Here is a 72,089-nt window from a genome sequence, read left to right on the forward strand (position 1 = left end):
CAGGAAGAAACAGGTATTTTTAATTTTTTTGTTTGTTTGTTTTTGTTTTTTTTTTAATTTTATTTTGCTCTTTCCATCTGTCCTGCAGATAATTTAAGAATCTTTGCAATGCAAAAACAAATGCATGAAGAAAAATGACTTTGGGGCTTTATGTTTGGATAACCCTGGGCTAAGCAGTTCTACTGATATTGCTGAAGAGTGGCTATGGAGGCAGGGATGTATTGTTGAGCATCCAGGACATAAGGTGTCAGTAATGTTCACCAAATAGTTTTCCTGTCCCTGCCCCTCTTCAACATGTGTTAAAAAAGCCAAGGAATGGATAACCATGAGTTTGAGGAACACACTGAAAGCTTGAGTTTCAACTCAGGGCATGCACTCGGGTTTGTTTCAAAGCTCCACAGAGACGCACAGTCAGCCACAGCTATAGGAAGCTACAGGGAGTGATGGGGTCATAACTAGTGCAGGCCACTTCCAGCTCACAGCTCACTTTGAATGCAGGGCTTGTTCTGCAGTCTGACCTCACTCACCTGCAGCAAGTCTGTATGATAAACTCATTGTCTCTGTGTTTAGTTACACCATCTATCTTTTTATAATTCTGTTTCCTTGTTCCTTGTTTTTATTATACTTTCCCATGTCTTGTTATCAGATTTAATTCAACTGTGTGTAGTTCCACAGGTATCTCCACTCTGCCCTGATTTCCTCTTATTTATTTAAACCCTAAAGCTGTTGTGTTGTTTGTTGCTCCATACTCACTGTTTGGCTGCTTGTGTATTTTCCTCCATGCCTTCGATGGATTTTTGGACTTTGTTTTCAGCAGCAAACATAAATAAAGATCTGTTTTCTGGTATTAATTTGTTCATCTCTGTCTCTCCTTGGGTTCACACATTCCAAAACAACATGACTGCATCAATGTCATCATGCCAATTTGCCTTAGGTTTTTCCTAGGAATTTCAGGTCCAGGTGATACCAGTCATTCCACCCTCATGCACTACAAAGGAGAGATTCTATGCTTCTCATGCTTCACTAATAGTTACTGAAAAAGCAATTGCAAAAGACATGGAAAGAGATCAGTGGCCCAGGCCAAGCCTGAGTCAGCCTTTGAGAAAAGTAAATCCTCCACACTTGGAGAGGGCCAATGTGGGGGTGAACTAAAAGCAAATATTGCAGTGTATTATAAGCAAGAAGGCTGAATGTTCACTCACAGTGTCTGGAGTGTTATAGGCAAACTAGCAGAACAACGGTGCTGTTAGTTTTTTTATTTTTTTTTTTATAATTCTTTATTTCTAAACTATTACTTCACGTTGGTGATTACAGGCATTAATCAACACCATTTACAGGAAAAAAACAAGTCAAAACATAATAAAAAAAAAGAAAGAAAAAAAAACAACAAAAACAAAAACAAAACAAAAAACAAACAAACAAAAAAAAAACTGTCGAGAGTGACTAGTTAACTAGGTTGGTAATTTCCAGCTTTGAAAATAAGATTCGGCTTATGGGTATTGGCATATAGGACCCACTTATCCCAACACGAGCAGAACCAACCCACCCTATCATTGACATAAGCTGTTACCTCCTCCATCCTATAAATCTCTAGCGTAATTTCCCACCATAATGATAGAGTCGGTATATCTTGCGAGGACCATTTCTTAGTTATACCTTTCTTACTGGCAACAAGTAACGCTCTTAACAGGCATATATCATTTTTAGACCAGTTCTGCGGTATACAACCAAAAAAGATTGTCTTCATGTCCAGAGGGAATGTACAGTCAAAAATGCCTTGTAATGTACCATGAATGTCTTTCCAGTAGGTTCGTAACAAAGGACAGTCCCACATAATATGGGTGTGGTGTGCTCGTTGGTGTCCACAGTTTCTCCAACACACAGGAGGATTCCCATCATAATGAGCCTTTTGACACAGAGTAATAAAGAACCTTATCAAAGACTTCCATCCAAATTCCCTCCAGCTGCTGGAGGAAGTAGTCCTCCATTGCCATTCCCACATCTGAGTCCATTCATCCCTTGAAATACACACCCCTCCCTCCTTTTCCCATAACATCTTCACATAGTCAGTTGAGTGGGGAAGCTTTTTTATAAGAAAATTATATAGAAAAGAAATGAGTCTTGTATTGACATTCCCACTGTATGCCTGTCTAAACAGAGTTACCAATTCCACATTAGTGTTTGACATCACACCGATTGTTGTCTTTATATAGTGTCTTGTTTGCAAGTATTGATAAAAATCCTGTTTTTCTAGATTGTATTTCTGTTTCAGTGTGTCAAAACTAATTAAGTTCCCATCCTTAATCAGACTATCAAATGTAGATAACCCTTTAGCAGACCAACTTTTAAAACGTGAGTCCAATTTATTCGGGACAAAGTCAAAATCATATGCATACCATTTAAATAGAGCCAAATCCCGTTCCAATTTAAATTCTTTCACGACTTTTCTCCATACAGTAAGTGTACATGACACCCAGGGGTTGCAAATCTTGTCAATACATTCACGAATGTTTGAATCCATCACGACAGCTTGTATTGGAGAGGAAAACATGCTCTCCTCAATGGTCTTCCATTGTGCTTGGTAGCTTGTATCACACCAATTGACCACAGTCTTCAACTGAGCAGCCCGAAAATAATTTTTTTAGTGACGGCAACCCCCATCCTCCCGCCTTCTTATGTAGTTGTAAAGTTTTAAAACAAACCCTCGGCTGCTTCCCTCCCCATATAAACCGCGATATTATTTTATCCCATTCGTTCAATCGACTTGAATCAATAGGTATTGGTAGTGTTTGGAATAAATATAATAATCTTGGCAGAATATTCATTTTAATAGATTCGATTCGTGAATGTAGAGAGAGAAAGGGGATCATGTTCCATCGTCTAATATCACCCACTATAGGTGCTGTTAGTTTTAGTGGTTTTAGAGGGGTGATGAGGTTTCTGACGAGATAAGCACTGTGAAGTTAGGGAATGGAGTCTAATAGACTACGTTTCATCATCCGAGCTACATATGATGTGCTGCCTTCCCCAATAAATCTGCAGCTATGGTTTGGAAAGGACCCATCTTGCCCCCTGTGTACAGTCCCAGCAACACTCAAGCACATCTTGGTTGATTGTAGGACTAGCCTTACTCAAGGCAGATACACATGGAAACACAATCAGGTCCTCAGGGGTCTAGCCGAGAAAGTTGAGTGCAAGAGAAAATCCATCAACGCTCAACCTTTCATGAACCAAGAGGAACGTCAGTATTCATCAGCATTTGTCCGGTAGGGGGAAAAGCTGAGGCCTAGCCCTTCAACCCTGGACCTGGGCCCGCTGAAGGTTGCCAGGGATTGGCAGATGCAAGTGGACTTGTGTACGTCATTGAGCTATCGGTGCCGTGGGAAGATGCAACTGAGCAAGCATTTGAGCGTAAGAAGCTGTGGTATGCCAACTTGGCAGCTGACGCAGAGGACAGAGGCTGGAAGATCAAGGTGCACCAGGTGGAAGTGGGGTGTAGGGGCTTTGTTGCCAGCGTAACAGCAAAACTGCTTAGAGAGATTAGAATCAGAGGACAGGCGTAACGGCAGGCTATAAGAGAATTGGCTAACACTGCTGAGAGGACCAGCCACTGGCTGTTGCTAAAGAGTGCTGACATCACTTGGGCAGCTAAGGCAGTCAGGTAACTGCGAGACACATGCTCAGGATTGATCAACCCATGGTAGGCCTGCCTCAACAGGGGGCGTCAAAAGGGTAGAAAACCTAACATGACTGATACAGCTGTCTCAGGGCCTCCTGGGGGCCATGCAGTTAACCTCATGGTAGTGAAGCCTAAAGGAGGAATGAAAGAGAAAAAAAGAAAAGGATAAATGTTCTACTGTTCTCCCCTCTGCTCTTCTTCCCTTTTCTGGGAGGCAGTGGGGAGGTAGAGCGTACAGCCCGATCCGCCGGGGCGGTGTCGGATGCCAGATCAGGTGCTCCCCTTCTGGCTCTCCTCTCTGCTCTCTCCTGACTTGTCTCTTTTGTCTTACTTCTCTCTATCACCTTTTCTATCCCTTTGAAGAAGTGAGGCTCCATAAATATTAAAGAGGTAAGTATTACTTCTCAGTTGCAGTGAATTGATAGAAGAAAATAAATGTAGAAAACTAAACAGAAGAAAGTAGAAGAGAAATAACAATTTAACATAAACCAGTGACACACTCCGGGGCCTGATCAACCCTGGCAGGGCCTACTTGAATGAGGGTGTCTAGTGATAATGGCCGAAACACCCGATGAATTCAAGGTCCGCTACTGACGATGTGCCCCAAATTTTAAAATGATAATCTAGATCAAATCTCTAATACCTAAACCTAAACAAGGAAGGAAAAAAAATGGCGGATTTGCTTGGCTAAAAGACTGACACACCTTGTGAAGTTGAGGCACACAACGATGTGTCCCGCTGGTAAAGTTTCTGGGCTGCCTTTCCTCATAACAGCCATCCTTCAAGACTTTCTCCATTTGAAGCAATGCATTATCAGGGATTGTAACATCTAGTCCTTTTATTGAATATTATACTTTCCCATGTCTTGTTATCAGGTTTAATTCAACTGTGTGTAGTTCCACAGGTTTCTCCACTCTGCCCTGAGCTCCTCTTGTTTATTTAAACCCTAAAGCTGTTGTGTTGTTTGTTGCTCCATGCTCATTGTTTGGCTGCTTGTGTATTTTCCTCCATGCCTTCGATGGATTTTTGGACTTTGTTTTCAGCAGCAAACACAAATAAAGATTTGTTTTCTGGTATTAACTTGCTCATCTCTGTCTCTCCTTGGGTCCACACATTCCAAAACAACATGACTGCATCAATGTCATCATGCCAATTTGCCCAAGTGTTTTTCCTAAGAATTGTCAGGTCCAGGTGATACCAGTCATTCCACCCTCATGCACTACAAGAAAGAGACTCTATGTCTCTCATGCTTCACTAGTTACTGAAAAAGCAATTGCCAAAGACATGGAAAGAGATCAGTGGTCCAGGCCAAGCCTGAGTCAGCATTTGAAAGAAGTAAATCACCCACACTTGGAAAGGGCCAATGTGGGGGTGAACTAAAAGCAAATATTGCAACTTCACAGTGGCGAGATAATCACTGTGAAGTTGCACCGTACTGTCAATCAGTCAACAAAATTAACCTCAAGGTGCTTTATATGTTAAGGTGAAGACCTTAAAATAACACATAGAAAACACCCCATCCGCATTTTACTACAGTGCAGCATTAAAGCTCACTTTCAGCTTGTGATAAAAGTGATTGTACACCAAAAGAGGATTTCTAATATTTCTGTGTATTTTCTATGTTTAATACCTTTGCTTACATTGGTAAATAGACTTTAGTGAACAGGATTTATGAAGGGGTTATATATAAAATAAGGAAATGACCTGTACTTTATGACGCTGCTCATTATGTAATAATCAATCTGGTCCCTTTTTACCACTTAAATTTTCTTGATAAAATATTTGTTGCAATTTCAGCTCCTCTCTCTCTTGAAAAAGATGTCAATGACATTTTTTACAGTGATAAATTAAAAAAAGCCATTTTAGCAAAACAAATTGACTGGAGCATCTACCTTGTGACAAGGATGTTCTTTCTGGCTCTGTTGCTCATGAAAGATATGTTTAGCATATGTTTGAAAGATTGTAGGCCAGCAAGCCATTTACAACTGTGTAATCACAAGCAATAATTTTTGGGCAAATACCAGAAATCACCCTTTGGCAGATGACTCATCTCTGCTGGATTGTTGTACTACACTGTGGTAGTATCATTCTGGCTATTTGACTTGTGCTTTCTGTGTTTACCCATAGCTCACCGTTTCACGTCACTGGAATTTGCCCATGTTTTCAGTCTGCTTCCTGCTTCCTCCCTCAGGAGATAGCCTGCCTCACATTTTCCTGCAATTCCTTTGGAGAGTTGAGTGAGTTTTTTGAGATCTGAGCCAGCTGAGAGACTTTTACCAGTGAAATGAGGTAATGGACATTTGAATTTTGACTTGGTAAAGAAACTTTGGATGAACTCACAGGGGAGTTGAGCTGAGAGAATGTTTTAAGTCTTTCCACAAACTTTGCCCAGTTCCCTCTGTAACAATGGGATTGTAGTGAATTGTTGTTGTTGCTGCAAAGACTGTTACTGAGGAAACACCAGAAATAGCCAGTGTGTGTGTCTCACTGAGTACGTAAGGCAGCTAGCAGTTAGTCATGTTCTGTATATGGCGTTACTGCTGGTTCCCTGTAAGCATTGGTAATGCTTGAGGTCTTGAACACAAACTTTTCTGTTGAATTTATGATCAAACTAAACGAATTTGGGTCAAACTAAAAAATAAATAAATAAAAAAACCTTGGTCATTCTGTTTTGTATAATGAGTGTGCTGTTATTTAATCTCTCCTTGCTACATGTTTTTTTTAATGGTAGAAATGTTCATCTTGAGGCTTCAAAACATCAGCAAACAGTGTGTGACATCACACTAGCAATGTCCATTTTTTATACTGTCTGTGGGCACAGACCTCACAGATGGTTATGTCCATAGATGGATGGAAGTCATTCCATCTTGTCGACATGGAATATGTAGATGTTGAAAACTCCCCTCCTTCTGGGTCATTTGTTTAAGCTGTGCAGGTGTAAATTTTGAGACATATCTTTTAGGACTTCTATAACAATAAATTTCAATTCAGTTTATGGGAAATTCTTATATTTTGGGGGCATTTAAAAAAAGGTGCTAGGATAAATTCTTTTAAAGTTAAAGCAAAGTCTAATGTGCGAATAACTACATAAAAAGTATGTTTTGCCATCTTAGATGGGATTGAATTTTTATCCATCCATCCATTCACTTCCGCTTATCCTTTTCAGGGTCGCGGGGGGTGCTGGAGCCTATCCCAGCTGTCACAGGGCAAGAGGCGGGGTACACCCTGTACAGGTCACCGGTCTGTCACAGGGCTAACACACAGGGACAGACAACCATTCGCACTCACATTCTGTTTTGATGCTAGAAAGGGAATAAGTTATGGAACTAGAAGAGTTTCTTCACACAGAATTTTTTGCTCTTTTTTTGTCATTTAGATGATGGGCTGTTTGGGATGTTGTGATGTAGCTCCTGAAGAGAGTACAAACATACTGTTTTTGACTAGTTAGAAAATTAAATGTAAAATTCAAGATAAGACTGAGCAAAAACCTTCCACTGATGCGTTTCTCTCCCACACATATTTGATGGCATCACAAGACAATCTTAAACAAGGCAAAATGCCATGTCAAGAAAACAGAAGCACGGTCAGAACAAAGTATAAAAAAATTAGCCTGCATCTCACCTGCATTGAAGGTCAAGGCCATTACATTTTCACATTCATCTTAAGCCATGCAGCATGCAATCTACAGCGTCTTATCTGAGCACAAAGCAGTGAAATGCTCAATTGCACTTCATTGTAGGACTATTTTTGATAGCATCAGGGGAACTTTTATGGATTTTCAGACATGAAAAAACAAAACAAAAACATGTGATCTGTGACCTCCTACTGTGTTGCTGGGAAAATATATGTCACTGTCAGCGTGTCCTATCACAATGTGTTCTCCATCTTCAGGGATATATTCAAACCTAAATATCTTTTCATATCTTTTCTTTTTAAGTGAAATATTTGGGCTACCATGAATTTAAAGCTAACCAATACCTGAAGTATGAATAACTGTATTAAAAATTGGTTTAACTTTTAATGTTGCTCAGTGGCCATCTTGTCAGTGTCACTGTGAACAAAAGTCACTCTCACAACATCCTCTCCAAATTGTGATCCAACCAATCAAAAAAGTCACACCACTCACATGGTCACAGACCAATGTCATTCACTTCCTGTATGAAAAATATTCTTGTGCCGTATAAGTAGTTAGGTAAGGCTAACTCTTTGGTTGTATATCTGTTATAGATGCTCTACAGTATAATTGCTATGATTATTACATATACAGTTTAATCTTTTTTTGTGGCATTAAAGTTGTTAAAGGTGTTGTGTAGAGATAAGGACACAAATAACACATGCCACTGAGTACCGGTAAGAAAATGTTGTTGCTATTTTTGTTGTGACACATGTAGGTTTACACAGGATGTAATCTTTTTTACTAACAATTTAAGGTATCTGACTACAATCACATCTTATTTAAGTTCTGCTCTTTGGCTGCAGTTCTTTAGTTTTATGTAGTTAAAAAGACAATGCAATGCTTCATGTGATATTTTTGTGGTAGACTGTTTATTAAGTGCAGCTTCACTGTCCAGGACATTCTTGATAATTACATCTTATTTATAATTTAACTTTTATAATTTGAGTCGGTTATACTGAAATCTTGTTTCTAAATAATCTTTTCTTCAAGTTGCTATGGGAGACTTTCTCAGATATTTGAGCATTAACCGGACCTCGACACTGATATGTTGCATCTGTATTTTCCTGGAAGCAGGTATCTATCTAGCTTTTTATGACAATGGGTATAACCTACAGGAACAGTTTGACAATTTGGAAAATGTGTTTTTTCCCCCTAAAAATATAAGTTGGGAAAGTTATTTTTAGTTGTGTTTTTTTGTTAGAAAGGTTCTTTATAGATCTTTTATAAAAAAAAGGAACATTTATTTATATAGCACCTTTAAAGAGAACTACCACAAAGCACTTCACGACAAAAATGAGAAGAAACAAGAAAAAGATCTTGTCCACAGATCTCAGTCTCACAGATCTAAATGGTAGAAAGTTGCAGAGTCTACTTTAGCAAAAGCTTTGTCTCCTTTAGTTCTCAGCCTTCTATCATGCAAATCTATAAGGGTCTGATAACACATTTAATAAATAAATAAATAAATAAAATAAAATAAAATAATTCTACCCAAAATGCTGACTTAATTTTATACAAATCTTTCTGTATTATTTTTTCATAACTGCACTTATAACTGCACCTGGGCTCTATGAGCCTGGGCCACATAAACAAAACCACAATCAGGCCAGATGTGGCATGCCATCACATAAACAGTATCATCTATGCCAGGCCTGGCCCATATCTGGATGACATATCACTTACCATGCCAGAAGTCAGCCAGCAGTGCCGGCTTGACACCAGATCTGGGCCAGACCTGTCTGTTATGTGGAATAGTCAGTTTATACCAAGCACAGTTTCCTTATTGCTGAATTATTTCAATAAGTTAACCTTTGATTTCATATATTTCTTCTGCATTTTAATTACAATTATTTATTTATTTATTTTTTTTAGTACATGGCTTCAGGGATCTGCTGGGAATTTATGATGTAAAAGTTGTCTTAGAGCTCTAAAAGTCAACACCAGAATAGAAAAGTGGTGTAGTTTTTGAGACAACTGAACAATAAATGACAATAAAGCACACAAGGCAAAATAAAAGCATGAAGAAAAATTTGTAATTCAGTGTGCGAGACAACAAAACTTCCACACCCTTCTGCATGATATTGATTAACACTGCCCACGTCTACCCCAGCACTGCATGAAAAAGCAGAGGTGAAGAGAAACCAGCATCCATAGAAAAGTTGAAAAAACTGAGATGTAGCAGTTAGATATGTATTGGCATATCAGCTGAGTCTATAGTTGATATGGGCTGTCACTGAGATCAGTTAATGTTTTGGGGTCTTGGCCTCAGCTTAGAGTCAGCATGGGCAAAATGCGGCAAAATGTAAATAAAACCAGAATACAATGATTTTTTATTTAATATGAGGTGTATATGTCCCTTGAAGAATGTATAGCATAAAATAGAGAATTTAAATGATTTGCAAATAATTTTATTTAAATTTTATACAATATATATCATGAGGCATCAGAATTATTTGGAAACAGGTTAAATTTCTTGTTGCGTAATTCAAATGTAAATGACATTACAAATTCTTTGGATGCAGCAAAAATGAGAACTATGATCTGAGTTTGCTTTGTTCCTCAGCTGGGAACTGCCTCTCCTTGACAGCTGGGAGCACAGTGACCCTGCACTGTAGCAATAACTCAATCAGCGACCTCCTTTACCTGACATGGAGAAGGAATGGGACTCATCTGTTTAGTTTCAGGCCACAGAAAGCCTTAAACAGCAGCTCTGTGACCTTAACCAGTAATCAGAGAACCTCAGACAGGAGAATTATAGGGTTTGCTGCAGCTGCCATCCTGAATCTAAGCATGTCCACCTTAAAAAGCCAACTGTATGCACTAATCATAGAGGGAGCCCAGAAATCTCACGAAGGAAACTACAGTTGTGAAATGACCACAGACTCAGGAGTCTTCGAACAGAAATGGGAGCTCATGATTACAGGTGAGTTCCTGTATAGTTTTTATAACAGACAAAACACAAGCATTCCTTATGGAGCAGCAAAGAACAAAACAGAGCTTTTAAACACAAAGATAACAGAGTCAAAAATGGCTATTGTATTGCCATAAAAAAATGAACACACCTGGCTAATCAATTACTGACTGAACACTGTGGGAGGCAGGTGGGAAATGGAAACATGAAGAGGGGGAAATTTTTGCACTGTCCTCACCAGCTTGTCTCTTTTTTTGTCAAAGACACAAGTCTTTATGGGTTTACCAGTGGTTTGAAACACTATAAAGAGGGATGGGCGAACTTGAGTTTCCTCTAACATTGTTTTTGGGGCTGGCAATCCTGCACAGGTATTTCTAGGGGAACACTAAACTATACTTGCCACTATATTCACACACAACAGAGCCCAGAAGCTGTGACTGCACTGACATAGCATTCCTATTTGTGTATCTTACAACACTAAAGATTCTATGGATAGATTCTGGGGCAGCATTTATTGCTCTCCCCATCAAAATCTCACATGACCATTTCTTAATTATAAAGCTGTCATGTTTCAGGGTTTGATATGAAGCTGAATTACAATAAGGCACATTTTGTGAGCGCCTGAAGTGTTACAGCTTAGCTGTACCACAGGGCATGTATAAGGATTACTGACTTCCTTCATGAAAACAACGATCTAATTCCCCCCCCCCCCCCCCCCCCCCGTTTCTAATGGAAGTGAAGACAAGTTAATTAAGTAACACAAGTGAAATGAGTCACTTTGTTTTCCACAGACGAAGCTGAATCAAGTGGAATCCATGATGCAACAGCAGTTATTGTACGTTGTGTGTGTTTCCTTGTTATTACAATTTCTGCTTTGGCCATTATGAGAAAAGTCTGCAAACAACGATCCAAGTAAGTTGCTTCCATTTATTCTATGACATGATTTTGTGCTAATGGAATCACTCTGCAGGGATAAACAACAAAATCTCTCTCTCTCTCTTTTTTTACAGAAACATCATCTGATCTCTCAGTGCAAGATTGTCTGTTGAGAATTTATGACTTTAATACAATTAATATTAGACAATAGGATGCCTATGAGTCTGCTTTTATCTCCTATCCTGCCTGCTGCATACAGCCAGTCCTTAACACCAAATGACACATAATAAAAGAAGAGACAACTTTGAGCTTTAAACTTTCAAGTTATGTCTGATCATGAGCACCCAAGATTTTTCCCCCAGCACATTTCTTCCTCAGACATTATACCACCACCACACAAAACACAACCACTACCTTTAATCCACCGGATGATAAAAATCTGTCATATTTTTCATAAAAAGTTCACTTATTTCATTAAAAATTCTTAAAAGCTGATCTTTATCTCCTCCCTTATTAACATCCACAACTGTGACACTATATAGGCATAATGAGTGTTAAGCATTTTACTGGACTCGGGGGCCTTAGCATGAAGCAACTTCAACATAGCTAGGTCTGCAGCTTTCTTTATTAATCCAGTCTTTCTTCACTCACACATTTAACTCTTCCTTTACACAGAACTGAATACTTAAGTTCCACTTAATTGAAATGGGTGATAATCCTTAATAAAAATACAAAAAATAAAAGGGGGACAACAGGAAACACAGTAGCTGGAAATAAGGGCAAGAGCTCTGGTAAATTGTTGTGCTGCTATTTATTTTTAAAGTGACATTAAGCTGCACATAAGGGGTTGTTATACTGTCAAGGCACTGCACAAAAAATCATAGTCTACTCTGTGCATTCATGGTCTGACACTATGCCACAGCCAGGAAATTTCTTGGTTTGTGGACAGATCAAAGTGAAATGAATTACATTGATCAAATATTTGTCAAGATAAACAGCTGACTGTTGCTATTGTTTCCATTTTGTGGTTTAAAACATATTTATAGGTTTTCTGTGTCACTAACCAAATATTTTATAAATTCTAGTGTAACTTCCCAGAAGGTCATCATTTGGTGGGAATAGTGAGATATGTCTTAACAGGTTTCAGCAGAGACTCCATATCATTCATAGTTCATTAGAAGACTCATTTAAAGGACTTTAAACCATCTCCAGTTCATTATGTGTTCACCATGAGTTATCATGGTAATCTAGTGAGGTGGGAAGTAAGACATCTTTGTGACACTGCAAACACTGACTTCAAGTGAAACGTACACACACAAACTCAGACATTGGTCAATCATTGACCAAACCAAGGAGTTTCCATTTTGTAGACACTACATGAGTCAGTGTGAATAAAAGAGTGTCTCGCTTATGTGCGGTCATGTTTGTGAGGTTATGTGCAGGCTTAACCACTAAAAAAATAAGTAATTATAACTCATTAAAACTATGGTTTGTCATGTGGAAACTGTTCCTGTTAGCTACTAGACAGCCATTGATGTGGGATATAGCAGCATTCGATAAAACAAAGAAATAAAAGGTTTTTTTTCTATATTAATAAGATATTCAGGGACATGCTGGTAATTTTTTTATTTTTGCAATTAAAGTCAAAAATCATGGATTCATAACATAAAACAGTAACTTGTGAAAACAAAAAAGTAGAGTTTGAGACATCCTGACTTTCCAGTTTGACTAAAATTGTACATTCTCCAAGAGCATTTTTTCCAAATAAGCTCTTCAGTTTATTCAGTCAGTTTAAAAAAAACAAAACAAAAAAAAAAACATCGATTGTGCCTGAAAGCAGTTTCTGTTAGCAGTGAGATAGAGGTTGCCATTAAACTTCCAGGGGCTGGATAGAATCTTCTTTAATTAACACTGATTCGTCCGCCAAGAACAGTCTGAATTTATCTAGCTCTATTTATACTTTTTATAGACTCACAACCACTGGCTAAATTATTAGATATGCATCACTAGTACCATGTTGGATCCCCTTCTGCTTTCAGCAGCTTCAAAAGCATATTCAGCTTAATATTAAATGATTAAAACACAGTTCCCAAGGTAATAATGTTGGTATGTTACTTGAAAGAATAAAGAATTTATGAAAATAGAGTGTGAGGTTTTTTTCCTTTTCTCCTGTGTAGTAGACAGTATTGAAACACGTTAGGTAACTCAGTCTCAAACCCCCCCCCCCCACTGCAGTTCAAAGTTGTATGACAAAGTTTCTAAGTTTTGTTTGCACAGGAGCCTTCACTGGAACAATGCTACGTTACTCCTCTGTCGTACGCAGCACTTCTGAGATATTTCGTTTGATAACACAATCAGTTGATCACTGTAATCATTCTTCTGGTCAAACCTATTATGAGTAAGCCAAAGCTACAGAGAAGCTGTGTAGACTTGTGAAATGAATGTAGTCAAAACACTGCTCACGTGAATTAGGAGTGGCAGGAGACTTGATAGATATATCATGGATAACAGGTGTGGTATACACACTAAAAATATGTGTACTGAGGAACAGGTTCTTATAATATTAATGCAATTACAATTCATTAAAAAAAGAGGTAAAAACATGAGCAATGTAACACATCATAAAGACAATTACAAAACAAAAAAATGCAGTGTTGAAATTTCAGAAAAGAAAAAAAAAACGTAAATCAAACACAGAAACTTAAAGCTGGTTACATTTAAAACAAGGCAAACAACACACTTCAATGATTTAAGGCTTTCAAGAAGTTGCTACAAAGACAAACATCCATCCCCATCACCATCTACCGAAAACAAAATAAGAAACAAACAAACAATAAAGTGTAAGAATATGACACAGTATATGACACACTGGAAGTTTTTGTGGTTGTGTGATGGTTTAAGGCTTTGTTTGTTTGGTATGCTGCATTGTAAAACCAAGCGGTCATAAACAACCAAAACTATGCAAGATAGAATTTAGTTGACTGAAGGTCAGCATTAATATATCAGCATACTTGGTTGTTTACTGATCCTTCAGATCAGTAAAACCCACCCCTAACCCTACCCTAACCCCTAAGCCTAGCATATTCATACATGCTGTTGCAAGAAAGTTTGCTCTGTGTTTTCACAGCACAGTGTCGAGACTGTGGAGAAGATACTAGGAGAGGTGCCTTTACATGAAAGCTTTACAATGGCACACAAGAGCAGCATAGCAGGTGTTTCCCCCTTTGTGGGAGAAGGTACAATAGGAGGATTACCACGACTCTACAAAAGGATACCGAGTTAACTATTCGCTGGACTACTACTGCCCATGTTACTGATGAAATGTCAAATTAGTCATGAGGTCCTAACATTCATAAATGGATAGATATCAATGGAGGGAGGAGTTTAAATGATACCAACCACTTTAGCCTGTTCCTTATCTGTTCATTAACCAGTCTGCAATGACACATTGGTGGTCCCCTCAGTACAGGTACTGTATTGTCCATTTTTGCTTTCCGCATCTGCCAGCTGAGATGTCTGAGGGAGACAATTCAGATCATTTATTTTAAACTGTATTGTAGTTATGACTGAATATGCAAGATTTTCAGAGTATCTGCAGATTTTACAAAGACTATTTAAACTTAACTCCTATAATAGTCACAACACAATAATGGTACAATAATACTAATTTTTTTACTGAGATGTTCAAATATTTCAAAAAAGAAAATTTAATAAAATGACTTGTACATAGCAAACAACTGCACACATATATTGAGGATTATGTTTATATTTGAGGGAAACAAAAGAGACTTCTACCTTTGCTGCGAGCATTTCTGCTTCGCCATTTGTCCCATTTTTAGAATCTTTTAAAACTAGACGACGTCTCCTGTGAAAAAATACAAAAGAATGACACAGCTGTTCACAGTTTATCATTAGGTCTGGAATGTTTGGAAGCGATAAAAACTTTAACTCTACGCCACCGCAACAGATGCAGAGTTATTGTTCGAAGTACTTTTGAGAATATCCAGATTTCGAATAACACCAAAGTGCAGCTGCAATGACATTCAGGAAAAACAAAAGGCCAAATAAAGTCCAAGCAGCAGAACATGTTCCTACAGGGACACAAAAAGGAAGAATAGAATGAGTTCCCAGTTTCATGGAATTCATTTTTATATTACATATTTAGATGACTCAGATGGTATTCAAACGCCATGCAACACCTCCAATTAACAAATTAAAGACTTCTTGTACTGACAAGTTCTGGTGCACTAAAGTACATGAAACAAACTTGACATGGTGGTACATGCTCTGAGCTTCAGTGGTGATTGAATAATATTGTGTAATGAACTCGTTAGAGGATCAGTTGCCTATTCATTAACTTGTTTGTTGGATGCTATTTGTAGTTTAAGACAACCACTTGTTAAGCTAAATTAGATGCTTACCAAGGAACCTGCCATTTGGACATGTCTGGAAAATCAGTGACTTTCCATAGGGAGAGATTTTACTCAAAGATTACATGTTCAAGTTTGTATTTATATTACCCTTTGGAGGGGTAGCACATGTGTGGTACTATTCTAGTTCATTCCACAGAAAATAAAACTGAATAACATCAGAAATGCACAACATCAGTTAAAATCCAAAACTCAGAAACAAATTCAGAAAGATTTGGACAAACTGCGCAGCTAAATTCAAGCTGACCTCACCTGATGCCACATGCACATAGAGCTGACTGTGTTTACTTCCATATGTGTTAGATGCTTCACACTGATAGAGGCCATTTAGATCAGAGGTCAGACTCAGCAGTTGTAGCTTCGCACCCTCTACTTTGACACCAGGTTGTGGCAAAGACTGGCCAGATCTGGAAAAACATGAAAGAAACTCAATATGGAATTTACAGAGAGGGCAGAAAACTGTGCCAAAAGTCACATAAATATTTTGTATTCTTTCATTTTAACACTTTATATGTTAAATAATTTCTTTCTTGTGTTAATGTTTTGTACTATACTACTTTGTGTCTATGAACAGAGCCCAGCTGTGTACCGTCTTGTACACCAGTTTATAGGTTAAGAGAATAAAAGTTAAAGGAATTTTTCCATTTTTAAATTAGTTTTTATTGTCTTATGTGGTGCATTGATTGGATGTTTCAATATGCCACATCTAAACAAAAAACAAGTTCTGATACCCAGCAATAAAACTACAGACAGGAAGGCCAAGAAGGAATACTGAGTGACACTGGTGCATTTGAATGTATAGAAGTTTATTCATAATGAAATATACAATTTAAATAAAACGTGTTTCAAAAAATGTTTTCTGTGATTCCTTTGTCTATTTATGAACTTAACACACTTGTAACTAGCAATCAGTTTAAAAAAATCATGAGAAGGAGTTTAGAGGGTGAAACATATTATTTTAGGACACAGTATTTCATTCAACTATGTCCTAACTTTCACTATGATCTGTGCACACATTCTGGAAATGGAAAGCTGACTCAGCCTACACACCCCACAGAGGTCCTGGACAGCCAAAGCAACACAGCTACAGTGGTAAATACTTCCATGTACTTTCAAACAAGTTTGAACTGACTTTTCTGTTGCACATTATAATTTTCTTATACTGAAATGGACCTACCTACTTCTGTATTTACTGCCAATATTTATTTTTCAAGTGCAATTATGCAACAAAGTTTTGCATCTTGCTTTTATTGGACAGTTTTTGAAGGTATTTTAGTGTTTAAAGGGGATTCATCTGGTTTGATGAATGATTTAAAAAAAATGTTTTCCCTCAAGACATGATGATCAGACACACATGTTTATGTGTGTGTCATCAAAAAGGGGGTTTACTGATTCCCGTTTTTGCTATGATGTCATTGTGTTTCTTCTAAAAAGTATTTGTACTGCAAGCCAACAAAGACTCAACAGTGCCTCTCTGAGTACAGTGTCATTTTTTAAACATTTCCTCTGGATTTTAAAGCAGCTACCATTTTGCCAACAATGATCTGGTTTTAGGTTTTAATTCACGTTCAGATGACATACCTGATGGTGACATGTCTGGAGGTATGGAGACGTTTAGGAGATAGGCCAGTGGACTTATTAAGCAGACTGTTTAACATTGACTTAATTTGAAAGCCTGATGCTTAGCCTTGTCCACCCCAGCTGTAAAACTCAGAAACCAGTATTATTTCTTATCATCTATCATCCACCTGGGCCTTACACAGAGTTTCTCTCTGATTTCTCAGACTTTTTATCTGATTTAGTGCTCATCTCAGATAAAATAATTATTGTTGGTGATTTTAACATCCATGTAGATGCTAAAAATGACAGCCTCAACATGGCATTTAATCTGTTATTAGACTCATTTGGCTTCTCTCAAAATGCAAAAGAACCCACCCACCACTTTAATCACACTCTAGATCTTGTTTTAACATATGGCATAGAAACTGAACATTTAACAGTGTTTCCTGAAAACCCTCTCCTGTCTGATCATTTCCTCAGCAGTGGAGAGTAGACTTCATCACAGTAGATGTCGTTCTGAAAGTGCTGTAATTAAGTTTAAGAATATAATCCATCCACTGTTATCATCTTCAATGCCCTGTACCAGCACAGAGCAGAGCAGCTACCTGAACGCTACTCCAACAGAGGTCGATTATATTGTTAATAATTTTACCTCCTCACTACATATGACTCTGGATACTGTAGCTCCTGTGATAAATAAGGCCTCGAACCAGAAGTACCTGACTCCGTGGTGTAATTCTCAAACACGTTGCCTAAAGCTGATTTATAAGAAAGCCCTCCGCAAAGCCAGAACATCTTACTACTCATCACTGATTGAAGAAAATAAGAACAACCCTAGGTTTCTCTTCAGCACTGTAGCCAGGCTGACAAAAAGTCAGAGCACTGTTGAGCCAACTATTCCTTTAGCGTTAACCAGTAATGAATTGTTTAACTTCTTCACAAATAAAATTTTAATCATTTAAGAAAAATTTACCCATAATCACCTCACAGATGTAATATTATCTACAGCTACTTTTAGTACCATTGATATTCATTTAGACTATTTTTCTCCAATTGATCTTTCTGAGTTAACTTCAATAATTACTTCCTCCAAACCATCAACATGTCTTTTAGACCCTATTCCTACAAAACTGCTCAAAGAAGTCCTGCCATTAATTAACGCTTCAATCTTAAATATGATCAACCTATCTCTAGTAATCAGCTATGTACCACAGGCCTTCAAGCTGGCAGTGGTTAAACCTTTACTTAAAAAAACATCTCTAGACCCAACTGTCTTAGCTAATTATAGGCCAATCTCCAACCTTCCTTTCATATCAAAAATCCTTGAAAGAGTAGTTGTCAAACAGCTAATAGATCATCTGCAGAGGAATGGCTTATTTGAAGAGTTTCAGTCAGGTTTCAGGACTCATCACAGCACAGAAACAGCTTTAGTGAAGGTTACAAATGACCTTCTTATGGCCTCTGACAGTGGACTCATCTCTGTGCTTGTCCTGCTAGACCTTAGTGCAGTGTTCAATACTGTTGACCATAATATTCTATTAGAGCGATTAGAGCACGCTATAGGTATTACAGGTACTGCACTGCAGTGGTTTGAATCATATCTATCTAATAGACTCCAATTTGTGCATGTAAATGGAGAGTCCTCTTCACACACTAAGGTCAATTATAGAGTTCCACAGGGTTCAGTGCTAGGACCAATTCTGTTTACATTATACATGCTTCCCTTAGGTAGTATCATTAGAAGGCATAGCATAAATTTTCACTGCTATGCAGATGACACCCAATTCTATCTGTCCATGAAGCCAGGTAACACACACCAATTAGTTAAACTGCAGGAATGTCTTAAAGACATAAAGACCTGGATGGTCTGACTTTCTGCTTCTTAATTCAGATAAAACTGAGGTCATTGTATTCGGCCCTAAAAATCTTAGAAATATGGTATCTAAATAGATTCTTACTTTGGATGGCATTACCTTGGCCTCCAGTAACACTGTGAGGAACCTTGGAGTCATTTTTGACCAAGACATGTCCTTCAATGCACATATTAAACAAATATGTAGGACTGCTTTCTTCCATTTGCGAAACATCTCTAAAATTAGAAATATCCTGTCTCAGAGTGACGCTGAAAAACTAGTTCATGCATTTATTACTTCTAGGCTGGACTACTGTAATTCATTATGATTAAAGTCCCTGAAAAGCCTTTAATTATTTCAAAATGCTGCAGCAAGAGTAATGACAGGGACTAGAAAGAGAGAGCATATTTCTCCTGTATTGGCTTCCCTTCATTGGTTTCCTGTTAAATCCAGAATTGAATTCAAAATCCTGCTCCTCACATACAAGGTCTTAAATAATCAGGCTCCATCTTATCTTAATGCCCTTGTAGTACCATATCACCCTATTAGAGCACTTCACTCTCGCACTGCAGGCTTACTTGTTGTTCCTAGAGAATTTAAAAGTAGAATGGGAGGGAGAGTCTTCAGTTTTCAGGCCCCTCTTCTATGGAACCAGCTTCCAGTTTGGATTCGGGAGACAGACACTATCTCTACTTTTAAGATTAGGCTTAAAACTTTTCTTTTTCCTAAAGCATATAGTTAGGGCTGGACCAGGTGACCCTGAATCCTCCCTTAGTTATGTTGCAATATGCATAGGCTGCTGGGGGACTCCCATGATGCATTGAGTTTTTCCTTTTCAGCCACCTTTCTCACTCACTATAGCTGTGTCCCAATCCAGCGACTGGGACACAGCTATAGTGTGCACACCTCGTACTACACACTTTGTAGTACGAGGACTTCACGGACTACGTATGGCGGGTACTACGAAGTGCGGAAGAATCATGATACTAACCGCGAGAAACGTTTCATACAGCATTGTTTAACAGAAATGAAGGAGAAAAAATGTTTTTTGTTCGTTCATTTTTTTATGCGATCCCTTTGATTTGTTGAGTATCTGAGGCTGAGACCACGGGACTGTAAAAACATGATTGTTGGGCTCCATTTCTGTACTGAACAGTCATTTTAAGATTAATTAGTAAATAACAATTAGCTTATGTCTTTCACAAGACTAAAGTCATCTCACTTTGGTAATGTAAATATAATATGGCCAATATTATATGTATTATTAGATTATTATGAGATATTACGGCAGCGAGCTTGAACTCTGTGTCATTCACTGAGCTTCAGTAAAGATTCAAGTTGCATTTATTTAAATTTCTTATCACCTTAAATCTTCACTCAAAGACAAGTATCTTTGACTGTGTATATATAGATGTATTATATATAAGAGACAAATATTGTTCGTTTAATTTGTTGGCATTATTACATTTGGCTCAATGCTTACATATATGTGTAAAAAGAAAATGTACGAGCTGTGAAAACTGTTTCTGACAGAATGGAGAGTAGACTGATATATTAAATATTCCTTTATTGGGTGAGAAAATCAGACCATGTCATAACTGCTTTAAGTCATACAGAATAGATATCAGAGCCTTAAACAGGCTGACTTCTGCTAAATGGGTCAAACTGGGCAGAAAGTAGACAAACACATAACATCCTTATAGAATATGATGTAACACTATAGATCAACTTACCTCAAAATATATCAAGCATAAAAACAATTACAGCAATATGATGCAACAAACACAGCAGTACTACTAATCCAAAATACTCAAAGCTTCATAGAACTGAAACAAACATGGACATTTATTTTTAGGTACATTCTGCTGCTGATACATACTTTAGGTTTCTGAATATTAAACTTGTTTCTGCCTTTCATTGTGTGTAACTTGAAGGTCCTGAGTACTTTCTCCCACACTGAAAACACACCTTTCACTTTATTAAAAGCACCTTATCTAGCGCTTTATTTAGCATGGCACTTTAAGCATAGATTTGCACATGAAGAACATTTGCATACAAGAAGTTTAATTATTTATCGAGTATTTTAAAATCAGTTGGTAGCCTCCTGCACAGCTGCTCCTCAACAAGAAATGTGGTGGTTGTCTGTGAGGAGAAAGGAATTGTTACTGGGAGCAAAAGGTTACCAGTAAGGAGAACTAACGTAAATGTATATGCGAAAAGTCTAGAAATAAAGGTGGTGCAAAAAAGTGACTGAGATGTGATTACTCACCTTTCTTTCCTGTGTCCTCTCTGGGGTGTTTAGGCAAATGTTTCCCCGGGGGTCCAGACGCCATTTAAAGGTTTTGGAAGAGGCCATGGGTTAAGGGAGTGTGGGGAATCTTTTGTGCTTGGGGTTTTTGGTGTTTTTATAATAATGGTATGGTGTAAGAATAAAGTGTGAAATATTTATTAATATGAAAATGTATGTCTATATTTATTTATTGAAATTGATGTATTGTATAACGTGGTGGAACGTTGGAATTTGAGAACTAACCTGTTAGTGGGATAACCGTTTAGCCTGTGACAGCTGAGTATTTAATGCTGCTAGTTGTCATTAGACAGTGATTGCTGTTTTGTGAGGAGAAAAGGCTTGATATATGAGTCATTGTTATGTCCTGAAAGCTATATGGTGAATAAATACCTCTTGTTCTACTATGCTTGTCTTGGTCTGCCTCACTGTAAATCCAGCCACGAAAGGTCGCCCTGTTACAGAAACCAATTAGTTTTAATTAATTGAATGTAACAAGAAAAAGATACAAAACTCCACAGGACCCTGATTGTCTCATTTGCATATCCTCAGACAAATGCTGCCATTTTAAGAGTTTTCACTGTGGTGGACCAGCTCTGTACTCTTTAATGCAGGGGTCTCAAACGAACCGTGGGCTAGTTCTGGCACCGACAGTGGAGGGCCACTTTAGTGTTGAAGTAGTACAAAAAAACAAACAAGAAAACACCACTAATATTTCCTCAAATGTAGTGTTTTGTTTGTTTTTCTTAATTTCAAATATTGTATAACAAGACAAAACTGCAAACATGAACGCATTTTTTTTCTCTCTCTTAACTATCTGAAGCCTTTCATTGAACTACGTGGCAGCACATTTGCTATAATTGTTTGTATTTAACAAAATAAAAATGCAGACATAAGTGTACACATTAGTTTTTGACTTCAAGTGAAAATTGTTTTCTTTCCAAATAAATCTGTCGCTGACCTAACACAGCCAATCCCTCAACATGTTTGTACTCTCTTGTTACCTCAGCCAGGTCCACGGCTCTGAACTGTGCTAAGGAGACCTCTGGCTAATACTTTGGGTTCCGTGTCAGGCTCATAGCCGGGAACTAGCTTTACTGTCTGGGTCAACTTTGCTAGCGAGAGACAGAGAGAGGCGTTGGAAGGCTGCTCCAGCAGAACTTTATTGTTTCGGAGGAAAACATGAGCACACTGTACAGTCGAGTCTTAACAGTTTACTTACAACTAGGCTCGTCAGGCACTCTTTTTGGCTGCAGTGGTTATTATTATATGTACATGCTTCCATCTCCTGTTTCTGGTCTGTAGCACCTCGTACTTTTCGACTTTTCTTTTTCAGTCCCACACGTTCTCCCTGCAGCAAGGACTACACCACCCATGAGGCTACAGTCTTAAAGGGCCATACCTGTAACACTCTGCTCATACTGCCTTCATATTAAATCATTTTTCAAATAATACGTTTTGAAAATATTTCTTCAGATCAATATGCCGCAAATGGCCCACAGGGCGCGAGTTTGAGACCCCTGCTTTAATGAATCTTATTTGAAATGTTTCTTAATTTGGTAAGTAAGCAGTCCATTATCATCTAAGTTCGCATTAAGTTTCTTTCGCTTTCTTAATTTCTTTCAAATTCAAAAGTACCAATTTCAGCCTTGAGCTCTCTGTTTGAAATGTTTGTCTTTAGATGGGAAATTGTAGAATGTGATCTAAACCTGTGTTAACAATAGAGGTTTTTTTAACATCTTGTTTTTACTTTCATTGGAAGATATCATCTTTCTTGATACACTTTACTTTGCTTGTTTTTTCTTAATGTCAGTGTTTTTAAATTAATCAGAGAAGAAAAGTTTGTGAAACTTTTAATTATTCAAGATTTCTGAAAGTCAGAGAGTAAAGTGTATAACAGGGGTTCTGCCAAGGTTACTTGTTCTAGTTGTGCAGTAAAAATGGTTAAAGTGAGATCACTCTTAATTCTACTCAAAATAATTGAGCTAAATTGAGCTAAAACGTTAAGGTCAAACATTATGTTAACGCGTTTATTTTGTGTGGCTCGATGCAATAAATCTTAGCAATTTCAGTAAAAATTAATAAATACTTTATAAAGAAAGATGTCTTTCTATTGTAACTACAACATATCCTTATACCACTGAGAGCACTAGCCTTCCACTCCTAGGTGCTTACCACCCGTAGGAGGCACCATAGCTATCGGGTGCAATCTGTATTGGATGGTAGTTGAGGATGAAGGCTTTGGATGCTCTTGGGCACTTGGTTGACACACCTCTGCAATGTTTGGTGGACATCTAGGGCAATACATCTGGGTGGCAGACTGTGGTGGTAGTTCCCTTTTTAAAAAGTGGATCCAGAGTCTGTGCCTCAGTTACAGGTGGATCACATTCCTCAGCCTCCACGGGAATGTCTATATTATGGTACTGAATGTCCATCTGTTAGTTGAACCTCGGGTTCAGGAGGAACAATACAGTTTTTGTCATGGTCATGGAATACACTCACCATTTAATCGTGTCCCTCATGGCTCTCTGTTGTGACCCAGGAATTTGATATATCTGGTCCATCATTACGTTCCCATTGTTATTTGGTCCTTGCACAACTGTAGTAAGAGGTGGTCCATTTTGCTAGTACTAAATCAGATCTGTTCCGAGTGGGTGTTGTACTTTGCCAAGGCTGCTTTTTTCACTGATTTTTGTTTTTGTTTTTATAGAGCTAATTTCTAGGAGTATCCAAGGAGCGGAAGGTTTTCTCTTTGGTGGCTTTGGGATCTTTTCTCTGGTTTTTGTGGATGATGTGGTTATGTTCGCATCACCAGGTGGTGGCCCCCTAACAGTGGCCGCTAGCAGTGGGATGGTTGGCAGCTGAGTGTGAAGTAGCAGGACACAGAATTTGTTCCTCAAAATCTGATGCTATGGTTCTCAGTTGGAAAACAGTGAAGTGGCCACTCCAGGTCAGGGGCTAGTTGCTCCTCCAAGTAAAGGTGTTTAAGTGTCTTGAGGTCTTGGTTACAAGTGATAGGAGAGTTGAGCAAGAGATTAAGAGATGGGCTTGGGCCATGAGAAGACTACAACAGTATGTCACTAAACTCTGACTAGTAGATGACTCACCATGGCATCAGCACATTTGTCTTTTAGCAAGATGAGCCATGTATGTGGCTCATATCACTTCACGCAACACCCAACTCTGTACTTTTTCTCCATGCAGGTAGTGATTCTGCTCTTTCATGCCGGTTAGTATGTCCACAGCAAAAGCTAAATTCCAAACCCAATCTGTGTAACTCAGCTCAGAAAAATCGTCAGTTTTCTCAAGTAGCTCCAAAATGAGAAAATCTCTTGTTTGAGCTCCCACGCTCATTGACACACTTTCCCCAAACATAACCAGCGTTCATTGAAGCGGTAAACCTTTAATGTTACTCTAGCATGCTGTCTGTGCAGAAAATTATATAGCCTAGGCTGTGCTAGCAGGGTGTGGTTTGCACTTTACCACTGCACTCTGCTTCTTTTGTGCAATAAAAAAAAAATCCATGTCTTCACTCTTCAAAGGCTGTAGACTGCTCTAGCATTTTCCTCTGCCCTTCATACCAATTAAGATCAGCTGATTGTAGCAAAGTGCTTATGAAGAAAAGGTATGCTTGATGTTTGTTTTTTCCCTTCCTATCCACCATCATTCACATAACTGAAGAACCTTTGTAACACATAATTGTAATGCAAGTAACGGCATATTGGTAACTAATGAGATTATTGAATTTAGTATAGAATTTAGTAACATGCTCTATTACTGTATAACTGAAAATGTAATGTCATTCCAGTAAAGGGTTACTTCGGAACACGTTTCACCGAATACTGCTACATAATGTGATATGGCCTGAAATAGAACACCTCTCTGTCTCTCTCAGGGCTTTTTTTTTAGGTGCCAGAGAACATAAATCAAACTCTCAGGGTGCAGTTTAAATTCTTTTCAAACCAGCTCTTGCAACACATTATAATTAAGATAAACTAAAAAAAAAAAAAAAAACGTTGAGTACTGAAATGTTCCAGTGCAAACTAATTTACCTGTTCCAGTCATATTTAGCTTCTGGATTGGCTGCTGCCACACACTCAAATGTGTCCTCTGAAATCCGTCTGACGTTCACTTCTGTGGGAGAGACTGCAAAAAAAGAAAACAAGAAAAGTTTTAATCCTGAAATAAGGAAATACAAACGATGTCACAGTAACGTTTCACACATGTTTGAATCCTAACATGTCAGATAAAGTCATACATTTTGGTGAATTTTTGCTATTTTTCAAGGTCATTTGGGGAAACATTTTTTTTTCTTGTTGCATTCTGACACTGCTATTGATTTATGCTACTTTGCACTTTATACACACAGAGACCACAGTGGATACCAGAAATGAGTAGTTATGCCTGTAAAATACATGTGTGGCTGGTGCACTGGAGTGCAGGGGTCATGCTCTCTGTTGTTGATTGAATTTATATCTAATTTATATAAATCAAAGCAGCCACAAAAATTACACTGGCATTACTTGTAACCTGACTTCATGGTAACCACTGCTACTTTGTTTGCTTCTCATATGAAATGATAATTAATATAAATAATCCATTTATACGTTACACAGCTAACATGCACACTGCTGTGCTATTTTACAGGATTCTAAAAAAAACATCAAGGATAGTCTCTGGTGTGAGATTTGAAACCATGCCATTATCTTTTCGTGGCAGTCATACATTTCCAAGTATCTTCACGCTAAGTTTTGTCTTTTGGAGGAATTGCACAGAAACATAACATTGCAAATGTATCACACCACTAAACGACAAGCTACTGAATGAGCTTTCTTTCTCTTTCAAAATAGCTTAAATTATTTTTGTCTTATGGTATGACCCAACAAGCCTCTTCCTTATTATCAATTCATCCTTGTGAGAGCAACTTTTTCATTTAGATTTTTCTCCACTTCGAAAAAAATAGCTATATGTCTATTTCTGCATGATGTTACTTGTCTTTGACAGCTGAAAGTGACAGTTGAGTCACATCATTCAGTCAGAAGCAACAATGTGGTAACAATGCCCTTTATCAGCCATAACCTCTAGGGAAAGTCATGAGATCAGTGATGAAGTGGCAAGAAAAAAATCCTGAAGAAGAAGAACAACTTTAAATATTTAATGCTTTCTGTTGCAGAAAGTATGTAACTGAGGGTTACTGTCTAACAAAAAACAATCTAGAGTATTATAAAAAGCATGAATGTTCAGACTTTGCTTTTTTAGCATTAGATTTGTACATAGCCAGATAACACAGATTAAACAGTGAAGAGAAATTATTCAAGACGTTTTGCAGACTTTCTGTAGTTTAGTAATTAAACCCTGTCGCCTAGTTTAATGCTGGGTGGTGTGTCTGCGTGCCACTTTAAAAAGCAAAATTGCACAACATCACATTCAGATCATAATTCTGACTTGTCTTGTATGACAGCTGTCATACAAAATAGTTTTAAACAAAAGATCTGATCAAATCTGTAAAATTCCTAAATGAACAGTGACACAAAAGAAGACAAATAATAAACTCTATTAACAGCTGATACTCACAGTAGACCTGTATGGTGAAGGGCAGGGTTTCCTTTGTAGACAGGGAGTCACTGCTGATGACACACTGGACCTGGTGACCATTAATCTCTCTCATAGGAACACCAAACAGAGAGCTGACTGTGGTAGTTGTACCATTGTCATACTGGGTGGAATTTGTTGTCATCCTCACTTTGTCTGCCAATGTACCAGTGAGCCACCTCACCTCTGCAGGAGGCTTCGAGCCAGCAGCCTTGCAGGTAGCAAATAAAACCTCTTCTTTGCCCAAAGTGGGAAGATTGTCTGTGATGTTTGTGAAAGGAGGCACTAGGAGAGTTACAGCACACAAGTAAGTCCACATTCATACAATATGGTGAAAATAACTGTTGGACACACAAACACAGATAATATTCTAAATAAAAGTTGTTGTTTTTTCTTCCATACCAAAAACTTTTAGAGGTATTTCAGTCTTCTGATTTCCACTGGGAAACAAGGTGAAGATGCACATGTAGCTGCCTTCATCCTTCAGTGTAACATTGGATAACTGGAGAGTTGCAGTTTTGTCATTTAAATTCCCAATATATTTAAATCGATCATCACGTCCATTGACAAACCGTGGGTCTTCATTTGGCCTGACAGTGATAAAATTGTCATTACTGGGTTTTTCTCTAGTCCTCCTCTGCCAGGTAACCTGTGTCAAGTCTTCCGTGGTGTCAGTGAGTTTGCAAGGTAAGATTGCTGTATCTCCTTGAAACACTGTCACGCTTCCACCAATTACCTGTAGAGCTGTAAAGTGAATGGAGTAGTATTAATGATGGGAACTGAAAAAGTTGAAACATCAGAGTGCCCAATAAGATTTACAGGATTAAACACTAAAGTATAACTTAACTTGTATGTGGTCTCCTGATTTTTTTTTAAAATTTGATATGAGGCATAACGCATTAATCATAGAACGTGGAAGAACACTTGATGGTATTTATGACATACTCAAACTCACATTGTACACATCATCTATCCATCCATCCATCCATCCATCCATCCATCCATCCATCTTCTTCCGCACTGTACCCTTTTCTGGCTGAAAACCATGGCCTCAGATTTGGAGGTGCTAATTCTCATTCCCACTGCTTCACACTCGGCTGCGAACCATTCAAGAGTGAGCTGGAGGCCATCACCCAATGAAGCCAACAGAACCACATCATCTGCGAAAAGCAGAGATAAGATTCTGAATAGTTAGTGAGTATTCACAGACAAACATGGAATAATACAGACACTGGCAGCAATCTCCTAGCAGCCAAAGCAAACACTTGTTTTCCATGCAATAACTTCTTTGTAATCAATTTCCCCCAGCAAGAGATCGCAACCTCCAGGAACTACTGCCACCTAGTCTGGGAATCCACATTTTTCATGTGCTCAGGGTTATTGAAATCCTGTGAGTATGTTGAAATAATCTATTTTGCTTAGGAAGTTTCTAAATGAGTAAGAGGATTTGGAAGTATCTGCATAAATACAGTGGTCCCTCGCTATAACATGGTTCACCTTTTGCAACCTCGCTGTTTCGCTGATTTTTTTTTTTTTTGTGCAATTTTGCATGCTTTTTTTTTTTTTTTTTACAGCGCATTGTGTTCTGCGTCTTGATTGTAAAACCATTGACAATCAATCTCATCCCGTGTCTCCTGTACAGTACAGAATGCATTTAGCTTGTGCATTTGCATAAATCTTCAATTGCTAGCAGTGTGACTCTGAAGCGCTGTACTGTATGTTTGTAAGTTTTCTCCCCAACAAACACAACAATGTTGATGAAATGTTTTGCACCCTCAAAGACAACCGCGGGTGTCTTTGGTTTCATTCTATAATACTGGACTTATTTTTCTACGAAGGTTTGAACTTTGAGAAAGTTTAAACAAGAGAGAAAAGTGTGAAAATGTTCATGCCTGTCTGAGAAAAGTGTATAAAGTGTGTAGTGAGGGGTTTTACAGCCTTATTATTGTAAAAAATAAAGCTGACTACTTTGCGGATTTCACCTATTGCGGGTTATTTTTAGAACGTAACTCCAGCGATAAACGAGGGACCACTGGATTTTGGACGCATTTTCTGTGGATCCCACTGAAAATGATGTTGCTTTGCCCTCACATCAGTACTTTAAAATGGCAGTGGGGCAAAGGGGACCTGGGCTCCTTCTGGATTGGTGTCTCTATGGAGTACCCATTTCTGGCACTGCGAGCTGTGAAACTCGTCCCATTCAATAATAATAATAATAATAATGCATTTTATTTGAGGGCGCCTTTCAAAAACCCAAGGTCACCTTACAAAAAACAAAATTAAATACACAATTCACAACTAAATATCTGTGTGAATCAGAATCAGGATTTACCATTTTGGCCACAACTAAGACCAAAGCCCAAAGCAGACTCAGAGCAACACTGGAAGCTAATCTGAGAGTGAGCCTTTCCCCCATTCTACCCAGACTGGATCTGATCGTGTCTCAGATGTAGGCTCAAGTGTCTCTTTAAAAGGTGAACATAAAACGGGAGTTGCAGCTTGCAAAAAATAAAAAAAAGGACTGTGACTGTTTTTTGTTGTTCATTTGTCTCAAATATAAAGAGTAACTTCTGGTTCTGCCAATGAAAAAAGGTTTACTGTTGAAGCAACTTTCAGATTCACTCACAGATTATGAGGCTATATTTTCATTTGCACTTTATAACAGTTTATTTATTTATTCATTTAATTAAAAAATATATTTTGAATGTATTTATTTGACCACTGCATAATTTATCCAATTTCTATTTTCCACCTCATCTCTTTTGCTGTAATAAAATTGAATAATTAATAATTTTTGTGTTATTAAGCCTGACTTGAGCCTTTCAATTTCTACTTGCAGTTGTAAATGAATCGTTTACCTATTTGGCATTTTATTTTATGTGCAGGTTCACGTACACATAATAAATAAATGTCTTTTTAATTATTATATTACATCATGTCATCATCATGTTTAGTTCACAATGTTTTAGCAGTTAAAATTAAGTAGATTTGATTTCGTTATTAAATATAAATCCAACCAAAAGCAACATCAATTTATTTAATACATTCTTAATATCTGAATGGGCCCCGGGCCACTTTGTAGTGGAAAAGTTGGCCCCGAGGTAAAAAAAGGTTAAGAACACCCTTTTTTGCCATGGATTTGCGAATCTGCCACTGAATAACTGCAGGAAAAATCACTTGCAGTCAGACAGCCAATTGAAAAGCTGATGACTATTTTAAAACTATTAAGCCATTAAACCATCTACGAATGTATTTACACTGAACAAAAATATAAATGCAACACTTTTGTTTTTTGCTCCAAGAACTGGGATGTTTGCATCTTCCAGGAATTGTGTACAGATCCTTGCAATATGGGGCCGTGCATTATCATGCTGTAACATGAGGTTATGGTCATGGACAAATGGCACAACAATGGTCCTCAGGATCTCAACATGGTATCTCTGTGCATGCAAAATGCCAACAATAAAATGCACTCGTGTTCATTGTGCATAACCCCACCGCCACCATGGGCCACTCAATCCACAACGTTGGTATCAGTAAACCGCTCACCCACACGACGCCACACAAGCTGTCTGTCATCTGCCCTGAACAGTAAAAACATCTGGCAACAGAACATCTCTTCAACGTGCCAGACGCCATCGGATGTGAGCATTTGCCCACTCAAGTTGGTTATGACAATGAACTGCAGTCAGGTCCAGATCCTGATGAGGACGACGAGCATGCAGATGAGCTTCGCTGAGACGGTTTCTGACAGTTTTTGCAGAAATTCTTTGGTTATGCAAACCGATTGTTGCTGCATAACCTGCTGGTCTCCACCTGGTCGACCATCCTGGAGGTGAACACGCTGGATGTGGAGGTCCTGGGCTTTTGTGGTTACATGTGGTCTGCGATTGTGAGGCCGGTTAGATGTACTGCCAAATTCTCTGAAACGCCTTTGAAGATGGCTTATGGCAGAGAAATGAACATTCATTTCACAGGCAACAGTTCTGGTAGACATTCCTGCAGTTACCATGCCAATTGCACGCTCCCTCAAATACTGCGACATCTGTAGCATTGTGCTGTGTGATCAAACTGCATATTTTAGAGTGGCCTTTTATTGTGGGCAGTCTAAGGCACACCTGTGCAATATTCATGCTGTCTAATCAGCACCTTGACATGCCACACCTGTGAGGTGGGATGGATTATCTTGGCAAAGGAGAAGTTCTCACTAACACAGATTTAGACAGATCTGTGAACAATATTTGATAGTAATGGGTCTTTTGTGTATGTGGAAAATGTTTCAGATCTTTAAGTTCAGCTCATGAAAAATAGGAGCAAAAACAAAAGTGTTGCGTTTATATTTTTGTTCAGTGTATATGCCAGATCTCTCTCTCTCTCTCTCACACACACACACACACACACACACACACACACACACACACACACACACATTCTGAATATACCTTTGTAGATTCGTGCACAGTGCTTGCACTCACACGTCTCTTCTTTTTACACCATTACATTATGTAAACTGGCAAACGCACAGGCAAACGCTCCAGATGTGCAAACGCGGACTGAGATTGACAGACACATGTACGCACATATTGTTTCTTCAAATATTGGCTCCATATTTCTTGGCGTTTGCCCTTTGATCTATGACTGTAGTTACATGAGCTGTGTTGTAGTGTAGCATGCGAGCATAAAGAAAAAACGTTCTACATACCGTCGCTGCTCAGCTGGAGCACAGACAGCAGCGCCAGGCAAAGTGCCACAAAGAAACGACGCATTTCAATTATTCCCGTAATAAATGCGCCTGAAAACATAAACAAGTCCACCCATTCGCTCTTCTTTCTCCTAGGAGCAGCGACCCGTGTACACCAAGGTTGAGTTCAGTTAACAAGTTAGCAACACATTTCTAAAGTGATGGAGGAGCGAAACAGCGTTACTCAGGGTTATTGGAGGTGGCTTCAGGGAAGAGGTTTGAAAAGAGGAGCTTCATGCGCGTTAAGCATGGAAGGTGGAGTCGGGAAGGAGCAGGTTTAAAAAGGATAAAAACATAAAGCTCCTTACTTAGTTTGAGAACCCAAGTAAAAGAAAAGTACTTGGGTTGCAAATACATGGTCCTTTACACGTTATTTCGTTTAGATCACTGTCTCTCAAGTTTTTGCTTGAGGATCATTCCTCTTTGATTGTACTTTTTGATCACGTTATATTTCGGTACAGTTTTGTTAAACACATGGTCATACAATGCATCTTTGTAGCTTCGTGCGCAGTGCTTGCACTCACACGGGTTATTGGACGTGGAGTCAGGGAAGAGGTTTAAAAAGAACACAAAAACACCAAGCTTCTTACTTAGTGTGAGAACCCAGGTAAAAAGAGAAGTGCTTGGGTTGCAAATACATGGTTCTTTACACTTTATTTCGTTTGGACAGACTTAAGAATTTTTCTTTCTTTTTTGCATCCCAGAGGTTTTTGCTTGAGGGTCATTCCTCTTTGATTTTACTTTTTGATCACTTTATATTTCGGTACAGTTTTGTTAAACACATGGTCATAAAAGCTTTATGATGGCTGTCAGTGGGATCAACATAAAGATTCACTTAAGAGTTAAAACAAACGGTTACTGTGAGTCAGTGAGGAAGATTTTCAACCACCTTAAAGCTACTGAAGAAAAAAAAAAACACAGGCTATGTTTGTTAAAGCATCCTCAAACACACAACTCGGTTAACAAGTGTTTAATTTGAACAAGAATACAAGAAACAGAAACTGATCGTTTGTCAAAAGGCAGTTACTTTGGGATTACACCTGTCCAGATCCAAAGTGTTGAAGTTCACTTGAAAAAACCACGAGAAGCATCCAAATACATTTTTACACAGTTCCTCATTTTTAGAGTCTTTAGGGTAACTGAGCAATTTTAAAAATAAGGATTGTGTTTAATATCAGGATGAAAATCATTTTCAGTCAGTTACTGGATGAAGTTTAGAACCAATTCTTGACTCAAGTCAGAAATCACCAAACGCTGTAGTGTATATCAGATATTTTGCCCTTTGAGAGAAGAACACATGATAACTTTTTGCATACATAATGTTGCTTGACGTAAAAGAGGTACAATTGTTTAAAAAATAGAATTTAGTAGTTAGTAGTCGATGTAACATATTTGTGTCATATTTTGATTGCCATTTGAATGGTATCAAAGTTTCGACATATTTAGAACTGTTAGTCATTTGAACTTTGACCAGCTCGTCCGGCTCGTCCGGCTCCACCCTCCTTGTTGCTTGTTTGGGATCCTTGAACCTTTTAGTTTTAATTACTTTGGATCACAGACTTGACAGCTTTGTTTCTACAACTTTCCCATTTAATCCATCAGTCCGCATCCATCAATTTTTGCTTGTGAATAATTCCTCTTTGGTTGCACGTTTTTACTGTACAGATTTTCCATTATTTTATTTGTTTTGTTTGGGGAGGGGTTCAAATTACAGTAAAACACAATCATATATTTGCTTCACCAAATCTACAAAGAGATCCAGCAATATCTGTGTGTGACTGAGCTGAGCCCGCCCAATCTCGTCAGATTTTTCATTTCATTCATTTTAATAAACATTTCCCATCACTCATCATCACTCATTCAGATAAAAATATACTGATCCAGACTAAATAAATAAAATAAAGAGACTACTGAATAGTGTGTAACACAAAGTCAGTAAAATTTCAGACCTTTCAATCTGTTAGGAAGTATGAACCATTGTTAATCCGCTTCACCTGCTTTGGTTAAAATAAAGGTGGCAACAGGTGCACCAGAGAGGAAACGCGACGACCCCCAACTAGACAATGGATTTACAAGCTTTACAGACCATTCCTCTCTCCTTATCCCTCCTGACTGAGTTTATTTTTGTAGTTTTCTTTTTCACTCATGTCCTTTTCTCTACTGGTAGCATGAGATGAATCATGCTCCTGGTGAGATGGTGGGTGGTGTCCTTTAAACTGCTACCAGAATGAGATCAGGGCATCAGTGAGTGTCGGGCAGTATGTGGTGCCATTTGGTGGTGTCAGGTAAATGACAATCAAGCTGCGGGTCTGTGAGCAGACCAAAAGAGGTACAATCTGATTGAGGTTTAAAAAAAAGGTTCTAGAGTCTGCAGTCTGTGTGTCATATTGCCATTATCATATTTATAAAGAATGCAATTACAGTATCTAGTATCTAGATAGTATGTAGTGTAGTATCTAGTTTTACAAACTGGGTAAAGAAGAACTGTTACTCAGGTGAACTTCGTCTTCAGCTGCTTCCTCTTTCCTGCTTTAACAAAATCTTTGCTCCGGTTTCTTGAACCATTTTGCAATGTTGACAACTAACATTCTTTTGAAAGATAATATACATTACAAATAACCAATTAAAACTAACAATGTTATCATATTTGCACTATATTATATATGGTATAACAAAAACTGTCACTACACTGGCTATTTAAGCTCACTGCATGCAGTGCTATTCCAGTGTGAACCAATTATGCTCAATTTACAGTGTGCATTCAAACCTTCCTCAAAGGTGCAAAAATGAATGGGATGAACTTGATATGACTATAAAAAGAAACTTTGACAGGCTAGGACAAGTAGTGGTCTTCTAACCTTTCATTTGGGAATTGCTGGAATACCTTCATAGGGAGGGTCATTCATTTTAAGAGGGAAAGTCTAGATTTTCAGGTTTTTATTTATTTTCTTTGATAGAAGTCCACAGAAAAGAAAACAGAATAACATCAGAATGACACAACACCAGAAAAAGGTCAAATACATAGAATAGATTACTCACACAGATGACTTGGACAGTATTTAAACACCATGCAATACCTTTCTCTAAAACTTTCAAAAACTCATGTAGTGACAAGATCTGAGGTAGAAAAACTTCAGATCTTGTGAGACAAATTTCATATTTGAAAAGAACTACAAGCTAAGACATACTACTTAGCTTCAAGCGGTTGAACTAGTCGTATTGCATTGAGAGGCGCATCACTCATCCGTTCATTAACAAAGAAAATCTAACAATTTCAAAAAAATTTGGACAAACTGCACAGCTAAATCCAAGCTGACCTCACGTGATGCCACATGCACATAGAGCAGACTGTGTTTACTTCCATATCTGTTAGATGCTTCACACTGATAGGTCAGAGATCCGACTCAGCAGTGTAGCTTTGCACCCTCTGACAGCAGACTGCAGCAAAATAAAAATATGAAATATGAAAATATGAAATCTACAGGAAAAATGTGATTTATGCCAAAATGCAAATTGATTTCAGTTGTTACATCTTACTGATCGTTGATAGTCTTTTTAACCTCTCACATGAATTTTGAAGTTTGAATTCTTAAACATCACCTAAACACCCGTGTAATGTTTAATTAGCACATTTTAGTTTAAAGTAAGGTTTTGTATGACTAGTTTGTGTTTAGAGCCCAGATAACTTTGTTTATTGCTATTATTACCAGGAAACTTCACATTTGTTTCTGTGTGATCTTATGTGTGAAGTCATATTAATCTGAAATGGCAGCATCTTTAAAAGTGATGGAAATCTAATTCAGGGGTATGTGGTAATTCAGTGTAATTGCATTTTCAGTCACATGTACAAGGAAAATGTATTACGATTACAACATTTTCTAGTTATTATAATCACTGAGAAACACAAAAAGAATCTGCTGAATATTTAATGAAGATGTTTTATAGAAAGCGATTTAGGCCTCCTCGAAAACTCGAAGGCTGGAATTTTATTAGAAACTGCTTGATTTATTAAATTTGTGTGATCCAGTGCATCAACAAGAATGCCACAGATCTTACACACCAAGTTTGATTGTCTTGATTCCCAGGTTTGACACATTCTTTATAAAACTAAAATAAATAAAGCATACTTTGCTCTTGTAGGGATAAATAAGCTGATTATAGGCAGTTAAAAGTCATGGTGTGGTGGACCACTAGAGGGCTCCACTCACACCCAGTGTTGAGGAAGTGTGTTCCTGTGTTTTGTGGCGCGAGATGTGCAGTTGATGTTAGAGAGGAATAAAAGAAGGAGTGAGAACTGAGAGCTCTGTGTCCTTAATGCTTACCTCCATAATGGCTGTATTGCTAAGAACAGGACTAGCTGGATTATATTCTATGCTCCAACTACTGACATAGCAACCACACCATGACTTGAATTTTCACAGGAGATTGGAAAAGAAGAATAAAAATTAAACAGCTCAAGTGGGTGGACGATTGGCCTTCTCAGAGAATTACCTTATTTGATTTATGATTCTAAACGCTGGGCTGAATAATTTTGTTTAACCTTGAAGACAGACAAGTAATGACTAAGGACAGCAATGCAAACTTTTTTTTATTGCTCTCCTCTTTTTTTTGCTACTTTCCCACATCCTTGTTCACCAAAGCAAGGTAAAACCAATTGGCCTCGGATGTGTATTGGACTGAGTCTGAAAGTGGAACGATGTGAACACTGACCTCCATCATTTAAACATTTCTTTAGTGACATCCAGATTTAGTCAGGGTTCATACTGGTGTCTCAGCTAATGTGAGAAATCATCACACAAAGGCAAAATCACAAATATATGGATCATAGAAATTCTGAGAAAGTAATCAAGCTTAAGTGTGAATTGATTGCTGCATTAATGTAAGTTTACTTAAAATAAACCTGCAAATAGTTCAGAGATTTTCAGAAACACAGGGAGGTGGAAAACTGTCACAGTCCCTGGGTGTTTTTGTGAGTTTTTGGCTCTTTATATTTTGAGTATAATTTATGATTTGGTTCAGTTTGAGTTTTTTTATTCTTTACTTTGCTGCTTCATGTTGATCCATATGATATTCCTTTGCATCTCTTAGTTCTTGTTAGTTTTAGTTCTTGAGGATTTTCTGGGACTTGTTTTCTTTCAGTTTTCTTTCAGTTCTCCCTGTACCCTCTCTGACCCTCTTTTAGTCTTATTTCTGTGTTTGTCTTAAATCTTTCAGTACCCCCATTCCAATTTAATATCTTTTCCTTGTTTAGTTGTGTTTTATTTTGTTTGCTTCCTTTGCCATTTTTTAAATCAGCTTCAGATGGGTTTTTTTGTTTTTACCCCAGGTGTTTCCACTCTCCCAAATTACCTCTGGTCTATTTATAGCTTGGGTCTCGCCTTCAGTTGGTGTCAGCAAATTGTTCAGTTAATCTGGTGTTTTGGCACCAGCAATAAACATTTTAATTGCAGTTAACAGTTTCGTCACTGTGTGCTATCACTGCTGTTGATGGCTACACATCAGAACTTTGTAACTTTAAACTGGAATCACTCAAACATCAAAGCTTACTAATGAAGGAGATGTGGAAATCTCTTCAGATTGTGAATTTAATTTGATTGATTGATATGTGATTCCTGGAGTAAAAAAGACAATATTTAATGATTTTTTTAAATCACCAAATTAATCTGCAACCATTCTTGTGGTTTCAGTAAGGTACAGCTTAACAACTTGCACTTATAAATTTATTCCTCCAGCATAGAATTGACATCACATGTATCTACATGAATTTAATAAACTGTTTGAAATGTGTTGAAAATTTGTTTCCTGCCAAGACAAAAAGAAAGGAATAAAATTGGGGAAACACAAAGTCATTACACAGTATTAAAAAAAATTACACCTTCCCACTGTCGAGCACAAGGGTCCAAGAGATATTTCAGGAATTTTGAAGCTGTTTTCTGGAGAAGTGATTGTTCAGTCACGACATAAGTTACCATGACAACTTACCCCAGCAAGTAGTGAACCAGAAAATCCAGTGTCAATCCCAAAGTTTTTTTTGCCTGTCCCGTTTGGTTCTTTTGCCATCAGAATTACTGTCTAAAGGCGAAGAAGATGCCCAACGGATTTACTTTACCAAATGGACCATCCCAGCCTTGCTGTAATGGTCTATTTGATTCACCTTTTATTGTTTATTTTCACTTGTTAAATACGGGACAGACTTGACTGGGGAAAAGAAAGGGGAGAAAGACAGGGAAAGAAAAACAGCGGGGAAGAGGGACAGGGATAAAGGGCAAAAATCAAAAACCAACAAAATAAGCAGACAAAAAATACATATATCAATCACCTGGATCACCTGTTGAGAAAGAAAAAAAAAAGAGAAAACAAGCAGAAGAAAAAAAGCAATATAATAAACAACATCACGATGATCTACGGGAATGTAATAGTAAATACTAAATATTAAACATTATTGTGCCGCACGTAAGATCGACAGCACATAGTGTGCTTTGAGGTAGGAGCCAAAAAGGGTGTAGTTTGTGTGTGTGAACACCCGTGTGTACACCTGTGAGCATGAGCGCGCTTGTATTTAAAAGGTTCCTTCATGTAATGATCTGCTAGAGGGTGTGGGGAGCCACAGCCCAGTCCTCCAGGGCATGAAGCAGGTATGGAGGAGATCAAAACTCCAGACATCCAGAGGCCCTCAGAACACAAGAGACCAAGGAAGCCCAACAGAGGGGCAGCCGCGCCACTATCCCAGAAAGAGCTGAGGAGAGCCCCAGATGAGGGGGTCACTCAGCAGCTGCGGAGCAGAAGCCAGGGGGGGTTGCAGTGACGTGCCCGTGAGCTCCACCGGCAGCCAGCTGTGCCAGAGTGACCGAGCCCCAGGCCGAGAGGTCGAGGGCACCCCACCCCCGAAGTGGCCCGAGCGAGCCCCAGGCCCCGATAAGCAGCCACCAAGGAGTGAGCCGGTGTGTGCCTGGACGCCCACCCCCGGGTCTAAGTACCCTTGCCCCCCCGGAGGGGGAAACTGCACCCAGACCCAGGTAGTGTTACCCTTTTCCCTGCGGTGGAGAGAAGCAGACTGCCCCGACTCGGCAGCAGCAGGGAGGCCCCACATTCCAGACCCCAGTCGGACGGCCAACTCCTCCTCCTAGCCCCCCCGCTCCAACAGGCTGCAGAGAATGGGGGTGTGTGAAGACTCCAAACCTCCCTCCCCCCGCTCATATGTAGTGTTGATGCATGTGTGTTCTAAGGTGCATTTAAAACCCAGGAGGGCATGGAGCTACCTGCGAGAGAGAGCAGCACGTAAGCGCATAGCCCCTCCTGATAGCCCTCAATGTCTACATATATTTAAAATTGAGAGGTGGGCAACGACGCCAGGGGTGAGGTTGTATACCCTGGTGGTCTTTTGGATACCGTGTAGCGTGCCCACCCCCAAGATCCTATATGTATGTGTAATGAGAGTGTGAGTAATGTGAATGTCTAAGTTGTGGGATAAAATTGAGGCACAGGCAGCCAGAAGGGGACAGAGGGGGGGGGGGACCCCAAAGTTACCCAGATAAGCCAAAATCAGGCATATAGGCATAGGTCTGTGGATTTAAAACAAGGTATTAACACACTGAAAAGCTTCCATGAGTATGCCTTGGTTGCTTTTGTTATTTTATTGTATTCATTTTTTTATATATTTTGAATCAATGATGAACTCCAGTAAGAAGCACTACTCCTCAAGAGACTGTGGAGGTTTATTAGTGGAAAACAATTTCAGTTCTCACCACAAATGTTTCTAGTAATCTGTACATTCTGCAGTTGTGGACTGTTGTAGAGCCCTTTGTGTGACTGGGGCTGGACGGCGTCAACGTGTTAACGAGCTAACCGGGCTAACGCCATGCAGCCCAGAGGGGCTGCACTGCCTAAAATCCTTTCATTCTCTCAAAAGTTGACAGTGCGCCTTTTGTATGAATTCTGATTGTGCTTGATGACCGCGAACCGATTTTATGTGGTACACGGCGCTCAGTAATCTGTCAAAAAATGTTTTAGTACGACTTTGGTAAGCTACGGAGCTGCACCGCTTGATGGATTGTCGGAGCATTACGGCTACCGAGGAGCCTTGCGTAGTAATACGTATTGTGCTTCAACGTAATATTACCGTATTGTGTGTGTATAAGGACCATAAATGGCACCTATTAAGAGACACGGTTACGAAGCGGATTTCAAACTCCAGGCTGTCAGTCACGCAGTAGAAGTTGGGAACAGAGCAGCTGTGAAATCTGTCTTTGTTATTATGCTCAGCGTCTGTTAGTTTACATTTTGACTGCACAATTGTGAGCTCTTTGTTATGCACAAAAACAACATGGTTTTCTTTTATTTATGGAGCATTATTAATTAATAAATGCTCATAATTTATTTTTGAGTAGTTTTTTCATGTACATCTATGCTGTATGTTAATAAAAGTGTCTGTGTGACATCTGGGACACAGCTTTGACTAAGAACTCTCTTTTTGTTCTTACATTATGGCTTTAAAAAAATATCGAGATATATATCTTATATCGCCATCCAGGTAAAAAATATCGAGATATGAATTTTGGGTCATATCGCCCAGCCCTATGCCCAGTGTTGGGGAGTAACGGAATACATGTACCGCCGTTGCGTATTTAAAATACAAAATATGAGTAACTGTATTCCGTTACAGTTACCGTTTAAAAAGGTAGTATTTAGAATACAGTTACTTTGTTAAAATAAATGGATTACACGGCGGTACTTTCCTGTTTCATATTGTGGCAGGTCAGGGGCGGATCTAGAGAAATTTTCTTAGGGTGGCATGAGGGTGGCAAAGAAATCAAATGGGGTGGCAAAATCAAAGCCTTTTTTTTCCCCCAAACACATATGCAGGTGGTTACATATGGTTAAAATGATTCAAATGCAGTAAGTATACACGTTTTTCATATAAATATAGTCTATAACTTTATTATTGTCTGTAGCCCACATAATTACACACTTTAGTTACATAAAACATGTGAGTTTTGATGTTATGTACTGTATAGCCTGTATAATAAATAAATATGTAGCCCAATAAGTATAAACTCCAGAAAGCTACACAACATGGAGCGGTTCATTTACAAACACAAGTCTAACTTGAGTTTCACACTGTTTTTTGTTAGAAAATAATCACATTGTTACAGCTTAAATTACACAAAATGTCAGAAATCTGCACTGTCATGAACAAAAATTTAAACCTAATTTTTCATGATTTGTTGGATTAACCCACTCAGGTCTGAAATACAACCGGCCATTTTTGACTCCTTTTGAGTTTACGTTTGTATTTCACCCTCAAATTGTTTAATTTTATTTTTTTCCCCTTGCCTTGTTTGGTATCATTCTTTTCAAACTGAATTTAGTTGTTTTTTTCACTGACATGCTGCATTAGTATTACTGATCTGAAATCACACAAAGAACTTGAAATCTTAGTAGTATTTTTTTACTGTAAAAAAAACCCCACAGACATGTTGAGTAAATATAAATTGTACATTTTGTAAACATATACAACTATTTGTCTAAAAATGCAGCCAATACACCTGCCGTTTTTTCATTTTGTACAACCATTTAAAAATATTAGTAAAACTAAAATGAGAGAACAATCAGGTTTCGCAATAAGATGCCCCACAAATGATGTGTGCCAGTAAAAAAAAAAAAGTTTGTCCGCCAAAAGACAGAGGAGAAGAGCACAGGGAGAAACCTGCAGGCCTGACAACAGGAGGTGTATCACTCCGCTGGTTCTCTACTTAGTGAGTGTTTACATTGCAAACGTGCCTTAGTGACATTCATTAGTGCCCTCACTGACACACAAAACAACGACTACACAACAGAACAACTACACAAGACAGCACAACACACTAAGTATACACTCCACACTAAACGTCACAAATCTCCCACATCTAAAAACTCGCTCTCTCTCTCACTCGCTCGCTCGCTCTGTCTCGCTGCCGTTGCCGTCACTCCCAAAACTTTCCCCTCTTCCTAAACAACCAAATCCTACGTGTTGACTTTTTTTTAAATTGGTCGACATGGTGCATTTTTCCACCGATAGGAAAGAGGTGGCTTTTTTTCCTTTCTTTACTGTTTTCGCACTGTACTTAGAAAACGCTTAAAACACACACAAAAACGTGACGACAGTATTTAGAAAAAAGCGTGGCTTATATATATTATCATAACTCTGGATTTACTGGCCTGTATTTAAAATTTAAAAACTTTGAAGTCCGAACTTTCAATGTGGGCTGAAATAGAGACTCAGCGTGGCTGCAGCTTGTTGCTATGTCAGCTGAACATAGTCATGTGATTTGGAGGTGCAGCGTGTCCGTGGACCACAGAGGGTTAATAACACTCACCTTTCTTCCATTTCCAGAGTGTAACAACCGACCACCTGTGTAAAATCCGTAATTCCCATGGTGTTGTTCAAAATGTGCTCTGGCACAATCATAAGCATTGCTTGCTACTGAAAACAAGAAAAAAGCCAGTCCTGCTATGGGCTGAACCATTTGTTAATGGTGGAGGGGGGGGGAACACTCTGCAAAATATTCAGTTTTAGCATTTATATTCACTGTTGACTGTAACTGCGCTCAGAGTGTTAATGCTATCTTATTTTAATAAACAACACTGTCATATGCAAGACTGGGGTAGCACTTGGGGTGGCAAGGGATCATTTTAGGGTGGCACTTGCCACCCCATGCCACCCTTCTAGATCCGCCCCTGTGGCAGGTCAGGACTGTTTGGGTTTTGTTTGACAGCTATGTTCTGTTGTTCCAGGCGGCAGCGTTACGGTTGCCATGGTTACAGGGCGACGCTCTCTCTCTCTCTGACTGTGTGTTTCCTGGGTGAGAGAGCGCATTTTTGTTGTTGTTGTTGTGCTAAGCTAATAGGCAGAATGCTACAGGCATAGCTCTAAAGAATGTAGCCTCCTGGGCAGTGTAGTCCGTGCTGCAGGGAGAATGGACTGCCATACACGTTATGTGTCTATGAGCGAGGGAGGGAGAAAAAGGAAAAGTACGAGCTGTCACCGAGCAAAAACGGGAGCTGGAAGCATGTAAATATAATAATAACCACTGCAGCCAAGAAGAGTGCCTGACGAGCCCAGCTGTAAGTACGCTATTAAGACTCGACTGTACACTGTGTTCGTGTTTTCCTCCAAAAACAATAAGTTCCATTGGAGCAGCCTTTCAACACCTCTCTCTGTCTCTCGCATGCAAAGTTGACCCAGACAACAAAGTAAAGCTATTTTTCGGCTACGAGCCCGACACGGAACCAGACGTATTAGCCAGAGGTCCCTTTACTACGGTTCAGATCCGCGGACCTTCAGCAACAGTAATAAATCACAGCAATAGTACATTCACGTAGTTGTAAAAAGCATGATAATATATTAAGTAATCCAAAGTATTCAGAATACGTTACTGTCATTGAGTAACGTAACGGAATACGTTACAGAATACATTTTGGGGCATGTATTCTGTAATCTGTAATGGAATACATTTTAAAAGTAACCTTCCCAACACTGCCTATGCCCAACCCCTCTGCACTTAAAACAAATCTGCTGACCATCATGTGTAAATGCAGGCTGTGGTTTAACTCCTGGCTTGGGGTCTGAGGGAGTCTGTGGGGCATGTCTACACAGTTCCCCTACAGCAGTTGATAGCGCAGTCAGTGCTTTTCCTAATTCTGCTAACTGCTCTCCTTGGTGGGCAACAGCCCATTGCACTTCATCTAACACTGAAGGGGGATTGTTGTTTGGAGCTTTTTTAGTTACTGAGCATTGGGCCTCTAAGGCTTCTGATTTAACCATGTGGCTTCTCAACCCTTTCGTGGAATGAGATCGGTAATCCTCCATTTCCCAAAGGAGAGCTTCATCCCTCACCTCTAGCAAACTAGAGTGTGGTCTCTCCCTGACCGTTTTCCTTAGTTCACGCCTCAAAGTGGGATTCTTTAACCCTTCAATAAACTGATCCCTTAGGGCAGTGTTCTCATCAGATATTGCATTTGTGGACTGTTTTACTACAGAGCTCAGTATCTGAGAAAGTGCATGGGAATAATCACGGAGATCTTCTCCATCTGCCTGCTTACGGTTGTAAAAAGACTGCAGGAGCTGTGTGAGACTACGCCTCTCACCAAAAGCATTTCTTAGATAGGCGAATAAATCACTTGGCCCAACTGATTGACCCCTCATACATAACCTCACTTCCTCAAGTGCTGGCCCACGCAACAATGAAAGTATAAAATCACACTGTTCCTCGGTGCTCTGTTCTCTGGACCTTGTCACTCTTTCAACCTCTTCAATAAATTCTTCAACATACCTCCCGTCCTTTCCCCATTCCCCCGTAAAGACTTGGACCTGGCGTTCACGTGGAACACAAATGTATGAACGGGTGAGGCCATGACTAGTGCTGTCCCTTTGAGCCCTTCTTTCATCTGTTAATCTGATAAGGTCATCCCTCAATCTCGTCAGCTCCTGAAGCTCACTTTGTATCTCATCATCTGGAGCCCTACTTGGACCTGCCGGCTCTATTGGGCCCTGACTGGATAAATCCCCACCACTGGCGTTATTCCCAGCATCTGGAGCACTTAACATGGCGCTTCTAATTCAGTCCACAGTCTAGTCCAAGCTTAAGTATAGTTTAGCTATAATAAGGATACTATGGGAAAAGTCCAGTTCAAGGAACAAGACAAATCTTATTTGCTGCTATCAGATTGCCAGGTCCAGATGGGTTCTGTTCCAAGCGCCTGTAGTCTTCACCACTGTCGTATTTTTTGTGTTTTTAATAAAAAGGAAATAACATGCCACTGTACCGCCAGTTGTAAGTTAATGAACTAAAACTCTCCTTCTGCTGCACACCCCACTCCTGGTACCAAAATTGTGTAGCCTGGGAAATGGTTAGCCACACAGGACACACTTACTGGGGTTCTTAATGTGCAGTTTTTATTGTCAGTGACGACTGAATAAACAGAAATGTCCTTTGACCTTTACTTTTGTCATACAGCGGCCATATGGACTTGTACTGAACATCGACAGCATGAGAGGTAACGTGGCAAAGTAACAGAATAAACGATTAAACAAAGATGCGCCAGTACAATACGAGGAATAAATTAAATGAAATAAAATACAACACACAAAAATACGGCAGTGGCCTCTGTCTGTGCAGAACAAAATACAAAGAGCTAAATCACACAAGGCTCCTTTAAAAAATGTGGAAGTGTTACATACATTTTTTATAAACACTTACATTCCACAGCAATATCAGCTCACTTGGAATACTGGAGCACACAGATGATCTCGCAACTTATCCCTTGCATGCAGAAAATGGCTGCTCCACACTGCACATACAGGTCCTTTGCATCATACATTTCAGAAATACATCATCTTGTTAAAATACTGACGTTTTACCACTGCACTACAATTATACCAATATGTTTCAACAAGTTATGTGCATGTTTAACAATTCCTTACCAACAATTTAACTCCTTCACAACATTCCCGTTCCACATCCACAACAAAAAAGTAAACAGGAAGTCCCAAGATGCATTTCTTGTTAAGTTTTTTTTTGGGAAAACTGCAGTTAACCCTTGAGCACTCTCTATTAATCTGCCTAAACTGTACTTTAAGCACTTTAAGTGCTCCAGGACAGTTGAAAAGCCCTACATACAGTAAAAATCAGTCCACTTATCATTTATTAACAAGGCTGTGGCTTGGCCTCCCCAGAGCCTGGACCCTAACATTGCTGAAGCAATGTGGGATCATTTTGACATAGCAAAACAAACAAATAAAAAAAATGATGTTGAAGAACTATTCCTGAAGACTGATATTTTCCAGTTGTGACAGCACAAGGTGGGGGAGAAGGGAGATGGAAAAGAGCAAAGAACCAGTAATGTCACACACATGCACCAAAATGGCAGCGTGGCAAATGGGAAACATAAAGCTCTCATAATTAGATGCAAACCCGACAATGCCACCCTGGGAATTTCAACCAAATTATGCTAATTACCAAGAAGGCACTTAGATCTTTTAAACTTAGGACAGAGACGTGGTTCAAGAAAAAAAACAAACAAACAACAATTTATTGACAGCTAGTTAAAACATCACATAAAAACAAGAACTAATGAATCAGTTGCACATGTATTCTAAAACTCAGAGCTGTGGCTTACCAGTGGGTGTGTGGGACGCCAGATGAGGACAGGTCAAAAAAAAGGAAAAAAAAAAAAAAAGAAATAACCAATGCACACACACTCACACTATGACTGTATCCCAACTCAGGGTCTGCAGCCTTAAAGGCTGCATTTTCAGGCCGATTACGTCACAGCGCTGCGACGAAGGCTGTCCCAATTCAAAGGCTGCTCTAAATGCGGCCCTCAAATGCGTCCTTCATTTCCCTGAATTTGAAGGATGGGTCGGTGTATCCTTCATGGCCCAACATATTCCAGACTTCATAGCGCGGCGGTGGGTGTGGATAATTTTGCAGAAAAAAACGGCAAACGGCTGAAGCGGAGCGGCCTTAGAGTAAACTTTTAAAAGTAAGTAGTGAATATTATGTGATTTAATTATGTGCGAATGTTTAATAATGAAGAACATTAAAACATTACTGTTGGCCACATTTCGGCAAAGTTATGTGACATTAGTGATGTTCGTACTTGCAGCGTTAACTTGGTTTTAAAGCCTTTATTTTAAAATATACACCATTCAATAGTCGACCTTAATCTTGCAGAGAATGTGATGATTTTATGGATAATTAAAGTCAGTCATATATCCACGAACACAACAAGCTGAAAGTCAGTGAATGCTGCTTGGTTTGCAGTCCTGAATATCACGGCACAAGCAGGATTCACTGCACTGTTAATGTTAGCTATGTTATATTGCTGCCTCTGTTCGGTGGTGTCGAGCCAAACGGACTTTAACGTGTGTTTGAACGAGCTGACGGTTCACTCGTTAAGCTGAAAGAAAGATGCTTTAATCACAGGAGTCACACATGTGTCCACTGTACCATCTGGGAACTCTTCTTGTTTAGCTCTCGTAATAACACAAACCCTAAATCCTCCTTCTCTTGTGCTGTTTTGTAGCAGTGTATACACCTGAGACTGTCACCTGTCTGTCTGTCCTGCACTCTCTCTCTGTTTCTTTCTCTCTGATTGTGGAATAAAAGTATGAACATGTATTTATAAGTTACACTTGTGTTTGAATCCTGCAGCTTATCACACATTTGATTTCCATGTGTGACAACTGCAAGTGTCCAGAGTGAGGACAGACTGAGGGACCCACTGCTGCACATCATCTGTGAGGCCTTGCACCCCTGATGATCCACCAGGACTAACTCAGCAGTGTGTGAGGAAGAGGAGGAGGAAGAATCAGCAGCAGCTGACAGATGGAGAGAATAGACAGATTGTTCCCTGTTTGTGAAGGACTGCTAGAAAAGTTTAAAATAATTGTCTGTCCTGAATCAGTCTTATTAGGTAATGTTCAAATAATTTTATCATTCCAGTGTTTTCAGTGTGGGAGAAAGTACTCAGGGCCTTCAAGGTAAACACTATGAAAGGCAGCAACAAGTTTAATATTCAGAAACCTAAAGTATGTATCAGCAGCAGAATGGACCTAAAAATAAATGTTTGTTTCAGTTCTATGAAGCTTTGAGTATTTTGGATTAGTAGTACTGCTGTGTTTGTTGCATCACATTGCTGTAATTGTTTATATGCTTTATATATTCGGAGGTAAGTTGATCTATAGTGTTACATCATATTCTATAAGGATGTTATGTGTTTGTCTACTTTCTGCCCAGTTTGATCCATTTAGCAGAAGTCAGCCTGTTTAAGGCTCTGATATCTATTCTGTATGACCAGGGCTGGACTGGGACAAAAAATTGGCCCGGGCATTTTGACTAGAGACCGGCCCACCAGGTATTATAGGGAAAGCCATAAAGCCTTTGAATGAAAACAAACGTTGTGACAGTGATGTACACTGTCTTGTTGGTATATGTATGATTTCTATACATTTTACGTCATACTAAAAACTTTGGTTGTAAGATTCAGATAATTATTTAAGATAGATAAGATAAGATATAATTTTATTAATCCCTCGGGTGGGTTCCTCTGGGAAATTCGGTTTCCAAATAGCACAGCACCAACAGAAGTTCCAGAATGTGAACAGAATACCCTATATACACATATATAAATACAGAGACATATATAAATAAAGAGTATACAAAGGGATAAATAGAATAAATAGGACGTATAATAAGAATACGAATAAGAATACAAGGGAATTGCACATTTCAAGTATTGAAGTCTATTGCACCGTTGGTTATTAACAAAAAGTATTGCACAGTGAAGAGGCACTACAGCTTAGTTGTTCCCCCCTCCTTTGTCATCCTGTTTCCCCTCCCTCTCCCCTCCAGAGAGGAGTTAAACAGTCTGATGGCGTGTGGGACAAAGGACTTTTTAAGTCTGCTGGTTCTTGTCTTTGGGAGAAGCAACCTGTCACTGAACAGACTCCTCTGGTTGTTTATGGCCGTGTGCAGAGGATGCCCAGCATCCATAATGTCCATAATGTCCAGCAGTTTTTTTAGTGTCCTTTTCTCTGCCACTATCACCAGAGTGTCCAGCTTCATGCCGACCACAGAGCCAGCCTTCCTGATCAGTTTTTCCAGCTTGGATGAGTCCTTCTTTGCTGTGCTGCTCCCCCAGCACACCACAGCATAGAAAAGTACTCCAGCAACCACCGACTGGTAAAACATCCTCAGGAGCTTCCTGCAGATGTTAAAAGACCTCAGCCAAGTACAGTTGGCTTTGGGCTTTTTTATACAGGTGCTCTGTTTTGCATGACCAGTCCAGCTTGTTGTCCACCCACAGCCCGAGGTACTTGTACTTGTTGACCACCTCCACCTCCTCTCCCTCTATCTGAACTGGCAGTGGACCTGCTCTGGACCTCCCGAAGTCCACAACCAGTTCCTTGGTCTTTGAGGTGTTGAGTTGCAGGTGGTTTGTGTGACTCCATGTGACGAAGTTCCTCACCAGACTTCTGTACTCCTCTTCCTGATCATCCCAGATACACCCCATGATGGCTGTGTTTTCTGCAAACTTCTGAATATGGCATAATTCAGAGTTGTAGCAGAAGTCAGAGGTGTACAGGGTGAAGAGAAGAGGGGACAGCACAGTTCCCTGTGGTGCTCCTGTGCTGCTGACCACAGTGTCCGACGTGATGTCCTTCAGCCTGACGTACTGTTGTCTGTCAGTGAGGTAGTCGGAGATCCAAGCAACCAGGCAGGGGTCCACCTGCATCCTGTTTAGTTTTTCCTGAAGCAGACAGGGCCGGATAGTATTAAAGGCACTGGAAAAGTCAAGAAACAGGATCCTGACCGTGCCTTTTCCCCTGTCCAGGTGTGAGTGGGCTCTATGTAGGAGGTACAGGATGCATCCTCCACTCCGACATCCGCCTTGTATGCGAACTGTAGTGGGTCCTGAGCATGCTGTACCTGTGGTCGGAGGAGGTTGAGGAAGAGCCGCTGTAGAGTCTTCATAAGATGTGACGTCAGTGCCACCGGTCGGAAGTCATTCAGCTCATTGGGCTGGTTCCTTTTGGGGACCGGGACGATGCATGATGTCTTCCATAGGGCGGGCACTCTCCCCAGTCGCAGACTGAGATTGAAGACTCGTTGTAGCGGCTCCCCAAGTTCAGCAGCACACGCCTTTAGCATCCTCAGACACACCTTGTCTGGGCCTGCTGCCTTCCTGGAGCGAAGCTTCCTCAGTTGTCTCCTCACCTGATCCACTGTGACACTGGGAGATGATTGGAAGGAGGGGAGGGTGTCCTGTTATTGAGAGAGGGATTGGAGGAGGGGGGTGTCATAGTGTCAGGAAGGGGGGGAAGTGAGGGAGGTAGGGGAGTGGGGAGAGGGCTCTGTAGTAAAGGTAAGGGGGGGGGGGGGGTTGTGGGCTGGTCAAACCTGTTGAAGAAGTAGTTGAGTTCGTTTGCCTTCTCCACATCTCTCACATTGGCATACAGTAGGTCAATTGTCCTGTTGCTCCGTGTGGGACAATTCACAAACTGGTGAAAAGCAGCCAGAGTAGAATCCAGTGTGGCATGATTAAAGTCTCCAGATATAATAATGAAAGCCTCGGGGGTGTTATGTCTGCAGTCTTGCTGTAACTGTGTGTATTTCCTCACAGGCAGCTGCTGCGTCGGCACTCGGAGGGATGTAAACACACACACACAGATCACATGACTGAACTCTCGAGGTAGATAGTATGGCCGCAAGCTAACGGTTAGCAGCTCCAGGTCCGGACGGCATACCGATACTTTAACGGAGACGTGTCCAGGGTTACAGTATCTGTTGTTAATGTAGACAATGAGTCCCCCACCTCTGCTTTTTCCGCTGGCCTGTGTGTCCCTATCAGCTCTCACGGATGTGAAACCGCATAGGTCTACGTTAGCCTGCGGCATTAGCTCGGTTAGCCACGTCTCCGTGAAGATAAACAAATAGGGTTGCCAACTGTCCCTTAAAAAACGGAATCGTCCCGTATTTAGAAACAAAAGTACACGTCCCGTATTGAGCTGAAAAGGGACGCACTTTGTCCCGTAATACAGTGAGAATCAAAAGTAGTCTATAAATGTTAATGGAATTAACATAATTCCCAGCCCCTCTCCTGCTTTGTGACCAATGAGCTGACAGCACACTTATGACAGTATGACAATTCAGATTACCGCTTATCTCATTGGTCGAGGAAAGGTCGCTTGCGGAGAAAATACCGGAAGACAACAGATGACCACAACAAGAAGCATGGCCAACAGGGAAACAAACGCCGACACTGCGGTGCAAGTCTCGGACGACAGTACACCTAAAGCTGGGCATACACTGTGCGATTTTTTCAGTCACATTATTCAGCTTCTGCTCAAACTGCACGATTGACTCGCAGGGGTTATAAGTTCGTAGGTCACGATGCAGGGTCTCACCCGCCCGATGCTCTGATGCGACCTGAGTGCTCACACTGTGCCTCCATAAAATGAAGGTTATAACAGAAAATCTGTCGCTCGCTCTCCCTCTCTGTCTTTCACTCACACAGACACGCACACCACCACCATCAACTTTGCTAAATTGCTAATGAAAAACATTGATCAGGCAGCTGTGATTGAGCAACAACGTAAATCCAACTATTTTCACAGTTGTTGTGGTCGTGATAATTTTGTGAGGCCACATCGAAAAGGCTTGGATGAGTTTTCCAAAGTTCTACAAGTTGTGCCTCCATCGCTTGTGTCCAGATCACACGCTGCACTGCCGTGCTGCTGTAACAGTGTTTATGTGGTATTATTCCACTTGCCACAAATGTCAGTGTAATGGGGAAACAGCGCCCCCCCCCCTCTCGGTGTGGCTGGTTAGGTGAGGCTGGCTGCAGTAATCGCTGCCAGTCTGCCGTAGCCATACAAGAGGTGAGTTGTATTGTTCCGCACACGATATAGCTAAGTAGTACAGACACATAAAACATGTTTGATTAACTGATGGGCACCGAGTGTAATCACTGCTTAGTGGACACATGTCCAACACCAGTTTTATGTACTTTTCATTTGTTTATTATTGTGTAAAACTGTATGCTACAGCGGAATGCTAATGGGATGTTCTGCCGTAGTGTGCTGTGCGGAGTGGTGTGTGGCAAGCCTGTGCACTGATAAAAAACACCATTGTTTCCATTCAGGTACATCATTTGTTGTTGCTGTTACTTTATTGTACTTTATAAATTGTAATATTGCTGCAGTAATCGCTGCCAGTCTGCCGTAGCCATACGAGAGTGTGCTGTGCGGAGTGGTGTGTGGCGAGCCTGTGCACTGATAAAAAACGCCATTGTTTGCATTCAGGAAATAAAGTGGCATCGATCAGAGACTCCTTGTTTTCTTAAAACACAACACAACGCAGAGTCGAGGAGTCTGTTTGGGCCGAACTGTTGCAGCAGGGTGAAGCAGAAACCGGTTACACTGGTGCCGTGACCCCAGCTCCTGCATTCCTGCGACCGCAACGGTGCTGTCTACTTCCTGGAAGGTGGAAAAGTCGCGGGAGACTGGCTTTTCTTAGTCCCGCCATTTTCTGCGTTCTTTAGAGACAATTGGGTGGGATTCTGTGCCTTCTTTTTTTTTGGAGAGTTTTTTTCAAAAAAAAAAAAAAAAAAAAAAGAGAGAGAGGGACTCATTGCTGAGCCATGGCAGATTTTCCCAGTTTTGGCAGGGGAAGGGGGGCAGTTGGTTTTACCCCTCTGCAGTCATTTGGCAGAGGCAGATCAAGGTTGCTGACAGCTCCAGTTTCATCCACACCTAAGCCTGTCCTCACTGAGTTAAATGAAAGCCCTATTGATGTGAACTGTGATGATCTACAAAATGCTAGATCAGAAACCAGTCCTACAAAAGAGAACCTTTATGCAGAGATTGCAACGCAAATTGGGTTTTCTATTGGGGAAAGCATTGCCTCTTGTCTTGAATCTCGGTTGGGCTTTGGAGTGGGAAACAGTGTTGTTGAGTCTGCCAATAATGTGTTATCAGAACCCTCACTATTGAATGTGATTGTAAAGTCTGATGTTAAAGAACCTGTGTGTTTTAGAGGGGATGGCTGTGATACATGCAGTGTTCAGGAATGGGAGGAAATGATGATGACTTTTTTTAAGAGAAGAGGGGTACCAGTTGCTGAACAAGCTGATGATGTGCTAAGTAAACTGCTGGGGAGGGCACGAGAGATAGTCAGGGTGGGCATACGTAGTAAGCCATCTGTGTGTCTTGAGAGGGGCCCAGAGCCCATTTTTGAGATCTTAAAGCAGCACTTCAGTGACACTGCCTGTTCAAGCATGCCTTTAGCTGACTTTTATGCAACACTACCCAACTCAGGTGAAACACCATTTGGCTACTGGCTCAGGTTGAACAGAGCCATGGAGGTGACGGAAGACTGTCTGAAGAGACAAAATAAGTCCTTTGCATATCTGACAAAAGAGCTGACTGCTATGTTTATCCGTCACTGCCCAGACTCAGAACTGTCTCTTATTTTCAAGTGCAAGCCCCTGCAGCAGTGGACGGTTGCTGATGTGCACGAGAAATTGCTGGAGCATGGCAAGGACCGGAAGTGCACCCCTCAGTTTAGTGCAGTCAGTGCCTTGAGTTTTCAGCACCAGGAGGTGAGTCCTAATGTGCAGCAGGCGACAGGCAGCAGTAAGTGTATTACACCATCACCAACCTCTACCTCAGCATCACTTACCGACCTTAATGCACAACCACCTACTGATCGTCTTGATCATGTGATAGCCCTGTTAGAGAAAGTCCTGGAGGGACAGCCTCGACAAGCAAAGCTGCCTGCTAAGGATGATGTAAGGGTCCTCCGCACCCAAACACACAAAATTGTGCCTTGCGTGATTTGTGGTGACACTGAACACTCTGCGTATCACCACTGTAGAGCCCATCAGCTATGTTTCATCTGCCATGCTGGCGACCACACACGGGCTCAATGCCCCAGGGCCGTGTCTGTCAGAGTGAGGGGGCCTGAATCAGCCACCCAGCAGCTGGGAAACTAGATGGCCTACATGTGGAGGGGGCAAGTGTTAGGCCTGAAATCGCCCCCAAAGAGGATGATTTTGATGATTTAGAATCTGTATTACACACTGTTTGTGAGGAGCGCCAGCTAGGCCGGAGACCCATTCTTCAGAGCACACACAGATTAAAACAGCATGATGAGCTGTTCTATGAAAATGTGACCCTGGGTGGCAAAGTGTCTGTTAAAGCCATGCTTGACAGTGGCTCTATGGCCTGCACTCTCAGCACCAATATGATGCCCCAACTATTACATCATGCAGTGCTGCAGACCCCCACCTTGCAACCCACTGATGTCGTCCTGATTGGCTGTGGTGGTTCGAGGACAGTTCCATCAGGTGTGTGTGACATTACGGTGGAGATGTATGGTTGCAAAGTTGTTGTGCCAATGTTGGTGGTCGCAGGGCAGAGTGAGGACCTCATTCTGGGCAGTAACCTAATGAGATATCTGGGTAATCGCCTGAGGGAAGAGGGAGATTTAGGAGAGGAATGCAGCAAGACCCTGAGTGCTGAAGAACAGCCTAATAAAAATCTGCTGAGTTCAGTGTCAGGAGTGGTGGCCCCAGGGCATGTTGGTGATAAGATCAGGACTGTCAAGCTAAAGAGAGCTGTAACATTAGAGCCCCTGACAGAACACCTGGTTTGGGGCAGGCTGCAGCTAGTGAATAGTGGGGAGGTGGGCAGTGTTGTAGTTGTAGAGCCCACCGGGTCGAGGTCTGGTCCGAGGTCAGTTATGGTTGGGAGAACTGTAGCGCATCTAAACAGTGATGGTTGGCTCCCTGTGAAAGTGCTGAACCCCTTTGACGAGCCGATAACCCTGAAACGGAACATGAAGTTGGCTGACGTGTCCCCCTGTGCAGCGGTGGAGAATTTCACCCCCACTGGCTCCTACTTGCAACAGAACATGCAACGGTCTACTAGCCCAGCTTGGTGCCATGATGAGCAGAGTCTAGTCACCGATGTTTCCACTCTGCCTGATGATTCACCCTCACAGGAGATGACAGGGTGTTGTAGCCCCTTACATGCAGTACTGCAAAATCTGGGGCTGTCTGATATCGACATTGATTCGTGTGCAGTTTCACCGGCTGGCAGAGAGAAACTGGTTGGCCTCATAGCCCAGTTTGAGTCTATCTTCTCGAGAGACAAGCTGGATTGCGGCAAGGCTAACGGCTGCCTACATCGCATTCGAGTTGTGGACGACAAGCCATTCCGGTTGCCATGCCGACGTGTGCCGCCGACGCATTATGAAAAGCTAAGACAGGCTCTGAATGACATGGAGGAACGGGAAATAATTTGGAAGTCTTGCAGTGAGTTTGCATCACCGCTGGTCTTAGTTTGGAAGAAGTCCGGTGAGTTGAGAATCTGTAATGACTTTCGCTGGCTTAATGCTAGAACTGTCAAAGATGCTCACCCACTCCCGCATCCGGCTGACGCACTGCTGCTTTGGGAGGGAACGGATTGTTCTCTACAATGGACTTGACTTCGGGTTATTATAATGTGGAGGTGCATGAGGAGGACCGTAAGTACACGGCATTTACGTCTCCATTTGGGCTGTACGAATATAATCGTATGCCACAAGGACTGTGCAACAGTCCGGCAACCTTCATGAGGATGATGCTAGGCATTTTTGGGGATCAGAACTTCCTCAGTGTGCTGTGCTATCTTGACGATGTTCTGGTTTTTGCCCCCACAGAAGAATTGGCACTGGAGCGCTTGCATATGGTGTTCCAGAGACTCCAGGTTCACAACCTCAAGTTGGCTCCAAAGAAGTGCCATTTTCTGAGACAGTCTGTGAAATTCTTAGGGCACATTGTAAATGCTGATGGGATACAGTCAGACCCTGACAAAATAGCATCCATTACATCCCTTACAGAGGCAGACCTTATGGAAGAGGGTTCGAGTGTTCCATCCCAACAGAAAGTCTGCTCATTTTTGGGGATGGCAATGTTCTACCAACAATTTATTGAGAACTGCTCATCCATCGCAAAACCTCTCTTTCGGCTGACATCTGGGGATAAAGGCCCTCGTGGTTCACGGCGAAAGCACCGGCTGGTGCGTACAAAGCTGTGTGAGGAGGACTGGACGGATGAATGCAGGGCAGCTTTCAATGAGCTGAAGCAGGCCTTGTTGGATCGAGTGCTCCTGGCCCATCCTAATTTTGAGGAGCCCTTTTTGCTCTCTGTTGATGCCTCCAGCAGTGGCCTTGGCGCCGTGTTGTCGCAAGTCCCTGCTGGGGCTTCTACTTCAAGACCGATCGCCTTTGCCAGTAAGACACTCAATCATGCACAGTCCAAGTACCCAGCGCATAGGCTGGAGTTCTTTGCATTGAAGTGGGCAGTGTGCGACAAGTTCCATCACTGGTTGAGGGGTCATCAGTTTACCGTATGGACGGATAATAACCCTCTTACTTACATACTTTCTAAGCCAAGACTGGATGCATGTGAGCAGAGGTGGATCGCAAAGCTAGCGCCCTTCCAGTTTGACATAAAGTACATTCCTGGTCCCAAAAATGTGGTTGCTGACGCACTGAGCAGGGAGCCCTTCGTGCACCCCAGGGCCTCCCACCGGTTGATAAGGGTTCCATATAATGAACTTCTGGCAGAAGCAGAGGCAGTCGCGACTGGTGGGGTTCAGGAGGCCTTCAGATGGACTGTTCACTCAGCTGATAAGGCCTCAAGCAATGACCAGCCTGTTGTTTCGCAGTGCATGGCTGTTGAACAGGCTGGAATGTTGACGTCTTCTGAGGTGGGAGCTGTCTTCCAGGCCCATAGTGAACATGAGTCCAGGGTGTGGCCACATGCTCTCCTTCTGCCCCAATGCTCTCAGACTGTGCTTCCGCCGAACCAGTCTGCCTCTGAACCCTTCTCGCATGATGACCTAGTGGGACACCAGCGGCGTGATGATGTGCTGTGCAGAGCGATCTCCTATGTGGAAAGGGGACGCAGACCCTCGAGGAGGGAGCGGGCAAGTGAACTGGTTGATACGAAGAGACTTCTAAGGGCTTGGGACAAGTTAACTGTGAGAGATGGTGTGCTCTATCGAGTCTCCAAGAATCCCGTCACAAAGACAAAGACTTATCTGTATGTTGTTCCGCCAACCTTGCGTCTCGCTGTACTGAAAGGCGTCCATGATGAAGCCGGTCACCAGGGACAACAAAGAACACTTTATCTGGCCAGGCATAGATTCTACTGGCCTGGTATGGCCAAACATGTGTCAGAGTATGTACGGTGCTGCAGAAGGTGTGTTGTTAGCAAGTCACCTGAGCCAGAGGCGAGAGCGCCTTTGGAGAACATCAGAACATCAGAGCCCCTTGAACTGGTCTGCATAGATTTTTGGTCTGCGGAGGATTCGGCGAACAAATCAGTGGATGTGCTTGTGGTCACAGACCACTTTACTAAGATGGCTCAGGCCTTTCTGTGCCCCAATCAGTCTGCTAAGGCGGTAGCCCACCAACTCTGGCATAACTACTTCTGCATCTACGGCTTTCCAAAACGCCTTCACTCGGATCAGGGAGCTAATTTTGAGAGTGTGCTCATTGCCGAGCTATTGAATGTGGCAGGTGTCCAGAAGTCTCACACGACCCCATACCATCCGATGGGAAACGGCTCCTGCGAGAGGATGAACCGTACCTTGGGCAACATGATTCATGCATTGCCCCCGAGAGCCAAGCAAAGGTGGCCTGATGCACTGAAAGCTCTCACATTCGCCTACAACTGTACAGTCCATGAGACGACTGGCTATGCGCCATTTCTGCTGATGTTTGGCAGAGTGCCAAGACTGCCGATTGATGTGATTTTTGGCTCTGTCATTGAGCACCAAGACATCATGGACTATGATCGATATGTCCAGACATTGAGGAGGGACCTCAAAGAGGCCATGGATTTGGCGCAGGAGGTGGCACGCAAAAATTTGAAGCGTCACACGGACCTCTACAACCGGAAGGTGCGGGGAGCCCCAGTAGTGATTGGTGATCGTGTCCTTTTGGCCAACAAAAAGGGACGTGGAAAAAGAAAACTTGCTGATCGCTGGGAGAGTGTTGTTTATACAGTTTGTGACAAAAATGATGAGAGTCACACCTTTAAGCTGATGGATGATTCCACAGGGCAAGTGAAGGTTGTGCATCGCAACCTGATAATGCCAGTGAACTTCCTCCCTCTCAGTGGTGCTTCAGTTCAGGATGATGGAGATGAGCTTTCTGAGTCTGGCTCGCTGATGGTTGGATGCGACGGAGCAGCTGTCTGCGACTCATCAGTGGGTACGGCTGAATACAGAACAAGAGCTTGGGTGTCTGACTTACCGTCTGCAGTGTCCAGCGACTCGCTGAGGACAGAGGTTACTCAACCAGGAGGCAGCATTGTAGATCAAGAACTTGCCTGTACCAGTGTTCCCCCCGTTGACACTGAGGAGCAGGTATATGCCACCTCTGGTGGTCAACATTCTGACCTGCTTATGTCTGTGGTCCCAGTTGCAACCTCCTCTGTTTTGGAGTTGGCAGCCACTACTGACGGTGACCAGGACAATGAAGCTGCTATGGAGGGTCATGTCTCAACCACAGTTGTTCTCCCCAACGCAGATCCGACTGATGTTAGCAGGGTGGTGGGGACCCGTGCTAGATCGAGAGTGGGACGGTTACTTAAGCCTGTTTCCAGGTTGATTAAAAGGATGCACGAGAAACCTGTTAAAGTTTGAATATTGTTGGATAGCTGCAAGTTGATTCTATTGTTGTTGAAGTGGGACTTTGATTTTTGGAATTGAGACAGATTATTTGTCGTTGATTTTTCTGTGTCAGAATGGCGTACAGTTATGATGTGATGATATTTTGGCATATTTTGTTCTTTTTTAGAAGGGGTCTGGCCACCTTCTTCTACTACTGATTCTTTTGGGAATAGTCCTTTGACTGAATTTTCTTTGTGATTGTACGACCTGGTGTTGCTGAACAGATTTATCACATGTGATAGCTGTGTATTAGCTATTGGATTTTTTTTTCTTATCTTGTTTTTTTTTGAGGATTATTGGAGGGGTTTTTTTCCTCTGTTTGTGTTATGGTGATTGTGGTGTACCTGTTTTTTTTAAGGGTGTTATTTTGTTTGTGGTGTTTGTTTATTTAAGTGTGCAAGTGGAATTCAGCAGGGGGGAATGTAACAGTGTTTATGTGGTATTATTCCACTTGCCACAAATGTCAGTGTAATGGGGAAACAGCGCCCCCCCCCTCTCGGTGTGGCTGGTTAGGTGAGGCTGGCTGCAGTAATCGCTGCCAGTCTGCCGTAGCCATACGAGAGGTGAGTTGTATTGTTCCGCACACGATATAGCTAAGTAGTACAGACACATAAAACATGTTTGATTAACTGATGGGCACCGAGTGTAATCACTGCTTAGTGGACACATGTCCAACACCAGTTTTATGTACTTTTCATTTGTTTATTATTGTGTAAAACTGTATGCTACAGCGGAATGCTAATGGGATGTTCTGCCGTAGTGTGCTGTGCGGAGTGGTGTGTGGCGAGCCTGTGCACTGATAAAAAACACCATTGTTTCCATTCAGGTACATCATTTGTTGTTGCTGTTACTTTATTGTACTTTATAAATTGTAATATTGCTGCAGTAATCGCTGCCAGTCTGCCGTAGCCATACGAGAGTGTGCTGTGCGGAGTGGTGTGTGGCGAGCCTGTGCACTGATAAAAAACACCATTGTTTCCATTCAGGAAATAAAGTGGCATCGATCAGAGACTCCTTGTTTTCTTAAAACACAACACAACGCAGAGTCGAGGAGTCTGTTTGGGCCGAACTGTTGCAGCAGGGTGAAGCAGAAACCGGTTACACTGCTCCATCTTTTTCACCGACGTTTACGTGTTTGCACGTGAGCAGTGTGAGCGGCTGCGGTGACACCCTCATGAGCGATTGATGATCGGGAGCTGGTCGTGAGGTGTTAATCACTTCTCGTTACCCCACGTATACTACACGACGCATGATGAAGGCCAAAATTGGGCCGATCACCAAATCGGTCGCGCGACTCAAAAATCGGCTCAAAATGGGCCAAAAATCGTACAGTGTAAGCCCAGCATTAGACCAGCAATGTTTGTTCCCCTCAGAGAAAGAAAAAAAAAGGCTGCAAAAGTACAGGGAGGAATGGGAAAAGGAAAACACCTGGCTGGAAAAGTGCACGATAACACCTATAAAGCACACTGCACTGTGTGCTGGCGCACTTTTTCCATAGGCATGCTTCTAATGGTGGGCACATGAAGAACATGAGGGGCGTGAAAGCTCGGGGAACCCTTAACCAATTTTTTGTCCACCAGGCCACGGCAAAAGCAGATATGGTATGTAAACACTGGTTTGTTTTTTTAAACCCTCTGGTTAAAGTTAATATGGGCATGTGCAGTGAATATCAGCGCTATGTGGCCAGAAGTGTGATAATATAATTTATTTTGTGTAATAAACAACTGCAAGGATAGGAGATTACAACAAATAGATGACTAATACATAAAAGTAATACATAGATGAATAATGATGATGAGTTATGATGCGTAATCATGGGTACAAGCGGGTTTACAAACGGGAGCAGCTGATTAGCATTAGAAAAGCTGAAATAATACCTCAACTGAAGCCAATTGTACTAAATGCACTATATGTGTTACAAGAATGTTTTTCGTTCTGTTGTTTTCTATTAATTTATATAATTTAACTTAAGCAGGACAGAGTTCTTTTAAAGAAAGATTTACTTATATTCTCAAAAGTTAAGCATGACAGGCTTCTGTTTAAGAAAGAGACCTGTTTTATTGTGTTAATGTTGTCATTTTGAGCTAAAAATAAATGGCTAAATGATCATTTGTTTCCCATATGTTCATATCACAAAGAATATGCATCTACTTAAATCAAATTCAAGTCAAATGGTTAAAAAAATAATTTCACACACACAAAAAAAAGCACTACAAAATTCACCACACTGGGAAGGGTGAAGACAACTGGGTTGCCCGGCCCTGGCCACGAGGTGTCCCTTATTTATTTTTCAGGGAGTTGGCAACCCTATAAACAAACTGCACTCACGGTATAGTTGGTGGTTGTTCAGAGCACACAGTTCATCCATTTTATTCTGTAGCGAGTTCACGCTGCCCATTATCACTGTCGGGATTAATGGTTTGAATCGCCTCCGGTGATCCGCTTTCCTTGCTCCAGCCTTGCAGCCTCTGTAGCTCCTCTTTATCTCAACTGGGATGTTGTGTCGCATGCCGGTCTGTGCCTTTGTTCTTAGTGCCAGCAGCTCCGCTCTTGAATAGATGGTTCCATCTATGGTTCCATCTGGACAGGGGAGCTGGTTCCAGAAGTTTTAAAAAGTGCATTATCCATCTCGTATCGCTATATCTAAGAGGTAGAGGTAGAGTAACTAGAGGAAGGTGAAATAAAGTTTGAGAGCCTAGTCTAAAAAGAGTTAAAAGTTAAGAAAAGGTGCGGTGTTGCAGAGCTACTTGGAAAGGCTTCCGTCACTCCAGCGCCATCTTAATTTATTAAAAACGAGACATTTTAAATGAGAATAAGAAAGAATAGTATTTCTTTGTGCCCCCCTCTCCCTGTAAATGCCCTACCTGGCCCCCTGGCAAAACTTTGCTAGACCCGCCCCTGCACAGTTACCAGCTGTCAGCTACTTAGAAAAGGACTTCCCTTTAACTCATTCATGTCACCTAAAAGGTAAACCTGTTTCTCCATCACCTGTTCAGCTCTGATGATTCAGTAAGGACATCTCCTGGTTTCATCTTCATGTTTCCCTCTCACCACATATCCAAACTGATATCATGACCAGCAGCTTTTACAGCTCTGGCTCCATTAAACATCAGCTGATACTAGAAATTAATATTAAATAAATTCTAACAACAGCTGATCATTGATCAGTTTCATGATTGAAGTAGCAACAGGAGAGGGAGGAGGAGAGAATGAGAGAAGAAGTAGCAGCTGTGCAGCGTAAAGACACAGAATAACTCCAGCTTTGTGTCTTTTTCCATTGTAGTTGAAGTACGGGGCAAACTGTTCCTTCTCAGCTCAATACGAAACGTGTAATATTTTCTCTAAATAGGGGACGATTCCGTTTTTTATGGGACGGTTGGCAGCTCTACTAACTAACCTTATGAATAAAATAAAGTTCACTATCAGTAACATCATAGCACCCACCCAGCTGTATAGAAACTCCGTCATGCTAGCCAGTATGCAGTACGAGTTATTGTAACTGACGGTAAAAGTCAGCATAACGAAAATAAACTACACCTAAACTTGGTTTATATCTGACCCAGATAGACTGCAGGTCATAACTTCTTACCTGAAGTTCAGTTCACCTGACACTTGAACCGGCCGCCTCGGGTCTCTCCTTTCCCTCATCCACCTGCTGGCCTTTATGGTAGCTCCGCCATAGCCACACCAAACAACTGAGTTAATTTTACACATCGGCCAGCATCTGGCCAGTCCACCACCTTTCGTTGTTTATACCGTTACAAGAAAATAAAAAAATAAATAAAAAAATCATCGGCCCATAAAAACGAAAAATCACCATCGGCCCACCAGTCCAGCTATGTGTATGACATAAGGAGTTATGACATGGTATGATTTTCTCACCCAATAAGGGAATATTTAATATATCAGTCTACTCTTCATTTTATCAGACACCGTTATCACAGCTTGTAAATTTTCTTTTTACACATATATGTAAGCATTGAGCCAAATGTAATAATGCCAACATAATAGAAGAACAATATTTGTCTCTTATATATCATACATCTATATATACACTGTCAAAGATACTTGTCTTTGAGTGAAGATTTAAGGTGACAGGAAATATAAATAACTGCAACTTGAATCTTTACTGAAGCTCAGTATTCCAGTTCAAGCTCACTGCTGTAAACTAATAATGATTACTATAATAATAACTTTAATATTGGCCATATTTTATTTACATTACCAAAGTGAGAGGACTTTAGTCTCATGAACAACATAAGCTAATTGTTATTTACTAACTAATCTTAAAATGACTGTTCAGTACAGAAATGAAGCCGAATAATCATGTTTTTACAGTCCCGTGGTCTCAGCCTCAGATACTTATCAAATCAAACAAAGCTCATGTAAAAACAAACAAACAAATGAACAAAAGATTTTCTCCTTCATTTCTGTCAAACAATGCTGTATGAAACGTTTCCAGCAGTTGGTGTCATGGTTGCTAGGCAGCCTGAGCAGCGCAACGTAGGCTAGACCGTCCCATTTCACGAGCCTCGCACTTCCGGCCTTAGCGGTCTTTGAGTACGCGGCCCTTGTGGACCATTAAGGCTGCGTACTTTAAGGCTGCAGACCCTGAATTGGGATACAGCCTATGGTGCTGCTCAAGACAAGGGTGTATAATAAACAGGTCCCACCACCAAGGCACCCCAGTCACATCCACATCCGGCCTTCTGCATCTGAGTAAAAGAAACAAAAAAGTTATAATGTATCCCATCAAAAACCTAAATGCACCCTCTGTTGTGAGCCCAACTGCAGAAACACCCTGGTGATCCACAGCTAGAAAAAGGGCCTTCTTCTTTTAGTGGTGTAAAACACAAACAAAAGTGTACAAATCAAACAGTCAGAAACCAAATATGCAAACAAAGTAAATGTAACCTTTAACTTAGAGCAGACAGCGTCACAGAGTCACATCAAATTGCTATACATCCGACTGCTGTAATTAGATGATTAAGTCCATTAACATGCACAGGAGCAGGCTCCCATGTTGGCTCAATGTTTTTCTAAAATGTTCACTTCTAGTGAAACGGTAAACAACACCGAAAGAAAAGGCAACAAAAAAAAAAGAAACCCAAAAGAAAAGGCAAGGCACTTCTGTCAGTGTAGCCTGGAAAGGCAGTAGCGGCCCCGCTATAAGGGTATCGGCTGCCCTCTGAGGCCCACACTTCCTGCAATGCATCATACAATTAGTATTTACAGAAAAAGACAATAGAAGGATCGTGGCAGAGTTACGTACCAATCAAACGGGGTCGCTGTTAACAAAGTGGCCCAGAGGAGGCTTCTGCAGCTACAACCTATCCAGGATTAATGACTGTTAATGACTGGACTGTCACAATGGTTCCTTTCTTTTTTAGCCATTCTGCTGTTAAATTTGCTGCTGTGTTTGGGACAACTGTCCTGTTGTATGACCCAGTTTGGCTTTCACTGTAAAGCAAATTGTACAGTCTCCTGCATTTTCAAGGAAATCCACTACTTTGATAGCTGCCAGCTGTCCTGCATGTTTTCCACTTTCTCATTGTAGCAAGCTGAGCTTTAAATTGTTCAGAAATAGCCTTACAACCCTTTCCTGATTGATGGGCAACAACACTCAGTTTGTATCTAGATCTGCTAAAGAGCAGCTTATTTATTTATTTTTCTATTATATTCTGGCACATAAAACCTTAGAAGTAACAGGGGGTGTGCTTTCTGTTTTTTATAGTGACTGTATATCCCACATACTTTTTGAGAGATGACTTTTTATAACAAGCTTCGAAAAGGCAAAGTGTCAAGAGAACAGAAGCACTGTAGGGAATAAAAGCACAGAAAAGTAAAGTAAACCTCACCTACTTTATGAGATGTTATCTATGGCCTGTCGCTGTGGTATTGGTAAAAGTAGAACAGTGCAATACTGGGTGGGAAAAATACTACAGTCAGGGTGCACTCTCACAGCATCGTCTCCGACTTCAAAGACCAACCAGCCAACCAAAAGAAAAAAACGGCATGTCACGTGGTCACACACCAAATTCATCTATTTCCTGTTTGCGCGCCATTTCTGTGGTATTGTGTAAGCATCTGGGCAAGGTCTTAATACTATGCATGTATGTCCACTGTGCAGGCAGACATGCAAAGAAGCTGTACGCTAAAATTAAGATGATATTATTAGATATCAAATTTTCCTGCTTGTTAAAGTTGCCGTGCAGAAATAAGGATTAAACAGCATATGACTCAACGGTAAGAAAACAGTATTGCTATTTAGTCTGTAACACCTTTAGGTTTGCATAGGATGTGACCGTTATAATTCTTATGAGCAATTTATTGCATTTTATTACAGTCATAGGGTATTTAAAGGTTACTGTTTTGATACTGCACTTCAGTTTCTTGTAATTATTAAGAAACTATCAGCTGAAAAGAACTCTTTTGCGTGACCCTGTTTTTTGTTGCTTCTGTGTTTAGGACATCCTTGATATTTACTTTTTGATACTCAGTGAGAATAAAATACCAGTTGCAGATATTTACATTTCAAATAAATAAATAAATAAATAAATAAATCTTTTTTTTCAAGCTGGCATGGAAGACTTTTCAAGATATTGGGGAATCGACAGGACCTTGTTTCTCATATGTTGCATCGTCTGTATATTTTTACAAGCAGGTAAAATTCATTTTACGGCTTTGACAATGAGTATAACGTAATGGAAAAGTTTAATAATTAGATTTTTTTTTCAGTTTTTGCTTTCACACTGGAAGCTACTTGGAAAAAAGTATGAATAGTGTAAAAGAAGCTTAATTTTATATCTGGATTATGAATTAAACTTCAGTTCTTTGTTTTTTGGGATGCTGGCTGTATTCTGCAACATGCCCGCCTTTTTACAAAGCTGTGTATTTGGCACCATCCTTTTTTGTATATTTGTCACAAAATACAGTTAAATGATGATTTATATCTCAAGTGAAGTAACCTATCCAGATCTACCTGATATTAAGAAGTAATTCCTCCCTAAACCTAAAACCCTGTTGCGCAGCCTTGGCAGCAAGAACTGCGATCAAGCATTTGCAGTAACTTGTAATGCGTCTTTCAGATCACTGTAGACAAAATTTGACCCCTGTCTTGGCCAGACATTCTTTAAGCATTTTCTTTTAAAGAGCAGAATTCATGAAAACAGAAAAGCAGCCTCCAACCATCACACTACCACCACCATGTTTGACTGTAGCTATGATGTTCTTTTCATGAAATGCTGTATCAGGTTTATTGTGGATGTACCGAGGCTCAAACCTTCCAAAAAGACAAACGTCTTTTCTAATCAGCCCACAGATTAATTTCCCAAAAGTTTCATGGATGAACAAGTGTTTTTTTAATGTCAAATGTGAAATAAGCCTTTGAGGTTTTGTTTATTGGAAGCTATGTAACTCACTTTTTAGGGTGTTTTTTTTATTTTGTATTTATAAATGTTGAATCATGAACACTGACCTTAGCTGAGACAAGTGAGGCCTGAAATTCCTTAGATATGGTTTCACACCTCAGAGACCCCGTGTGTGTGTTTTTTTTTTTTTTTTTTACCTTCTCATTGAGTCGTCAATGCGCTCTTGGAGTAATTTTGTTAGACTGGCCACTCTTGGGAAGGTTAATGTGTTTTTATTTGTGGATACTGGCTCTCACTGTGATTTGCTGGAGTCCCAAAGCCTTAAAAATGACTTTATTACAGTCAGGTAGGTTTGGAAAGCTTTTTTCCCAGAACAAATAAAATCACCATTTGAAAACTGTATTTTTAAAATGTACTTTGGTTATCTTTATCTAATATTAAAGGTTTTTGCTCTGAAGCATACAAAAAATAGGAAGAGGCCAAATAGTTTTCTCACAGCACTGTACATGCATTCAATATTGATTAAGTCAGAAACAGGATGAAAAAGCAGAGCTGGGATAACAGTGGGCTGCAAAGTGACTTGCAGAGAAACCAGCATCGATAGTCAAGCTGAAGACAATGAAATTATGTATCCTATGGGATATGGTAGTTGAAAGTGTGTAGGAGCATCAGCTGAGCTAACTGATATGCCAGGATTAACTTCATTCAGTGGCCTGCGCTGTATGTTCTTCTAATCTTTATGCTAAAAGTTAAAGCTAACCATCCACAGCAAATGTGACTCGCTCTCAAAAAAAATAAAATCACATAAAAACAAAACACATTTCCCAAAATGCAGTCTTATTCCCCAAAATACTGATGCTGCAGAATGTAAACACAACCTAAGCTTAGTATACTAGGATGCTATATATGTAATTGAAGTAATGAGTAAATGAGGCCTATAATGGGATTGATTTTTTTTGTCCCCTTCAGAAGGGAACAGCACTTCCTGGATGGTCGGGAGCACAGTGACCCTGCACTGTAGCAATAACACAATCGGCGACCTCCTTCAACTAACATGGAGAAGAAAGAATGGGACTCACCTGTTTAGTTTCAGGCCACAGAAAACCTTAAACAGCAGCTCTGTCACCTTAAGCAGTAATCAGAAAACCCCAGACAGCAGAATAATAAGGTCTCCTGCAGCTGCCACCCTGAATCTGACCATGTCCACCTTGGAAAGCCAATTGTATGCACTAATCATAGAGGGCGCCCAGAAAAATCACACAGGAAACTACACTTGTGAGACGACCACAGACTCGGGAGTCTTTGAACAGAAATGGGAGCTTGTGATTACAGGTAACTTTAACAACTTTTGAAGTTTTTAGATTGCAAAAAATAAACAAACAGACAAAAATGCATACCTTTTTTGGTATGCTGGACCCATCATGACTGATTACAGTGTGGGGGTGGCTGATGGTGGGGCACGGAAAGAAGAATAGGTTGGCAACAATGGCATTTTTTAGCTTATCCCATTTTTATCTTCTTTTTAAAATACACAAGTCCCTGCCCTTTTGCTCTAAAGATTACACTGGATTAACTGCCGTTTGTGAGCTTTTATAGGCGGCTGGTGAGAGCACTACTTAAATGCTGTTCTAGGTGAAAGTTGAAAACTCACCCACACACAATAGCACTGAGCAGCTCTGGCTTCACTGACATTTCCTTCATAATTGTGCATTGTACAACAGTAGAAACTTTAAGATTAGATTGTGTGGCAGCATTAATGCTTTTCCCACTAAAACCACAGTATGAAAGCAGATATATAAAGCTCCCAAGTTTCAGATTTCACATGAATAACATGAAGCAGTGAAACAACATTTTGTGAGAGGCCTGGGGTCTTTTCAGAGACCACAGGACAGGTGTAGGCACTTCTGACTTCCTTTCTGAAAACATAGAGCTAATAATAATAATAACAAAAAAAGAAGAAGATACTGCTGTTGGATGGAAATGAGCATATTTGAACCAACTGAAATGCAATGAAATGACTCACTTTTTTATTTTATTTTACAGAGAACGCTGAAGCTGAAACTGAAGCTGAAAGTCCAAATAAAATCAGCAAAGTTACAACAATTGCAATTATTGTACCTTCGCTATGTTTCCTGATCTTTATATTAACTGCTGCGATCATTCTCAGAGGAGTCTGCAAACGACGTTCACAGTAAGTTTCCTCCAGTCATTCTTTTAGATTATTTTATGCCATTGCTATTACAAAAAAAGAGTTTTTCTTTTTTCTTTCTTTTTTTTTGTACAGAAGAATCACCCAGCCTCCTAGAAGGTTGGTAAGTGTGGTAAGTTAGGAAGTTTCTTCATTTTTTTTTCTATTTATACACAATACTTAGACTTATAAGGTCAAATAGATCTGCCACCTTTTCCAGCTCCACTAGCACAAGGACAGAAACCAACCAATACCACAATATCTGCATTCATGTTGTATTTAAGCTCCTTAAATATGATTCTGTTTTTGTTTTGTTTTGTTCCCAGAGACAACCCACTTATGAAAACCTGGATTTTGAAGGTCGCCAGCAATGTGGACAAATTCAGGTTCACCCTTATAAATACAGGGCTGAGTAATATGAATCGCACAGTAAAATAAGGCTCTTTTAAATGATCATCCACTTTAAGCAGCTTTCTCCCTGAATATTTTGTAATGAAGAGCACAATCTGTACTTGAAGATGCATTATTTTTTTCTGGGTAACTGAACACCAGTCAGAATGTGACCTCATCGATTTGTAATCATAAGTTGACAGTTGACAGTACATCCCTGTCAGTTTGTACAGGGTGTGTAAATCCTGAGCAAAATAGCTTTCTTGGAGCTCCTAAATGCACTGTTATTCACTCACTAGGTAATGTTGTTTTAAATGAATTCAGTTTTATTTATACAAGTCCAAATCACACCCACATGTCATCTTAGGCTGCTTGTCTAGTAAGCTCAAGACTTTACAGTTTTACAGAGAGAACAAGTGCCCATTCATTATGCTCTCAGTGCTGCAGTTTATCTCTAATGCGAAAGTAAAACTTTAAACTTGACGCATTTGAACATGATAGGGTAGTTAGTGCACTGATGTCTGATGCTGTCTCACGGTTTGATGTAGGAGATGCAGAGAGAACCAGATCAAAGCGGAATTTATTTAATTAATTGAAGATTCTTGGTGATAAATAAGACTACACAAACCCTGATCACTGTTTTTGTTATCTGTGTATACTTTAATTTTGTAAATCAGACTTCAAGGCAAATAAGTTACAAGTAATATTTATTGTTTTTCACATCACCGGGTAAATGCACAGGAATTCCCGTGACATTGCAAAAAACATAGTTTATGCTGGTGTAACCTCACAGACGATCTACCTTCTGTGGTTTTAGTACGATACGTCTCAACAGGTTACATATATAAAAAATATTCTTTCATCAGAGATTGTATATCACTGTTAAAGCACACTGTAGCAACAACCCCAAAAAGTTGCGACACTGTGTGAAATAAAAACAGAATGCAATTATTTTCAAATCTCATAAACTCATATTTTATATCAGTAATCATATACATCAAATCCCAAATGTTTAAACTGAGACATTTTACTATTTCATGGAAAATATGAGCTCATTTTCAGTTTAATGGCTGCAGCATGTGTCAAAAAAGCAGGGACAGTAGCAACGAAAGACTAATACTTATTGGGTTAACTTTTCAGGCCAGTAGATCCGATTTTAGAAAATACGACATCTACAAATTGTGGAACAGTTTCAGAATAATGTCCCTAAACATGAATCTGGAGAAATCTCTGTGCACATGTGACAAGGTGGAATATCAATAATTGATGCCTGTCATGATTCTGTCATGGAGGTCACTTCATCAGCTCAGGAACACAGTTTACTGTCCTATCCACAAATACATGGAAACCATACTGGCTGAACCAAAGAGGAGAGGGACCATCAGGCTCAGTACAGATGCCTGTATCTGTGATGATAAAGTGTTGCATTAATTAGTGCTTATGGAACTGGCAGCTTGCATCTTTAAAGACGCCTTCAATGCTAGTGAGGTTAAAGGAAAGTCAACTTTATGACACTGCAGACTCTGACTTTAAGCTTTGCACAGCTCACTAACGCATTAATGGCACTTTGTACTGCACTCATTTTGACTGCATTCTGAAGAGGAGAAACAGAGAGTCAATAAGATGGTACTAAGGCCACATTTAAAGACTGCATGACTCAGTGGAACATATCTCACATACTTCCCTTGTCTGTGGTCACTGGTGTGAAGTGGTGTCGATGCTTAAAAAAAACAAAACAACCACAACTCACAACGGTGTTTTTTTTTTTTTAGGTCAAGAAACTGTTTAATTCCAGACACGGATGTAGGAGGTAATTTCCTGTGAAATTATTTTTCCAATCGTTTAAGAAATGCAACAATAAAATCTAAAAGTGCAAATAGCGCACTGCTAATGCAAGTAGCTTACTCAGTTCATCAGCTGGCAAAGCTAATGAAGAGAAAACTTAAAATTCATGATGAGGGCATTTTAAAAGAGAAGTGCAGTGCTTAAAAATGCTTCAAAAGACACTAACAGTACACATGAGCCAAGTTTAAACTCAGCAAACTCCTACTGGTTGGAGCTGCCCACGCTGGCAGTCCACACCTCTAATTTTAAAAAGGCTGTAATAAAAATAAGAATAGATAAGTCCTAAAGTAGAAAAAACATCTCCGTCATCCATATTAGGTTAACTGGGGATTCAAAATTGCGCAAAGGTGTACATGTGAGTGTGAATGGCTTTCTGTCTCTATGTACTGTCTCTGCAGAAGACGTTGTTGAACCCCTCCCCCCACAGCCCAACCTGATTTGAATAAGCAGTTAACACATTGCTCCAGTGTTGTTGTTGTTGTTGTTTTGAATATGTATCATTTAATGTGTAGCACCTGTGCTTGTCAGTATAAATGGCTCTGTAGAGACTACATCGATCAGGCATAACATTATGACCACCTGCCTAATATTATGTCTGCCTCTTTTTCTGCTATAACAGTAAACAATTCCAATGCACTGTGTATTCTGAAACCTTTTTATGTAAACCAGTCTTACCTTTTTTTGGGAACTTGAGCAACAGTAAGTCATCTGTTGGATCAAAACATGTGGGCCAGGCTTTGCTTCTCACATGTAAAATGGCCTGTATTTGTATAGCGCTTTACTTAGTCCCTAAGGACCCCAAAGCACTTTACACTACATTTAGTCATTGGTGATGGCAAGCTACATTGTAGCCACAGCCGCCCTGGGACACACTGACAGGCTGCCGGACACTGGCACCACCAGGCCCTCTGACCACCACCAGTAGGCAATGGGTGAAGTGCCTTGCCCAAGGACGCAACAACCGAGACTGTCGGAGCCGGGGCTCGAACCGGCAACCTTCCGATTACAAGACGAACTGCCAACTCTTGAGCCACGATCGCCCCAATGTGTCAATGACCCTGTTGCTGGTTCACCACTGTTCCTTCCTTGAACCACTTCTAATGGATACTGACTATTGCAGACTGGGACCACCGCACAAGAGCTGAGAGCTGGGTTACTGAGATGCTCTGATCCATGCCGCCTACCTGTCACAATGTTGCCCTTTTCAAACTTAATCAGAGACTTGCCCATTTTTCCTCCTTTAAACACATATAACCCCTAATATATCCCACTCAGTAAGACGTGACATGATGATCAGCGTTATTAACGCCACCTGTTAGTGGTCATAATGTTATACCTGATCGGTGTAGGTCCTACAGTTACATTACAATCAAAGCCATAACTTTTAGAAACTGAATGACTTTATTTTGTACAGATTACCTCTTTTGCAGGCACAACTGTGTATACAGAAAAATATAATGTGAGTGTTGAGTGTATAAAACAATGAAATAAAAGGAAATTAAAAAGAATAAGAAAATATTTCTTCATTTAAAATCAAATTAATACAAGGGGAAAAGTCACTTACTCAATGCATTTGGCCCCTGCTGTGCCTCTGACTCAGTCCTCATGTCTGGATCAATCATTCCTGATCAATCATGTGTCAACCTAACTTCCTAAACACTCCCAGTTAGAGGCATAGTAGGGTGCGCCACAACTTTGTAGATTTCCCATAGACGCTTTGGGAAAATGAAGCCTATTTTGTTAATATATGACAGAAAATCCGTAATATAGACAATTGTGTATTGTATGCTCATTGTGATTCGTGGTTGATAAATTGTTAGCCAGTGAGTGCGCAGTTTCGCAGTTGTTTGTTGTCACTTCTTTTTTTTTTTTTAAACCAACATTGTAATTGTGGAAACATTTATTTTGAGGCTTGAGAACGGACATCATAAACCTGTGGGTGATGTCACAGAAGCTACGCCAATCTTTAATATCATATATGGGAACAGGTCTCTGTGACTTCATAGCTGGTTATAGCCATAGATGGAGTAAATACATCTTTAGAACATCAGAAATTAATAATTTGCAATTCAGGTAATGGGAAATTCTTATATTATTTCTCTTTTTCAAAGATTTAGAGTTATCATGAATTGTTTTAAAGTTAGCAGACATCTAAAGTGCGAATAACTGTAAAAAAAATAATAGATATAACTTTTAGTTTACTCAGTGGTCATTCATTGTCAGCGTCGCTGTCAATGAATATCACCCCCACAACATCCAGCCAATCAAGAAAAGCGAATTACTCACATGGCCAGCGACCAAAGTCATTCACTTCCTGTATGGAAACCATTCTAATATAAGTACTTGGGCAAGGTTGAATCTTTTGTATATACGCTATAGCTGGTCTACTGTATAATTACGATGATTCTTATATATACAGTTTACT

General features: G+C 40.4%; 1 protein-coding gene and 1 long non-coding RNA gene across 2 annotated transcripts; both read right to left on the reverse strand.

The window, feature by feature from the left end:
• Positions 1 to 12,760: 12,760 nt before the first annotated feature.
• On the reverse strand, positions 12,761 to 27,443 carry LOC134645562 (nectin-4-like). The gene is made up of 8 exons (XM_063499045.2): positions 27,264 to 27,443; positions 26,844 to 27,146; positions 25,322 to 25,415; positions 15,822 to 15,976; positions 15,131 to 15,230; positions 14,935 to 15,004; positions 14,539 to 14,655; positions 12,761 to 13,940 (listed from the first exon to the last, which is right to left on the reverse strand). The coding sequence occupies exons 1-7, from the start codon at positions 27,325 to 27,327 to the stop codon at positions 14,566 to 14,568; spliced, it is 876 nt and encodes a 291-aa protein (XP_063355115.1). The 5' UTR covers positions 27,328 to 27,443; the 3' UTR covers positions 12,761 to 13,940; positions 14,539 to 14,565.
• Positions 27,444 to 27,506: 63 nt separating this feature from the next.
• LOC135933862 (uncharacterized) lies at positions 27,507 to 31,727 on the reverse strand. The gene is made up of 3 exons (XR_010573963.1): positions 31,564 to 31,727; positions 27,888 to 28,021; positions 27,507 to 27,605 (listed from the first exon to the last, which is right to left on the reverse strand). It is a non-coding gene; the product is annotated as an uncharacterized LOC135933862 (long non-coding RNA).
• Positions 31,728 to 72,089: the final 40,362 nt, after the last annotated feature.

The sequence above is a fragment of the Pelmatolapia mariae genome, linkage group LG16_19 (genome assembly GCF_036321145.2).
Source record: "Pelmatolapia mariae isolate MD_Pm_ZW linkage group LG16_19, Pm_UMD_F_2, whole genome shotgun sequence".
Taxonomy (NCBI): Eukaryota; Metazoa; Chordata; class Actinopteri; order Cichliformes; family Cichlidae; genus Pelmatolapia; species Pelmatolapia mariae.

Excerpts from the sequence above, each read along its gene's own strand:
- LOC134645562 (XM_063499045.2), bottom strand. The coding sequence starts at position 27,327 with ATGTGCATCTTCACCTTGTTTCCCAGTGGAAATCAGAAGACTGAAATA. Across the intron at positions 15,977-25,321 it reads GCTAAATATGACTGGAACAG|ATCTGGCCAGTCTTTGCCAC; the intron begins GTAAATTAGTTT and ends ATGTTTTTCCAG. Across the intron at positions 14,656-14,934 it reads CAGAAATGCTCGCAGCAAAG|ACATCTCAGCTGGCAGATGC; the intron begins GTAGAAGTCTCT and ends TGTCTCCCTCAG.